This window comes from Neltuma alba, unplaced genomic scaffold, assembly GCF_004799145.2.
Source record: "Neltuma alba isolate B1F8T4 unplaced genomic scaffold, ASM479914v2 tig00011777_pilon, whole genome shotgun sequence".
NCBI lineage: Eukaryota > Viridiplantae > Streptophyta > Magnoliopsida > Fabales > Fabaceae > Neltuma > Neltuma alba.
The window spans coordinates 352,035-419,447 of record NW_021636400.1 but is presented as its reverse complement, the minus strand read 5'-3'; the positions used below and the strand labels follow the sequence as shown (position 1 = coordinate 419,447).

The 67,413-nt window shown below is 33.4% G+C and overlaps 7 protein-coding genes and 1 pseudogene across 10 annotated transcripts in view; 4 read left to right on the top strand and 4 right to left on the bottom strand.

The window, feature by feature from the left end:
• Positions 1-4,914, top strand: part of LOC114717836 (hexokinase-3-like) — a 7,096-nt gene extending 2,182 nt beyond the window's left edge. Inside the window, exons 4-9 of the mRNA XM_028903045.1 lie at positions 286-360; positions 2,955-3,110; positions 3,232-3,330; positions 3,411-3,538; positions 4,068-4,149; positions 4,234-4,914. Coding sequence (XP_028758878.1) covers positions 286-360; positions 2,955-3,110; positions 3,232-3,330; positions 3,411-3,538; positions 4,068-4,149; positions 4,234-4,599 — 906 coding nt within the window. The 3' untranslated portion in view covers positions 4,600-4,914. The remainder of the gene's footprint in view (positions 1-285; positions 361-2,954; positions 3,111-3,231; positions 3,331-3,410; positions 3,539-4,067; positions 4,150-4,233) is intronic.
• Positions 4,915-6,722: 1,808 nt separating this feature from the next.
• LOC114717820 (biotin synthase, mitochondrial) lies at positions 6,723-13,490 on the bottom strand. The gene is made up of 6 exons (XM_028903021.1): positions 13,023-13,490; positions 12,564-12,743; positions 11,741-11,847; positions 8,851-9,056; positions 8,254-8,393; positions 6,723-7,244 (listed from the first exon to the last, which is right to left on the bottom strand). Exons 1-6 carry the CDS (start codon positions 13,215-13,217, stop codon positions 6,948-6,950), a joined length of 1,125 nt encoding a protein of 374 aa, XP_028758854.1. The 5' UTR covers positions 13,218-13,490; the 3' UTR covers positions 6,723-6,947.
• Positions 13,491-17,651: 4,161 nt separating this feature from the next.
• On the top strand, positions 17,652-25,424 carry LOC114717821 (OTU domain-containing protein DDB_G0284757). Of its 4 annotated transcripts, none has more exons than XM_028903026.1 (12): positions 17,652-17,759; positions 17,982-18,083; positions 18,195-18,391; positions 20,448-20,521; positions 21,063-21,117; positions 21,235-21,309; positions 22,025-22,098; positions 22,206-22,254; positions 23,242-23,326; positions 23,755-23,811; positions 23,931-24,025; positions 24,861-25,424. In XM_028903026.1, exons 3-11 carry the CDS (start codon positions 18,224-18,226, stop codon positions 23,975-23,977), a joined length of 684 nt encoding a protein of 227 aa, XP_028758859.1. In that variant the 5' UTR covers positions 17,652-17,759; positions 17,982-18,083; positions 18,195-18,223; the 3' UTR covers positions 23,978-24,025; positions 24,861-25,424. The 4 variants fall into 4 exon arrangements, with proteins under 4 accessions (XP_028758859.1, XP_028758858.1, XP_028758856.1 ...); XM_028903025.1 differs by having other exon boundaries at positions 17,652-17,861; XM_028903023.1 differs by lacking the exon at positions 17,982-18,083.
• A 10,994-nt stretch (positions 25,425-36,418) lies between these two features.
• LOC114717826 (acidic endochitinase-like) lies at positions 36,419-37,509 on the bottom strand. The gene has a single exon (XM_028903031.1). The coding sequence runs from the start codon at positions 37,467-37,469 to the stop codon at positions 36,579-36,581; it is 891 nt and encodes a 296-aa protein (XP_028758864.1). The 5' UTR covers positions 37,470-37,509; the 3' UTR covers positions 36,419-36,578.
• A 7,901-nt stretch (positions 37,510-45,410) lies between these two features.
• Positions 45,411-47,840, top strand: LOC114717843 (uncharacterized). Its single transcript, XM_028903051.1, has 7 exons — positions 45,411-46,271; positions 46,367-46,549; positions 46,628-46,895; positions 47,181-47,208; positions 47,297-47,378; positions 47,461-47,794; positions 47,821-47,840. The coding sequence occupies exons 1-7, from the start codon at positions 45,411-45,413 to the stop codon at positions 47,838-47,840; spliced, it is 1,776 nt and encodes a 591-aa protein (XP_028758884.1).
• A 13-nt stretch (positions 47,841-47,853) lies between these two features.
• On the top strand, positions 47,854-49,149 carry LOC114717808 (uncharacterized). Its single transcript, XM_028903005.1, has 3 exons — positions 47,854-47,880; positions 48,706-48,815; positions 48,905-49,149. Exons 1-3 carry the CDS (start codon positions 47,866-47,868, stop codon positions 49,119-49,121), a joined length of 342 nt encoding a protein of 113 aa, XP_028758838.1. The 5' UTR covers positions 47,854-47,865; the 3' UTR covers positions 49,122-49,149.
• A 1,507-nt stretch (positions 49,150-50,656) lies between these two features.
• LOC114717842 (uncharacterized) lies at positions 50,657-52,276 on the bottom strand. Its single transcript, XM_028903050.1, has 2 exons — positions 51,349-52,276; positions 50,657-51,273 (listed from the first exon to the last, which is right to left on the bottom strand). Exons 1-2 carry the CDS (start codon positions 52,274-52,276, stop codon positions 50,657-50,659), a joined length of 1,545 nt encoding a protein of 514 aa, XP_028758883.1.
• A 14,617-nt stretch (positions 52,277-66,893) lies between these two features.
• The window catches only part of LOC114717841 (benzyl alcohol O-benzoyltransferase-like), a 2,738-nt pseudogene continuing 2,218 nt past the window's right edge, over positions 66,894-67,413 (bottom strand).

Genomic DNA, 67,413 nt, shown 5'->3' with positions numbered 1-67,413 from the left:
TTATAGGATTTTGTTTAAATTTTTATTCTCATTGGCTTTTAGCCTACGGTAAACATATTTGTTGAGTGGTGGCAGTTAATTTTTTTCCCTCTCCTTCCGTAAAGATGTATTTGATATAGATTGCACAGTATGCTTCTAACTGTCTATATCTGGACCATGTTAAATAGCGCTATGGCTAATTTCTCATCTTAATTTTGTAGTCTCCCAGTGGGTTTGAAATAGATATCGAAGTTGTATCGTGATGATTGATGTGAACTACTAAGCGAAATATCTGGTTGTTGTCAGGTAGGACGAGATGTGGCTGAATGTTTACAAGAAGCATTAACACGAAAAGGCTTAGATGTGAAGGTAGCTGCCCTGGTAAGGAAATATTTTCATGTACCAAAGTTATGATTCAATTTGCATCTCTTCACCTTCCATTTTACTGCCCAGGGTTATTATTCTGTTTTCTCTTATACTTTCAAAAGTGAAATCCTGGTGCCTTGTGATCTCTCTATTAATATCGTCTTGAAATCAATTGAATATTTAAAAAATTAAGAAATGTCATTCTAGAACAGCCAAATATGCTTTATCTTATATGTAATTGTGAGCTATTACCTCTCTTACCATTGGTGCTGCTGTTCTTTAAGTTTTGCTGGTTTATTCTCCAATGTTTTTTGAACAGAGAGATTTCAATGACGCACATGAAACCATATTTCATATAAATGTGGTTATTAGTTTTATTTGTATGAGATTCAGATGATCGATCATGAGCTTCTTGGTATAGCTGCTAGTCTTGTATTTCTGAGGCTTCTCTCTAACACACAAGACCATCAATGTCAATTTCACTAATAAATAGAGAACTTGTTTATCCATGTTTGTGGTAATTAGTATTAGCTCTGCACCTGATTTCCTTCTTTATGTGGCTTGGAAGCTTTGATTTCTATGGGATATTAGGTGCGTATTCAGACATGTTTCATGTTATTCAAAGAGGTTATTACCATGTAATTTTAGCACATTATGGTTTTCCTTGTTACCCTCAAAAGCAGAAGCCAACACTCTTCCAGGGAAAAAGGAAAGAAATATTTAATGTAGTTATAAAAAAAGGCTTAGAGCCATTTCTTTTAAAAGGTTCATCCTCAAAAGTAAAGGAAATAAGTACAGCCAATTATTACGTCTGATCTTTCTATTGCATTTGTATTGAGATGTCTCCTGCATCTTTCTTTCAAAGGACTTAAAAGACCTTTTGCATATCAGCTTTGGCCCAGGTCTTTTAAACTGTGTAAATTCTAGAAGGAGAAAGAAATACTTTAGGCAAAGTGCACTTTTTGGTCCTCTAACTTCATACAAGGTTATAGTTTGGTTCTTTAATTTTAAAAAGTATTTTTTCAACCCTCTAACTCTAACGCTATTATGATAATTTTTTTTTTTTGGTTGGTTAACCTAGAACAATAAATTAGACGATGTGTTGAATAATTTTATCTCTTGATGAAGCCTTTTTATGCTTTTCTTTTTTCTTGAACTAGAGGATGGGTGGTGACAATTGTACAAATGGTACCTGTGTAAATGCTTGTCAAAATATGGAGTAATGTATTTCACTGTGTCTCTGTTTTGTCTTTCGAGGAAAATGCCAATACCTTTATTTTTTTCAATAATAATTTTAGGGAAAAATTAGTCATTTGATCCTTCAACTTTTAATTCGGTTATGACTTAGTTTCTCAAGTTTAGCTTGTTGCGACTTAGTCCTTGAGCTTTAATCTATTTAATAATTTCATCCTCACTGTTAGTTAAACTGGTGTCATCAACGGTGTTAGCAAACTATGTTTTTGCTTTTAAACACTGCTCTAAAAGCATTCAAGTGTTTCTCTTCTATGCAAGCTCCCTCTCCGGTAACAATGACGATACCCTGGCTCCTCAGATTCTTCATTTGCTTGTTCCTTATTCTTCATTTACTCCAAGCCTGAAATAAAAAGAGACACACACACGGACACAAGCCTCTCTTTGACCCCTTGATCATTAGATTTCGCCTCCTTTGCTTTCTTCGTGAAAAGGAAAAGGTACAGACTTGAATGTCCAAATTTAAAGAGTGTCAATCAAATAATCAAACTAAACCATTTTTGGGAGCTTTCACAGTAAAGGAAATGAAACTCAAGAAACCCACTCCAATCCCACCTGCCTTAATAAATTACAATAGAAGATGATGAAAGTTTTGTGGTGATTCTAACAAGTGTTCCTAAAGGAGAGTATGAAGAAGAGGAGAGAGGACCACTCCAGTGATTAGTTCTTGACAGAGCCAAGGTGAACTAAGCAAATTCTTTGCAGCATGAACAAACTATCACGCCACATTAAACAACCTAGCAAATATTGTGAAGGTGGGTACTCTTAATTCGATCAGCTCCTTGGGTTCCATAAGAACAAAGATGAAATATCCATGGGGACCATGAAGTGTGTTCCATTAGAGAGAGAGGCTTCTGTATTTTTTTTTTCCCAAGACTTGGAGTGAATGAAGGAGGAGGAAAATGTGAATAAAGAATTTGGGTAGCCAGGGGCCATCGTCCTTGACGTCAGAGATGAAGGGAACGTGCATAGAAGAAAGAGAAAGACCTGAATGCTTTTGAAGCAGTGTTTAACCGCAAGAACACAGTTTGTAAAAACCGTTGACGACACTAGTTTAACTAATGGTGTGGATGAAATTATTAAACAAACCAAACTTAAGGGAATGAGTTGCAATGAGTTAAACTTAAGGGATTGGGTCATAACCGAGTTAAAGTTGAAGGATTAAATGATTAATTTTCTCATAATTTTATCTTGGGCAAAGCGTGTGCTCAAAATTATGTAAAACTGATTCTTTTCAGACTACCCTCAGGTGTGACGTGTCCAATCTTGCTATAAGCGGGTGGGAATATCCAGACTTTCCAGCTGTCGTCATTTATGTTCATATTGTATGTTCATGATATTTTGTTTATTTTAAACAGGTTAATGATACTGTTGGGACATTAGCACTTGGACATTATCATGATGTAGACACTGTTGCTGCAATTATAATTGGCACTGGTACAAATGCCTGTTACGTAGAACGAGCAGATGCTCTTATCAAGTGTCAGGGTCTTCTTACAACATCTGGTTGCATGGTAACACTTTTCCTCCCCTTTTCTTCGTAACATATCAATGTATAATCCATCATTACTTAATCGAGTTTTTTTTTTCCTTTCTTTTTCTTTTTTGGGGAAAATCCTTCTCTTTGTTTGTTAGGTTGTCAATATGGAATGGGGTAATTTTTGGTCTTCCCACTTGCCAAGAACTTCTTATGACATTGATTTAGATGCGGAGAGCCCCAACCCGAATGACCAGGTTAGATTTTTGCTTCTCAATTACCTTTTTTTTTTTTTTTGGGATATAACATAACTAAAATCTTGGAGATATTGGTGCAGGGTTTTGAGAAAATGATATCGGGAATGTATCTTGGTGACATTGTAAGGAGGATTATCCTCAGGATATTACTAGAGTCAAATATGTTTGGACCAGTTTCTTCCAAGCTTTTAATGCCTTTCATTTTGAGGTTTGTACTATATCTCAATGACACCTCTGAGTCAATAAATTTTTGTTTGTAATTAAATGATTCCATTATCTGATTAGCACAGAACATTCTTTTAGTTGCCCTTGGCCAGTGAAGTTTGTATGAAAATAGGTGGATTTGGAGAGGATGTGTATACCACTGTTCATTGGCCGCACGCTGTTAGATCCGCATCCTGCATCAGTTTGCCTCTAGTCTTCCCCCCCCCCCCCCAAAAAAAAAAACCCAAAAATGCACCATCAAGTTGTTATTGCGATACTAGTTCCTACATGACTTGTCTGAAACACAGTATTTTTATTTTTGTGGGTATGGTCTTATTGTAATGTGCAACAAACTGGTGAACTAAGGATGTAAATCGTTTAAGGGTATGTATTTTAACCTTTGGCTTTGGCTGAGGTGATATATGAAAGCGACATATTATGCCACTTCATTTCTGTATGTTCTGAGATCAATTATTTTCTCTTAATATCCTGACCTAGATTCAAGTCTCAACTGTATCTTGGTGCTATATCAGGACTCCTATGATGGCTGCCATGCATGAGGATGATTCCCCTGAATTGAGAGAAGTGGCAAGAATTCTTAAAGACATCCTTGAGGTAAAAACATCTCCTTTATGGTAAAAAAATGAGTGACTTGCTTCAAAGTCTAATTATCATTTTTTTGGGGTGGATTGGACTCAGATTCCCAATGCTCCTCTTAAGTTGCGGAAAGTCGTGGTGAAGGTTTGTGATGTGGTAACCCGTAGAGCCGCTCGTTTGGCAGCTGCGGGTATCATTGGCATCTTGAAGAAGATCGGTAGGGATGGAAGTGGTGGCGTCACTGGTTTCAGGAGCAGAAGTGATTCAAGAATCAAAAGATCAGTCGTGGCAATTGAAGGAGGTTTGTATACTAGCTATACACTATTTAGAGAGTATTTGCATGAAGGTTTGAATGATATATTGGGGGAAGATGTTGCAAAGCACGTAATTCTTAAAGTCACTGAAGATGGTTCAGGCATTGGAGCAGCATTGCTTGCTGCTTCATATTCATCCTACAATGTGGGATAGGAGGGTACAGATGCTATAAGTATATATATAATATATCATGCATATATATATTCATATAGCCCTGTAAATCAGAATTCGTTTCATATTAATATCTCTGTATAAAGGGAGGTTCTGTCTATTCTTTGTCCTAATGTTGTCTTCATTTATATGATTCTTGCTTTGTTTTCAACATTGGTGTTCTTTTTACTGGACATTATTTAAAGGGAATCGATCTCCTGTATTAGTTGAGATCGTTTGTATGTAAGCGCAAGCAATTAGGAGTGTTCAATGACATTTTAAGCTTGGAAATTCATTAATATATATTCCTTTCTGAAAGTTCTCTTTCGGCCTAAACGTATTATAGTGTTCTTCTTCAGAATATGTTTTGGTTTTATGTTGAAAACTATTAAAATCATGTTCTTGATGGAAACAGCTATTTGCCAAGATGCCACTTGTTTAAAAGAACCAACAATATGTTAGGCAAGTTGGCCTGTACCAATTAAATGAAAGGCTTAGGGTCTGTTCACTGAAAAATTAGTTGTAATTTAGCTTCGATATGTGCAAATTGTGTCAGGAGTTCTAAACTTCTACAATGATATGCTCTTTCTATTCAATTTTTCAATTTAATTCAATATTTTATCTTCATTTTTTAGCGTTGATTTTATCTTTATGAAAAAATGTAAAACACAAGATGTGATTAAAAATTAAGCAAAGTAAAATTAAAGAAACTTGGGAACATAGGTCAAAGAGGAAAATGTCACTAAAAAAAAAGCCAACCCTTTACTTGCATTGGGAAAGAAAAAAATCACAAAGTGAGAATTAGGAGAAAAATAGGCAAGCAAACGTCTAATAGAAATTTGGATTTGTGGAATTGAGTTTGAGCATCAAAATTGATGTTAGAACATAAACTTAATATATTTCAAAAGAGAGAGAGAAAAACGGAAAAGCCAAAAAAAATTAAAAAAAAAAAACAGAAGTAAAGAAAGAGGGTATGATGAAAATTAAATGGATGACTCGGAAAGAGAGAAAGGAGACAGAGATTATGATATGATGATGACAGAGAAAGGTGAAGGAGGGCGGCGATGACAGTGAGAGGATGATGCTGATGGCTACCCTTAACAACAACAAAAGCAGCTCACTGAGTGGCAAATAGTTACTTACTTACTTTTTAATTTTTTTAATTTTAGTTTTGAATCATTTGCTTTGACCTGTCTTCTGTGCCCCACCAATTACTTCCAAATCTCTCTCTGATTTGATTTGATGTGTTTTGTTTTGTGTTCTTTTACCTCCCTAATTTATTTTATTACCAAAGTACCCACTACCCATTCCTGACATCCCCCTTCTGACGCAGACAATGACATCAAGAAAAGCCCCACAAAATATTAGAAATACTTAAATAGACTTTTGTCTATTTACTACAAAAAGGTAATAATAATTACTCAAAAAAATAATTACTCAAAAAATTGACAATAAAATAATGGGAAAATTGCAAAAAAAGACCTTGGAATTGCAAAAACGCAGATAGGGACCCTTGACAACTTCACTATGGGTTTTGACAACTTCAGGGCATATTATTCTTGTCAAAACCCATAGTGAAGTTGTCAAGGGTCCCTATCTGCGTTTTTGCAATTCCAAGGTCTTTTTTTACAATTTCCCCTAAAATAATTTCGTATAATTTTTACAAAATATTTTTTAGACTCTTAGATTTATTATAATATTTAAAAAATTATAAATACCATTGACATTTTGTCCCTTGTGTTGTATATGGAAAAATAATTGAATAAAAAATTGCAAGAGTCACATAAAATGAAAAAAAAAAATTAGACAAAGAAAAATGAAAACATGGAGCTTAACGCTAACCAAATTACTCAAAATCATAATTATGTCAATTACACAAAGAAAGTAGCTTCTTACCTGCAGAATTTTTGGACATTGAAAGTTTAAAAAAAATTCAGAGCAGACGAATCTTGAAATAATTTTTTGTTACCCCAACCAAAAAAAATCTCTAATCGCCACCCCTCTCCCCAACATTATTAATAGAACTAGCCTCGGCATGTGCTTTAATCATGCTGATACCCAACTGCAGTCACATCTACAAGATATATTCACCCAAAAAAGCCTTCGAAAAGAAATAAGACGAGAGAAAAAGAGAATCCAATGCATTTTAAGGTGTACGGTTAATCATCAGCTAATTTGACTAGGTGAACCAGAGACTGTTTTTCTAGTGATTTAAGTTTAAATGCCTGAGATAAAAAACTCAAACTAATCCAATCCAAACACCAAAGAAGAATTAAAAAGCACCACAATTGGAGGTGTTAGGAATATTTTATATCTGTATCCGTGCTTCTTAGATTTTCCATAAACTATAATTAGGAGGAGACAGCTTCCTTACAATCATCTGTTTCACTGGTTTCATCTTCATGAAAGCTTGGAGCTTTGGGAGTGAGTCCAAGTACTTTGAACATGAGTTGATCAGCATCAAAATCATTGTTAGGTGTCGTGAGAAGCTTTTCTCCCGTGAATATAGAATTGGCCCCAGCAAGAAAACACAGTGCTTGCTCAGGCATGGAGAACCGAACTCTTCCTGCTGACAACCTCACCATTGCTTTTGGCATAACGATACGCGCTGTGGCAATCATGCGAATCATCTCCCATATCTCAACAGGCTGAAACCAAATAGAAATGTACATTTGTTAGCAGATTCCCAAGGGAAAGTTTGAGTTTAGAGCATCTTCGGATGATAGCACCAACCCAAGCACGGTTTAAAAGGATATGGATATTCCCGTGCCCAAAAGGCTGTACTTGGACCAAAACACAAAAACACACAATTTTAAGGTGGACCCATTGCCTATGCATGGATTAGAGGATAATGGAAGAGAAGGAAAGGTTCCGTCAAAACATGTTCCTTGTTAGGGTTATAATTTAGAAGTGGGGAATAGGATCTTTCTAACTATTCATTCCTTTATCAAGCTCCTCAACGAGGGAGATTTTAAAGGAGAAAATTCCCCTAAACAAGGGAAAGTGAAATTATCATTTAAGCATCACTTACCTCTTCCGTTTTTCCTTGAATTTCTTCTCTTCCCAACTTCTAAACTTACCCTTACGTTTTAGCACTTACGAGGAGAGGAGAAGAACAAGTGTACATGGAAAATGGAGGGGAAGAGATCCAAGTTTCCCTTCCCCTTGTTTGGAGAAGCTTTCACCTCCAATATCCCCTAAAATTATAAACGAGGGAGAGTGTTGGATGTATTTTGGGGTTCAGTTGAGAATCCTCCAAACTCCCCCTTTCATAAATAGTTCTCAATAATGGAGAGGTTTCAATGAAACTTTCCCTTCTCCATTGTCTCCCATCCAAACATACCCTTAGTGATTGCACACACTCAGATTCTTTACCTTGATTTTTATTGAAACTACAGCACGTGTCAAAATTTCTGAGTTGATTTCTAATGCTTAGGAGCCCAGAAAATCTTACGAGGTATCTCCATATCTAAATAAAGATTTTCATAATAGAAATTCCCAAATTTGCATCTCTGTGCTGCTATGGAAAACTATGGAATATCACTATGGATTAAGCTCCACTGATAACACGTCTCAGTAATTGTTAAAATAGTGATTTTTTTTTTTAAGGTACAGTTTTGTAGTTTGACAAGTCAATCAACGAATTATAAAATTCACCTTCTGCTCCTGAAGTGGGGTGCCCTTTACTGCAACAAGCGCATTGATAGGAACACTTTCTGGATGAGTGGGGAGTGTGGCCAATGTGTGCAACAAACCTACACGGTCCTCCTCTGCTTCTCCAAGCCCTATTATTCCTCCTGTAACGAAACCTCAATGGCTCATCATTTTCTTTCCTCAAAGTTTAAACATCTTCTTACTACATAATATATAGAGTCCCTCTCATAGAAAATAAAATTTTTATTATTTTAATGATAAGTAACAAGATTAACAGTTAAAATAGAAAATGTAAATAAAGGATGGAGTCTTTTGCAGCCATTGGAAAGAACTGAAGTGTTAAGAGAAATTTAATTCTAAGCTATGAAGAACAGACACAAACACTATGGCCAAAAAAAATAACTGACACAAAGGATGCATATTGGCAAAAGCATCTTACTCAAACTGTAATATAAACTTTCCACTGAATGAGGTACAAAGGGAAGCCATATGCACAATTCTATCACATGAAACATTTAAAGACAAAGATGTGCCCTTGAAGATAAGACCACTCCTCTGCAACTAAACCACATTATTGTATTCGAAGTTATTAGGTGTTACCTGAACAAACATTAATCCCCGCATCACGAACAAACTCAAGTGTTTTCAGGCGTTCATCATAAGTCCTTGTTGTGATGATGTTTGGATAATATTCCCTTGAAGTATCAAGATTATGATTATAGGCAGTAAGCCCTGCCTTCTTGAGTTCAACAGCTTGCTCTTTCTCCAGCATACCAAGCGTGCAGCAGACCTCCATTCCCATATCCCTAGAATAAGTGTTACCATTTTGAATTTCCATTAAATAACTAAGATATACTTCACTACACGTGAGAAATTATAAGTTACACAGCACAAAAGTATAGTGAGGAAGAATCATCAGAGCTGTAAATTTTTCACAGCTCACACAATGCAAAACTTCACAGTCCTTGCCCTCCATTCTTTATACTGCTTCTTTCTTTTCTTTTTCTTTTTCTTTTTTTTTTAAAAAGACTTAACAATGGAAACTAACTCCACAAAGTAAAATATGAAAACAAGACAGGATAGTATGCCTAAGTCCCAATTAAATAGTATGAAATGTTTTATGGGATACTTAAGCAGCTTGATTCTTCCACCTTGAACAGCCAGTTTTCAGGGGAAGGTTTTTCCCCAATTATCAATCAGTGTCAGAGCTGGTTGTTGGTGCTCCTAGAGAGGGCTGCTTGTGCAGGGTTCCAAATGACAGGGAAGTTTAGTGAAGTGTCACATAGTGTAGCTCTCAACAAGACTTTGACTCTCCAGGGATCCAATTAATGGAAAAAAGAAGAAGAAGAAGAAGAAAAGGAAAAAGTATAAGTGCTGTATGGCATGCTTTAGCAGATTAGTTCTCCCACATCAATAGTTAGCTTTTGTAACTTGCGAGGGAAGGTTTCCACTCCGTTTGGTTTCACATCATAAATAACCTAATTTCTAGAGATGAACTAAATAAGTAAAAGAAGATGTAAATTAAATATTTCCTTGACTAATCACTCCCTAAGCGCCACCAAACAAGAACTTTAGGGGTGTTTGGTTGTGTCATTGAAAAACTAATAACATGTACGTAATATTTATTATATTCTTGTAATCATTACTTAATTGTAGATTATTTTTTTATTTTATTTAGGGGCATAAAAGATATTTCTCATTTATTAAATTATTTTCTGGTTCTGTTTTCCTCCCGATTCCATCTTGTGCTCCGTCCCAAACTGTTCCTAAAAGTATGCTCAGATTACCATTCACAGCATCCATGCAATTTAGATAGCCTGCTTATAATACAAATGAGCAGAATTACATAGCTTAACTCTATTGGCAGACAACTAGACATCATTTGAAGGAATTTCTTTGACCGCTGTCAAACTCTAGGGTTAAGTCACTATTTGGATTCCTTGAAACTCAAGGTTCAAACTATTTAAACTTGCATGTAAAGGCTGGTCTGCTTGGAAGTTTGACAAGTATAAATTTTGCATATAATTGGGGCCAAAGTTTGTGTGCTGACAATTGTTTTGTGCAATGCAACAAAGCATGCTACCTGGACAATATCAAACGGCCCTATTTTAAGGGCATTTTTAACCTCTAAGGCTATGTTTGGCTGGAGGAAAAAGTGGGAGGAAAATAAGGGGGAAGGGAATACCAGGCAGAAAAACTTCCAAAAATAGTAAAACATTTACTATTGTAGGGAGTTTTCCCTACTAGTATGCTTTCCTCCCTAATTTTCTTCCCATCAAAACATAGGGTAAATGCATGTCTCAGTCACTCAATTCATTTTTCCTCTCATACCAATTACACATCAATTTGGTTCCTCTAAACCTATTCTTCACTCCTGTTCTGTCTCTCTCCTTCTCTGATTCCATTGCTCCATTTCCTTCTCTCTGCCTCTGACTTCTATTATCTTGCATGTTCTTTCTCCCCGCCTCCATGCAAGTTAGAATTGGGGTCATAAGGTAAACTGGCTAGGGAACATCCCGAGTGTTCAAAGAATTTTAGAAAATAGCATGCCATGCATGAGCTCACACATCATTAGTCACTAGTTATTAGCAAGGGTTTAAAAGAATTCCAGGCCATGATAGCGATTCAGCCACAAGAATGTGATTACAATATACACTTGCACAATAGCTTCCGCTATGTCCTAACAATCTCAAATACTAATTCAATTACATAAGCGAGGATTAGTAGATGTAATTAAGCTGATAGTTTACCCACCATAATGCTTATGTTTTTAGAAACAAAAGGATTCATAAAGAAAGCTTTGGAGGCTTTGCAATGAAGAAATCCCACTCCATCTTAGTTTTATATGCATGTGCGCATATTTGCACTCACAATCCTATTATTTTACTTAGTCTTTAATATTAATTTTGAATAGCACAGTTATGTGAACCACATAGTGTTCCAAGTGATGGCTTCGAGACAAGCTATAGCAATATTGCATGATGTGGCATCAACAATTATGAATCTAAACGTGATCCATACACTAAGGGGATGGCATTAATCCATTTTTGCGGACAGAAAATGATCTTGTACATATTTAACATGATGATACCCCCCTGCAATGCACGTAGCAAACATTAACTGAATAGCATTGCCCTTCTGGCATCAGTAAATTTCTGTTCGTTGATGCAAGTCATTTTTCCAAACAATGAAGCACTAGCATATTTCCCACATAATCCTAATTCCTAACCAATCTACCTGGCAAACAACTATATCAGTCTTGTAGGTGACTATATCTCCAGAAGCACACGGCCTTGTGATCCTTTTTCTATCATATTTTTTCACCATCAAAACTCCACTTTGTACTTAACATACAAAGCAGAAAGAAGACTTAGCAATCAGCTCAGACACAACTAACATACAAAGCAGAAAGAAGACTTAACAATCAGCTTAGACACAACAGATCTATTGCTTATTGTTTTAGACGCCTGATAATGTAACATTCCATTACCTTATTTCTTTCACATATTCAAGGATATTATTGAAGTTGGTCTTTCTTCCTATTGTGTCTCTCCATGCAGCACCCATACAAAAGCGTGTGCTACCAGCCTCTTTTGCCTGCCAAGAAAGGAAAAATCATCTACATGTAACTCAAGAAAAAGCACCAAAATACGTAAGTAATCTGAAATAAGCAGTTGAGTTCAAGAACAAGGAAATGATAGTAATATCTGTGTATTATTCTCTAGTTTTGTTATGAAGATACAAAGTTATTTATCTTTAGATGGCTTTGTAAATCATCTTTGCTTCTAGCAGTGTATATTGTAGATAAACTCGATTTTCAGAATATATTAAACATAAGAAGTTTAGAGGGCTAAGAAGTATAGTTAGTCTCAAACAGTTCAACCATCAAAATTCATGATAAATCTAAATTTCAAAAAATAGAATAAACAGATTATAAATATACCTAGAGATTTCCAAACCTCTCTAACTTAACCTCAATAGCATAAATATTTTCTAACCCAACATGACCTTTCGTGTGTCCTCAAACCCATACAAAGTATTTCACAGTTTTCTAGCAGTCTCATATCTAGATTGATGAGTTAAATTCAGCAACTAGCGGTGACAGGAAAAAAAAGATGAAGGAACACCAATATTGACATAAATCAAAGTTAAAAAAACAATTGTGATTGCAAAAGTTCTGAAAGAGTGAGTGGTTTCAAGCAAGAACGTAAGTTCTCCACAGGCATAAAGAAAGATATAAACAAGTGAAATCGCAGAACCAGATGCCGGAAATGTACTGCAATTAGCAAGATGCAAAAGAAATAAAATTTTACCTTCTTTGCAGCTTCTAGAACAGCCTCCTTGTTCATTAGCCGTTGGGCTTTTAGTCCTGTGTCATACCTTGATGATTGAGGACAATATGAACAGTCCTCACTACACCCGCCTGTTTTAATAGACAGGAGAGTACACTGTTGTACTTCCCTGAAGTTATGAGTATGTCTGTGAACTTGAGCCTGATAAAGTATAGGAGTAGTAGCTTCAGTAAAATGCTAGCAATTGGGGTTCAAAACCGGTTAGCAGTCAAGAAGGACAAGCATGTAGATAGAAGTTCAATACATAAAATTGTTAAAGGATAACAATTTTAATTTTGCCTCAGTCTTAAGAATAATTGCTATAAAGCAACCTCAGCTCAGACTCACCAAAAGAGTAATAATCTATTAGTGTTTTCACGAACCCAATAAAGCTTTATTAATGGGGAAAAACCAGGACGTAAAATAAAAGGTGAAGCTTACTCCATGAAAGAGAAGATCGAGTATGGGAGAGTCGTAGACGAATTTTACTTCCTCTCGTGTCCAATCGTTTCTGGAGCCTTCTCTGATAGTCCTCTCAGCTTGAATTGCAGCGGCAGAGGAAGTATAGGAAGAATGAAGCAACAGAGAAAAGATGGGCCTTTGGTGTGCCCGGAAAATGGGTCTAACGGAGAACATGATTTCCTTACTTCCCCGTTCAATTTAATATCTCAGAACGTGAAGAAAAACAAATGGAGGGATCACAAGTCAAAATGAAAGCCAGTTGAAACTTGAGTTTCGAGCTTCACCTACTGGTTTGTGGCTAAGTGGTAGATTCAGGAAGCGAGGGAAGGCGTTGAGGTGGGATCAGATTGCAAGGGCGTAGTAACGTAGAAGATCTGAGAATTTAAGCGCAGATTGAGTGGCCACACACGGCACCACTTGCAGAAGAGAAGGTAGATGAAGCTCTTCCTTTCTAGCTTCGCAGTGTGGTGGCGATAGAGAAAGAAAGGAAAAGTGAAGGCAGGGAGCAGATTTATGGAGGGTGAACTACCCGCCCGCCACTTGCCACCTACTCTCAGAAAGTGACTCTATCATCGGCTCCTCATCAGTCTTTCAAGTCATCAACATTCAGGGCCCTGATATTTTAGTGCCTGATTTTAGTGCCTGTTTACATATGACAATGGTTTTCGAAATCTCCGCCCTGGACCCTGACCATTTTTGTCATTTTTATCCCTCCGCGTTACATGCCATTGCCTCCCGTCCACATTACATGCCATTGCCTTCCTGTTAGTATTCTTTTAATTTTTAATATAAAATCTATTTAACTAGTTTAAGTAGATAAAAAAAATTAAATAAATTAGTTAACTAATTTAGTTGACTTGTAGTTTTTTAACTAAATCAGGCAAGTTGATTAATGTTTTGTTATCAACAAAAATGCAAGCTCAGTTAACTCGGCGAGTTAACCCCTGATTAACCATCATGCGATTAAGCTTATTTATTTTCTTTTAATTCAATTTAATCAAATTAAAAACTATTAAAGGTAGCCCAGAACAATGCTTCCATGCCCTGTCTCCACCCCTTTTTTTATTGAAAGCTTCTTGCCTTCTTCTCGTTGTAATTGACGACTCTTATTTATTTTTGTTTGATCTTATTGCCGAATGTGGATAATGAAGGAGTTAAAGCAAGGTGGTAACTTTTGTTCTTTTTAATTGTCTTCCTTTCATTCAAAGTTGTTTTCTAATTCTTTGTAAATTGTGGTTCGCTCCATTTTCTTTTAAAGCTTAACAAACAAGGTTTCAAACCTCCGAGTATGATTAAAAATGCTACAAATATTCATACTATCCATTGTTATTAAAAAAAAAATTATAAAAAAGGTCTATGATTAAAAATTGAAGTTAAATTGCTTTTTTTCTTTTTCTTTTTAATTGGCATTTGAATACTATCAATTATAGAATTCCGATTTTTTTTATTTTAAAGATCAATATAATTTTTGTCCTCAAAATTTTGACTTATTTTGATTTTAGTATATCAAATTTTAAATATATAGTTTTAATGCTTGGACTTTAACCCGTATTAAAACTTTAGTCTCCAGAAGTGTAATGATATTAAAATCTACTAAAATGTTATAAACGGCATACAAGTGATGATGTGAACTCATTAAATAACACCTAATTAAATCTTGTATAATTAACCTTATTTAAATATTATTTGAACAAATCCCATGACATTATTAAAACCAAAAATTTAAAAATCCCAGAATTAAATTGATTGTAGAATCCAAAATAAAGTAAAAATAAGGAACGAAATATACAAATTAAAAATAAATATGTGAAAAAATGGATGAGACAAAGAAGAAAAATATGATAAATGAGGAATTAAATTCAAATGATAAGGTTTTCATGGATTGAGGCAAAAACATCAAAGAAAGATGCATAGGGTATAAATATTTAATGAAATTTTTTATATTCTTTTTTGGGTCCACAATGTTAATTACTATTTCTGATCTTAATTATAAAACTTTATTTATAATTTATAAACAAAATCTTATAATTAGAATTGGAGATAGTAGTTGAGTATATAAACAAGTGCCCTTTTAAGGTTTTTCCTTCTCTAATTTATTGCCTCCGCAAAAGTGAACAACGTGATTATTTTTGGTACTTATTTCTTATTTTTAAATATTGATGTCCACTTCTACAGTTGATGCTTCTCATCACCATTGTTCTAACTTTAAAACTTATTTTATAGGTACACTATAAAACCATAAAGTAAGTCTTGGATTTAGAACATGAAAAGTACTTGTTACGCTTTGTCACTCCAAATGTATAATGAGACAATGCTTGGGGATGTTTGGTTCACCCAAGACATTTTTAAAGAATATTTTTTATAAATTGAAACAAATTTTTTTTATATATTTATTTTATATATCGTAAAATTATTTTTAAAATTATAATTTTTTTAACCAAACAACCCTCAGTCTAAGATTTATTGAGTATGTACGATGATCAGGTGTTATTTTATTCTTTCTTGGCCAACAATGAGGCTTTAAAATCATTATAGTAACAACACAATTATCTATACGCCCCGCGTGAAAAAAATAAATTTAAGTAGGTCTTCTAAATTCCTTTCCCCCCCCCCCCCCGCATAACAGGTCTTCTGAATTCTATATAACAATAATATATTTAATAGATTTAATATTTATAAATTTAATTAAAGGATGTCATTTGGCAACTAAATATAAAAATTTAGTTTGTATATATTAATTTTTAAATTCAACTTGCAAATAATACAAATTAACTTCTAAATATAAAAATTTGATTGTTAAACATTAATCCCTTATAATCCATTAGAAGTAAATAACATTCAAAATCTAGTTGTATCTAATTTTTTTTACTTTAAATATGTGATTAATTTTTTTTCATATTTTAATTTTTACCATATAGTTTTCGACTTTTGAACCCTTTGTATGCCAAAAATATTATTATTTTTATGAGTAAAAATTTAAAAAATTGATGAAAACTAAGAATTAATATTAATAATTATTAAAATGAACTTTCTGAACTTATTTTTATTCAATGACCATTGTTTTTTTTTAATGGCTATCAAAAAGAACATTCTTTTCCATCTTCAAATATATGGGATAATCATTGGATTAATTTTTCTAACAAAAGAAAAATAAATTGGATGAAGAAGATAAGAAAGGCAAAAATGAATAGCCGCATTAAGAAATCAAACTTCAATAATAAATTAATATTAATGATGATCACACTATTTTAATTTCATCGAGCAAAATAGAATATGGACAATGATTAAGAAAATTAATATTTTGAGCAGACAAAATTTCGTATTTTGGAATCATTTGTCCTTTTTGGTAAAAAAAAAAAAGAAGGAAATAATTTGTCCTTTGGAATAGAATATCAAGTCAAAAGGGTAAAATTAAAAACACGGATATTTGACGTGACAGTGAGACGCGAACAATTGAACATAAATACGGTGTCTAGTTATTAACGATTGTACCCCAAAAAAAAGCGGCGTTTTCTTATTAAATAAATAATTTAAAAAAAAAAATCATATTTCATTTGGTCCTGAATACGTGTGTTGATGATTAATTTATTAATATTAAAAAAATTAATTAAATTAGTTATGTAGTAAACATGTAATTGTTTATCTAAATACCTTTTGATATTATCTCATGATAAAAGCCCATTTCATATAAGAAAAAAATTAAATTTTTTTTTAAAGATGATATCTTCTATTTAAATTTTTAAATAATAATTATAAAATTGAAATAATATTTAAATATTCATGTCGTTTATTAAATTATGCTCTAGATTATTATTATAAGAGTACATAACTAACTTATAAATATTAAAAATGTTAGTTAAATTAGTTATTTATCATAAATAAGGATTGTTTTATCTAAAATACTGGGTATGAGAATGAAAATCTTTTAACTTGTATAATCACCATAAAATTACTTTAAAAAAATAAATAAAAATAAATAAATAAATATAGAAGACAAAATATATTAAGGTTTTAAAACAAAAATTAAATATCAAATAAACTCTTATATTTAAGATTGGATGTAGTATTTAATAATAATAGTTATTAAATATAATTATGGACATTGTTTAAAATGGGGAAAAACCACTTTGAAAATACTAATACTTTCTCTTGATTTCTAATTTGGTACCCATGTGTATTCTCTTAATCGAATCATTTAATTTTTTTTTTCCATTTGCACAGTGTTAATACTTTATAGATAGAGCAAAGTGAATGATTTAATTAAGAGAAAAAATACATAAATACTAAATTAAAAATTAAGAAAAATAATTTGTTCTTTAAAATTCATATTTTTTTAAAGTATTTATACATTCATAGTTGGTTATAATAAATGAAAACTAAAATTATCAAAATCGTCAAAATCACCTTTAAGAAATGTATCCAATAATGATCATGAAGATGACATTTATAAAAATGATGATCACATAATTACCGCTAATCCAAGCCAAGGACTGGACTGCGCAATAATTGTTCTTGGTAAAATGATAAAATAATGAGGATAACGGCAAGGATAAGCACAAGAATAATCCAAAGAAACGGTGTCGATTGTTGACAGTTGAATTAACACGGTGTCGTGCAAGTCCTTACCCGCTGGTGCTCTTGCTTGACGGTTTCCTGTCTGTGATAGATATCTTCAGCAAAGCAACTTTCAATCCTCTCCTTTTACTTGGCTTCTCGGTAACTTCATTCCTCCTTCTTATACATATTCAAACCTTTCGTTCTTTACTCTTCTTTTGCATCCTTCTAAGACTCGTTCTCTGTTCATCGTTTCCGGATTAGGTAAGCCATGGTTTGATCACACTTTTGATCAAGTCTATGCTGTTTTCGCTAAATGGGCTTATTTTGAATTTGATCTCCTATTCAGCCTTCAATTTTATTGTAAAATTTGATCTTTTTCAGCTTTCGTGGTGGGTGTGGGGGTTGCTTCTGTTTGCGTTTTCCTTTTCTTCTCAGCTGGGGCTTTATTGGGCATTTCATTTCGATTTTCTGTTCTCTTGTCAGTTATATTATATACACAATGCTATTTTTGTTTTGTTATTATTTTTGAAGTTTTTAAATTTATTTGACTATGGTGATGTTCATCACTGAAACTATTGATGTACTGATATGCAGGTTGTTTTTTAAGTTCATTAGCAAATACTATGGCTGAAACCCACAGGACTGCAAGTGCTAGCTCGAGCTCAAGCTTGAATAGCAGCTTGCAGGATACGGAGGAAGATCACACCCTTGCAAGCATATTAGCACAGAAGGAAAATTCACAAGCCGACAATAAGCTTGGGAAACGACTGTCCCATTTGGATTCTATTCCGGTATGATATTTGCGCATCCTTGCTTTCTTGCGGAAGGAAGTATCGGGTTCTTAATTTTGTACTTACTTGGGTTCCATCTCTGCGAATGCTGTTACACTCAATTTCAATTTGACTAGAAATTAAAAGTTGATTATATGTGAAACGCGTAGTGGACAATTTTCTTTGAGAGAATATTGCAGTAAGAGGGTTTTCTTTGTGCTAATGCGTCCATCAGGACTGCGGATTCAATGAAAGCCTTCCTGGTTAACATGGGTTAGAGATTTATGTAATAAATGCACTTCTTATGCAGTCAGATGCATCAGGCAAGCACTTTCATCTGTTTCTATCTTCCTAGGATAAAATCCATAAAAATGGATAATCTGGGACATGGTCTGGAGGATTTTCCTTTTATCACCGGTATAATATATTTATTTGCTGGGAAAAGGGACCCATAAATAATATTAATTTATATATTGCTTTGACTATATAGGAATTATTTTCAAATTATGTATTATATATTCATATAAAAAATCAATAAACAAAAAAAAAAATCCTTTAGAATAGTTTGGACTAATGTGACTCAATTAATGGCATTAACTTTTTTGAGGTGGGGGACAGCATCAGAATGTGGAAACATTTGGAGTGAATTGCCTTGAAACCTTTTCTTTAACTCTGGTCATGCTTCTTCTGTCTTGACGTGCACCTAATGAATGCATTTGGTATCCAAGTACTTAAAAGTTTCAATGGGAATAAAAAGTGATATGCAGGTATGTTTGCATTTCTAGAGATTTAGTCAAGAGAGCCAATGATACTGTCTCTACCATGGATATAGAAGTTTTGGGGACTTTTGGATTGAAGAAGAGGCAACATTAACTCGCCTATAGATAAAAGTGAAATATCACCTAAATATTATAAACAGTCAGATCAATAAAAAATGTTGATATGTATCATAGAACTCGGATCCTTTTGCATAAAGAAAAGTTATAAAATTCTAAAATTCTTCTTGAACAAAATGCATTCAATAACCGCAAATTTAGCAGTCTTCAGGTAAGCTTCTATTTTTCATTTTCGAATTTGCCTTGAAATGAAATGATTAGAGTTGCTCCATAGGCTCCTTCACATTAAAAAACACAAGTCTTCATGGTTAAACCAACCTTCGTCTGTGTGGAAATTGCTAATAATCTGGTCATCATCTCCAACTTTACAGTCACTTCTTCATTGCCTTGCGACTTCCAAATTCTAGGAACCTACAATTACCACAATATCTTCATAAAAAACGGAGAAAATTCTCAAAGAAGGTTTTGACTTGCTAAAATTCTGCTATATAATTTGTTTTGTTCTTTTCTTCATTTTTAGCTGGAGGCGTGTTTTCTTTGCAATAACTGATTTTACTTGAAAAAATTACTACAAACTTGTGTCAAAGTTACACAAAAAACCCTGCTGCCTCATAGTGTTAAAGGTTTCAACTGCTAGACTTTTCCTGTTCCATTGTGTAACCAAAACCTGGAAGAATCTGAAAATAAATAATTTTATTTTGCTCGTAGTTTTTGTAAACTGTATATGGGGTTGTATATTGACTGTTAGTGGTGCCAGATGTAGTCGTTGTTCAAACATCATAAGGCTCCTTTGATTGATACCTTCCTAAATATTATGGCTGGATTTGGACTTAATATGTTAGAGTTGCATTTTTTTACGTGCTTATCCATGTATTATTCATGTCAAACCCATCTATTACCATCCCTCATGGTTGTGGACTGTTGACAAGTTTTGGAGTTGGTACAAGTCGGCTATTAAAGGATTTGCAATCAATGCTTTTGAATACCATTCGGATATTCTCCCTAACCTAATTGTTTTGTAGAGGACAATTCAGGAACGTGTTTTATGCAAATTTAGAACCTGACTGGAATTTTAAAACGTGGGATCTATAAGTATTGAGCTAATGTTCTAAAATCCTTTTAATGTTATACTGTATCGCTGCATATAAGGCTGTCCACTACCCTTGTAAAGAAATGTATTTTCTGCAATTGTTCACCGTTGCCTTTTTTGGGCCAGAACACTAATTCAAATATGTTGACAGCACACTCCTCGGATTAATGGAGAGATTCCTGATGTGAATGACGCTACGCTAGATCACGAGAGGCTGTCTGCAAGGTTGTATATGCTTCTTTGATGCACAATTATCATTAATATTGCTTAAATAATGCAGCAAATAACTCCCATTTCATTTCTTCTTCTTTTTCCTTTTCCCATCCTTTGCATGAAATTAGAATTGTCCTTTCTCGCTTCTTAATTTTTTTCTTTCAAATTAAGAACATGAAGAATATTTTCAATTTAAAATCATTTTCTTATTGTATCGAGAATATTTTCTATTTAAAATCATTTTCTTATTGTATCACTTTCCTTTTTGAGCACCAAACTACCTCTCATCTCCTGAGCCTTGCTAATTACTATATAACGATGAAGAAGGATGAAGATAGGAAATTTTTCTTTTGGGTTGTTAATCTCATGCAATTACTTCTACAGATGTGTGTTAGCAACACCAAGTAATGTTAGCTCAAATTTAATTAGGAAGTTGGGTTGATAGGTTATGGGACATTCTAATTATGCGAGTGTAATGGCAGTAAAACTGCGATGTTTAATTGATTTTTGTGTACAAGGTATTTTATTGACTATTCTCCATCAATTTCTCCAGGTTAGCCACGTATGATTTAGCAGAACTACAAATGGAGGGTGATGGGAATTGCCAGGTTTTGAACTTCTTCGAACTTTTAATACATTGGTTTTCATTTGTCCCTCTGTTGTGTGCTTTGATCAATTATTTTGCTGATCATATTAAATACATTCTGTGAAATATTACTGAGCAGTTTCGAGCATTAGCAGATCAATTATTTCGCAATCCTGAGTATCACAAGCATGTAAGGAGGCAGGTTATTAAGCAGGTATGGCATAGCTGTATTGTTTTATTGGGGCATACTCTTCTAGTGCATTCGCTTTGGTGGTTATTTGAATCTTTGTCGAGTCAAACATGATAATATATGAATTAGATAATAGGCTTTAGTAGATAGTTTCCTTCTAAAAGGTTCTGTTCTGATAGCTGCATATGTTCATTTCTTCTTGTAAATATTTTGCTGATCGTATCATGGTGGTCAGTCCAATGGACCGTGAGGGTAAAGAGAGAAAGAAAAGCAAATATAACGAGAGACGGCTAGTGCTTTGGAAATATGTTGCTCTGTTCGGTCTTTTATTATAAGGCCTTCCTCATGCTTCTTAATATAATGTCCTTTATCTGAAACATTAATTTTTTTCTCTAAATGTCCTTTGCTTTGATGTCCCTTAACAAACTCCTAACTAACCAAACAAGCTTCTTTAATTAGTAAATTTTGATCGAAATTATTTAACCAACTTTAACTGAATTTCATAATCTACGTAAAGTAGCTAATAGGTCCTCATAAAAAGAACTGGAGGGAGTACATCTTAAAGTTTGATGCTGCTTTCCTTTTCCTTCTATGGTGCTCTTCCCTTGGTTATCTTTGTTTGTGTCAGCAGTATGGATGGTCTTAACTGAAATTTGTTTCTGTGTGGATAGATGTTTCCTTCTGTCTAATTCCACATTGATATTCTCCTTGTTAATTTTTCTATCTCTTGTTTCTTCAGCTAAAGCATTACAGAAAGTTATATGAAGGTTATGTACCAATGAAGTACAAAAGCTACCTGAAGATGATGAAAAAGTTAGAAATCAGTTGTGATCAATTTTTGTTTTCTTCCTGCTACATTAGAGACCATGTAATACTGAGGGTGAGTGCTAATTTGATATTTGAACGTTGTTTGCCTATAGATCAGGGGAGTGGGGAGACCATGTAACTCTACAAGCGGCTGCAGATAGAGTAAGTTGTCTAATGTTAATCTTCTCTTGAGCAAACTTGTCATTCTGGTTAATAAATGTTATCACATAGCTGCTCATTGTAATACTGAAATCAAGAAGAAAAAATCATGTATATGTGAATCTGTGTGCATATTGATTGCATTCAGAAATAATACTTCTATGAGGAAGTAGGAGGGGCTAAATCACTTCTTTATTTGTGTGGCTGTTGATACCTGAGTTGGACATTACACATTAGTATCAGGCTTGTTTCTGACTTGTTCTCCCCCCTGCTTCTCACATCAGCCATGCTATGCACGACCCTTGATGGGTTTGCAGGTGTGACAAACCTATTCTGTAACAAAAATTCCCTCTGTGCATATTAAATTATTCTTCACTTCTTAGCAGCGAGGTAAATCGTGTTGACTGATGCTGACTTGGTAGTTAAGTGATCCTTTTGCCTTTCTGTGTTGAAGTAATAATTCTGATTCTGAAAGGAGCTCAGCAGTTGCATAAATCTCTGGGACCCTAAGATTGCTTTATCTTACACAAAGTAACCAGCTGAATGAGAGATAGATGGTAGTTATGACCCATACTATTAAGATTACGTGAAAATGGAAAGAAATTTTCAAGCCCTCTTCACCGCTTGTAATTCTTACACTTTACTACGAACTTCAGTCAACATCGGCTGATTCCTACGATGTTCCCTTCTATATGAACTGATAGGATTGGGAGTTTGCATTTGTTGCAAAAGTGGAGACCTTTTTGCTTCCTTTTTTATCAATTAAATACAATTCAACAAAAGATAATACTCACTCGTAGACTAAATTCTGCAGTAGGTGTGCTTATGGGTCTGTTTCTTGCTAACCTTATAAACTCAATTTCATCAATCGCGCTGACATCAGAGTTAGAATGGTTGTCTTAAGTCTTAACATGTTGTCCTGTCCCTTTTATTTTTTATTTTTTCATATTCTTGCAAGTGACTTCTAATTACTTGTGTCTCTTTGTACAGTTTGGCGCCAAAATTTGTTTAGTCACCTCTTTTAAAGACACTTGCTATATTGAGATACGTCCCACTGACAAAAACCCCACTAAAGGCAAGTATTGCAAGTTTTTTTTTTTTTCCCTTTCTTTTTTTCCTTTTTTTTTTGGGTTTAACAACTTAGGTATCTCTATCGTAAACTCTGCCACACACATTTTTATCAAGTAATTTGGTTTGGGAATGTTATCTTCACTTTCAACAAGTTTGTTTACGGTAGTGATGTTAAAATGTTTGAATGATTGTTATCATTACAGTCGTGATTTAATTGATTGGATATGGATAGAGGGAAAGGCTGTGTTGAATAGTTACATCTTTGAAGAGCCTGAGATTTGCATTTCCTTTCTTTCTCAATGTTTAGTGCAATGTTTAAGAGTTTCCTTATTAGCAAGTAATGCCAGCCCCTAATTCAGTGTTATATATGTGTTTGGATTCCTTTATTGAGGTTATTCGTGATTTTCATTTTTTTTCCTCTGGAAACTGTAGAGCTTTGGCTAAGCTTTTGGAGTGAAGTGCATTATAATTCGTTGTACGCAACTGCAGGTAGTAACCCTAACATTAGTGATTTTTTCCTCCTTTTTTGGGAATTGGTTTTACGAATTTGGCTTGATATATTCCATGGAAAGAAGCTCTTTTCTCCTAATCATACATTGATTTTGCAGATGTTCCTTCTGTTGTCCCCAAAAAGAAGCATTGGCTGTTTTTTTAGTAAAAATGGCAGAACATGAAGTCTTGCAAAACTCATATTTAATGAGGGGTAATTACTGTTCTAACTTATTTTAATTTTTCTTTGGTTACATTATCCTTTCAGTTTATTTGCCTACTGAAAATACAATACGTGCATCCTATATTAAAGTCAGTTAGTTGGCTATGCTGAAAGTAAAACTACTTGAGTTTAGGTGAGTAATTCAGAAAATACTTGTAGAGAAAAGTTTGATTCAATTTGATATTAGATGCTTAAGGTGCTAAGTACGTTAATTCTGGTAAGATGTGGCAGTTTTAGCTGGTGAGATTGGGATCCTCAAAGTTTCATAAGAAACAAAATGTAAATACGCTTCCATCTAAACCCTCCACTGCCAAAGTTGAACCAAAGCCATGCCATATCAGTGAAGGGTTGAGATGGTGAGAAAATTATGCTCTAACTTGTATGAAACTTCAGAGGATTTGGATCTGACTTTGCAAGGTACTGCATTGCTACTTTTATCACCGAAAAAATATGGATATTGTATTATAAGAGTCAAAACCATAGTTTTCCTGAAAAATAGCTAAACATTCTTATAGATGCCAAAATCAATTATGAGCAGGCACCTCCATACATGCCAAAATCAATCATTTCATAAGTTACCAAACGCCTTTATACTTGCCAAAATCAATTATGAATCCAAAACCATGGTTATCTTACAAGTTACTGTTATCAACTTTTTAATTTCATAATTGATTTTGATGTGCACAGGAGTGTTTGGCGACTTATGAGATAACTATAGTTCTGAGTTAGTAATCGATTTTGGCAAATGGGATGAAGCATCATGAATTGTCTTGGGATTATGTTACAAGATTTTTGGATCTAATTAAACTATTTTTTCCCCTTACAGCCTTTTGAAACAATCTCCTTCAAGCTGCAAAACAGACAGTGGCTCTTCTAAGGACAGGGGCCTTTCCTCACCCCATATAGAAAGCATCAGTAATCCGAGTCTCAGCACAAAATCTATATTAACAGGTCAAAGCTTGTTCATTGGTGGGACAAGTTGTGATGGTTCTGAGAGTATATAACAAAAATTTATGGTAAACATCAGTAGATTGCAGTGATCAACATAATGATTTATGTATTTCAAGAGGCATAGTGGTTACTAATTATTTTAGTTGAGCAGATAACATAGACGCACTGTAATTGATGATTACAATTAACCCACCCATATATTTGCTTATGTTTTAACAATTTTAATAATTCTTTTCTATAGATTACAGTAAATCTGAATCATGTAGTGCTGGTTTAAAAAAAAAAAAATCTGAATCATGTAGAGTTTGTCCATGATCTCCTTGAATTTTGAAGCTTGATCATGGACCCTGTTGTATAGATAAATTGTTGTTTGTTTGTTTACTGTTTCACTGACATTTCATTGATAATAAAATTTCTTACACTTCTTTTTATGAGTAAAGAGATGGGCTTCTCTGATTTGAAAACAATTGTTGAGACATCCATTTTATTTTCAGCCTCCTTTGAATACTCTCTGCATTACACATCCTTCATCTCTATTTTTATAATTACGTTTCTGGTCTGGTTTCTGTTCTCAATCCAGCCATTATCGATCTGTTCATTGGGATCATAGCTGCTGGATGCCAATTCGTTACCAATTTGCTGAATTTAGTATCTATATGTGAAAAGCCACCACCTTTATCCCATTCAACTAATATACATGCAGACATACATATCTATATGTGTATGTGTACATCAAAGGAATGATAATCGACAATATATCTATAAAAATAGAAAGAAATCACACTATTTACAAGTTATGAATATTTTAATTTATTATTGAGTTCTCATATAATTATTGGTTGTCAATTCTGATGCCACTTCAGGATTACATCATTATATTTGGGTGTATTTGGATTAGCGGTGGAAAAAATAATTTTTATTTTATTTGATTTTTGCAAATGTATATTAGTGTGGTGTACTTTTATGTTTGGATTTATTTTTATAAAAGTTAATTTGACAAATTAAAACTTGTTTAGATGACTAATTGAAAAGTAAGTTTATATATAAAATGATTGATAGAGTTTATTAAATAATACTATCTTTGGTCTTTAATATAAGAGCAAGTTGATTAATTTAAACAGATTAAAAAAACTAGTTAAATTAGTTATTTGTAATAAATAGGTATTATCTTTCTTAAAATATTCTTGCTAATCAAGTGTATTAGTTAGAACTATTATAATTACAAGAACTATCTTGGAAAAAATATACATAAATGCAAAAAGACAAAATGAATTGGGTCTTTATATTTAACATTAAAATTTTTACAGACATATCAATAGATCGATTTCAAAATATGGAAAGACAGCGTTACCGTGCCCTCTTCTTCCTTCTCCCCGAATTTTCTGCCCACGAGCTGGCTGCTAACCTTTCCTGGCCCTCTCTGGTTTGGTCAGAGAAGAATCGGCCTTGACCACTCCAATCGCGGCCAACAGTCACCTGCGGCTAGGGTGGAACAGTCCGAGCATTCCCGTTGAACTGTTGGCGACACTGACGATGAACAACGATTAGTAAAGTGACAATTAATGAGCTCTTGAAGGATAAACAATATACTAGAAAGAGGACGATGAGACAAAGGCAATTTAGAATAGACAAATTGAAGATCATAGTGGTTCTTCTGGTGTTTAATATAAGAGTTAGTTGACTAATTTGAATAAATTAAAAATTTTATAAGTTATTTGTAATAACTAGGTGTTATCTTTTCTAGAATACTCTTGTTAATTATGTGTATTAATTAGAATTACTATTTGATAGAATATTTAATATATGCAACTATTATAAGAAATATTTTGGAAAAAAAATAATAAATATAAAAAATGACGCAAATTAGGGTGTTATATTTAGGACCAAATTGAATGTCAAAATAACTCTTATGCTATCTCCGGTCTTTAACATAAGATCTAGTTGAATAATTTGAGTAGATTAAAAAAATTAGTTAAGTTAGTCATTTATAATAAATAGGTGTTTTTTTTCCTAAAGTATCCTTATTAATCAAGTGTATTAGTTATAATTATCATTATTACAAGAACGACCTTCGAAATAAATGAATAAATACAAGAAATAAAACGAATTGGGATCTTATATTTAGAACTAAAATAAAAATCAAATGAGCTCTTATTAAAGACCGGATGTAATATTTTATATATTAGGACTCAACATTGGAAAAGTAGGTTGGGATTGAGATATATGCCAAACAATAATATTGCAAATCTGGCTTAAGCAACTATTTCGTCAAGGCTGTGAGAGCATTTGGCTAGCCAGCCTGCAAAGTGTTTTCACATTCAGTAAAATGTTTTAGGGTATGTTTGATACATTGGAAGAGTTTTCTGTGGAAATGAAAATGAGAGTACAAGTAGAAGTGGCAATGGGCTCCTAAAATTTGTTTGGTACCACCATGAAAGCCTAACACAATTTTTGAATTATAATATGTATTAACACTGCCAAAAAAAAACTTTTTCACTATCACAAAAAAACTTATTTTCGTCACATATTTTCGTCTGAAATTATAAATAGAGAAAAACAAATAAACATACAACATATTATGTTGCATTTCTTTTAAGAAAATAAGCATACTCGTATGTTATATAACAAATGAATATATAACTTGTAGCCAAAACCATCACCCACTGCCATTGAAAACCACTATGAACTCATCAAGCAAGGAGCAACCTTCATGAAAGAGGATCTAAAAATCGCTAGCTTCAAATTTACAAAATGGTAGAAATAATAGGGAATCAAATATTTTGAATTGAAAGAAATATGAATCATACCAAACCATTGATAACAAAAAAGCAAGAAAATTTAATACCTTTTTGGTATTTTTTGTTGATTTGATTTCTTTCTAATAGCAAAGCTTTGTGTTAGTAGTGTTGTCATCTTGTTCTTCTTCATCCGCAACAAATTTCATGGTTGATTTCTTCACAAAAACTGGAACGGATAAAATAAGACGAAGATACATTTACATAAGTTGATGTCTTAATGTATATAAGCTAGGGGCATTTTGTAGGTAAAAAAATCAAATATCAAGTCGAGAAAACAAGATGCCATCAAAACAATATATTATCAAAACCATCTTCTAGTAAGACGGTGGGCGCCGAGAGCTTCCTTAAACCATTCAAATTGCCTTAAAACGGACAAATCACCTCGAGATATGATATAGAAATATTTGTTATAATTATTGAACGGGTAGGATGGAATAGTGTTTTAGGAGTTTCATTCAACCACCCAATTTCCTCTACAACGGATGGCTCGCCTCCAAATATGATAAGCAAATGTCAATTATATTTTATGGATGGCTGTGATTGAATAACTGAAATAACTATTTCTAAAATAAACCTTATGAGAAAATTAGGTTTTAGGTTAAGAAAACAATAATATACCATCAAAACAATAAATTATCAAAATTATAAATACAATAAACAATTATATTCATAAAACAATGCACTTTAGGGGTTCCATTAGACTACTAAAATTTCCTTACAACATATCTCAATTATATTTTGTGAACGGTTAAGATTGAGTAATTGAAATAACTTTTTTAAAGTATTACCTGAATGTTTTTTAGGCTACATATACAAGGAAAATCAAAGATATTTATACTTTATTAAGGGTGTAATTAATTTATTATTTTCTTGTATTTACTCTAACACTAAATGTAGGAGTTAAATAACTAATATATATAAATTAAGAAAACTAATTAAGTTAACTATTTATAAAAAATGTACATCGACGTTCACAAAAAAAATACACATTGATTTTTTCAAATACCTTTTTTAATCATTTACACAATCAACTGTTTTCTTGATGAAAAAGTAATAATTATTTCTTATAAGAGGTTAGATAAATTTGAGATTTTGAAATTGTAGACATTCTAAATTCAAATTAATAAAACGAATTTCAATAATTATTTTTTTAAATAAAATAATATTAAAATAAAAATAAAAATATTAATATTAATGTTTTAAATTTAAATTAATAATTATATAAAAATTAATACAATTTTATTAGAAGAATTAATTATTTTTATTATATTTTTTTAGAAATTTTTGTTACTATAATTCAAAATCTTTTAATTTTAAAATCATAATCATAAAAAGTTAAAAAATCAGAATTATAAAATAAATGAAAAAATTATAAACTTCTAAAAAGTACGTGAAAAGAGTGGCTAGTCAGTAGCATGTGCTTCGCATCAGAACTTTCTTAAACTTGTTGGTGGTAACAGTAGGTCATTGCTAATCTATTATCCGCCTTTTTATTAGTTACTAAAGGGCATTTTAGTCCATTTAAGCTAACGTTTTGGCTATAAATAGATACTCCCTCCCCCTTCATTTCGGCCAAGATAGAGAAGAAGAGGGAAAATTCTTGCAAAATTGATTCTTAAAGCATAATCAAGAGGAAACCATCTACCTAAGCTTGGATATAAGATTAGTTTCATATTCTACCTTGTATATTGCTTTGTATTTTTGAGTTTGATAGTTGAAAAATGTGGAATCCCCTTAGGGGAGTTGCTGGCTGAAATTAATAAGAGCTAGAGGAGGATGATTTTGATGTTATATCTAATAAAACACAATGGCTCAAGGTTGTTTCAAGTAGTCTTGTGTTGATATGTGAAAGAATTTATGATTGTTTAAGGAAGGGTAGTGTTCGGCTAGTTCAAGTTTGGTATCCTAGGATGTGATTTTGATAATTCTAATGCTTCCAATGGGTTTAAAATGAAAAATAGTGTAGGGTAAACTAAAGAGCAAACATTGGAAGCATTGGAATTAAAGTTAGGATTTTTAGAGTTATAAACCCCCCTTTTCGACCAAACTGATTTTTGGAGGAATTCGATTTTCATTAATCTAAGCTCATTTTTGGATTTTTTTTGGGCAAAATTATGTAGGATTGGCATAAGAGAATAATTTTTACAAATCTAGAATACTAAAGTCTCTAATTTTATTTACATTTTAGTCCCTAAAACTTTTTGAATTTACAGTTTAGTCCCTAAAAGCCTTTTAACCTTCCTTTTACGTTTTCAGAACTTTGGCTAATAAGGACTTAGTAGCTTATCCATTTTAAGCTATTCCTTGCATTACTAGGCCAAAAATCTGAGATGTTACAGAACCTTTGCAGGTTCTAGAATTACCCACTGTTTATTCTATGAACTCATTTTCTTCAGGTTCTTCGACAACTCTTTTACCTCTTAGATCTTTCTCTAACTTCCTTACTCTCTCTTTTACTATCATTGCCACAAAATCCCTTAACTATTGTAGCAAAGTATCTTGATTAAAAAGAGGTTGATTTGGTGGTTGGTTCGATGGGTTTATAGGTTGTCCATTATCCTGATTAGTCTGTTAGGATTTTGTTCGTACCATCCTCCCTACCTAAGGATGCAAGCCACCAAAAAGGAAAAAAAAAAAAAGTCAAACACACACAATAGTTAACAGGGAAGGTTATGAGATTAATGTATATCGCCACTAAATGTAACATAATGCAACACAGTTCATAGAATTTTTGGCTCTAATACCAAATTGTAGTGACCGTTCTTTTTAAAACCAAATTAGATTAAATCAAATAATTTAGCTAAAAGATTAACCATAATAGAAAAGAAGAAACTGTAAAATAATAAAACTAATATCATAGTTAAAGGGAATAAACTTATATCACGAGTAATATCAATCATTACTTGGGCCTTAGACTTTTGAAGTCTAGAAATAACAGTCAACCATCAGCCCAATGAAATCTCATACTTTTGAACATAAAAACTTATAAATCCTTTCAAAATAAACTAGGAAGCTCCATTAATCAACAGACAATATTTATAAAAAAATGTCACATGCAGGTCTTAGATACCCCTGGCCTTCTAATAGCACTCCTAGTAATTAGCAAAGATCGAAAGTATTAGGTCACAAAATCAAAGTGAATGAGCCCTACTTGGCAATATATAATAAATTAGCACATAAAACAACAAGAGGGAGGTTATACAAGCTATCATAGCATGCTAAGCCTCTAGAGCCTTTCCTGATGGTTCAACACTTGAATTATCATATGAAAATATTAGAAACCACAGGACGAGACAAAAGTCTTAGTAACCATCTTTTCAATTCATCACACCTACTAATATGTGCTTGTGAGGTATTAGATAGGACAGTTATCAAATCTCTAAAAATATAGATATCAATAGATTTATAAAAATGTATGTAAGGATAACCTCAATTATACAAACCCTCACTATGGGGCTAACACATAAACCACATCAGTCTATCCTTCACTGTAGGGGATTAATCAAATAAATAAGCCTATCCCTCACTTCAGGGGATGAATAAGGAGCCGCACAGGCCTGTCACTTGTAAAAACCTTAACCTCAAAACATTATAAACTCATCATAAAAATCACTACTATGGTAGAACAGGAAAGCTGTTAAAAGGAACTACCATAGTAGAAAGAACTTTGCATATTTTTAGAAATTAACATTCAAACAAGAGTCAAACCCACACTCTGTTGCATGCAACTAGAAATCATTCATTAACATTCACTGGGCCTTCGGGCCTCCGAGCCTCCGGCCCGGGTAACAACAGACATCACATCAGCCCATCCAAATAGTTTCCAGCAAAATAAAATCAGAGTTTCCTAAGACACTAGAAATGGTCTCCGGCCAACCAAAATAAGGAGATAACATTCTCTCCAGTTTACAACAAGGCCAGGTAATCAAAATATTTTAAAAGGGATCCTAAATGTGGCAATATATACTAGCCATACATATACAAAGGCTAGAGGCCTAAAGCTAACCAAGCTCAAGCCTCTGCGTCTCTTCCCGATGGCACACGCCTGGAACCTTCACCTGAAAACATTGTAAACCACGGGGTGAGACAACTCCAGTAACCAATCTTTCCAATTCAAGGTACTACTAAATAGGTGCTCGTGAGGTGTCAAGTGGGGCAGTTCACAGTAATATGATAAATGATAGCCACAACAAGTATGCAAGTGCAATGATGCAATCCCATCAACTATATCCCTCACTTTGGGGATTTTCAAGAGCCGAACCTGGCCTATCTCTCACTATGGGGGACGTAAGGAGCCAAAAGGCCTATCCCTCACTATGGGGGATGTAAAGAGCCAACCATCATGCATTAATGGAGGCCTTACCACGTGGTAGTAACAATCAAAACTCTCACCAATTCCCAATTCATGCATCATGCTCAAACCATAATCAAAAGTAAATAATCATTTCACAATTTACTTCTTTCAGTGGCCTATCTTTCACAAGTTACAAATTCAATCAATATCAATTTAAACCCCACAAGACGGTTTTCCTTTTCAATATACAACATACACTTTGAACACATTTGTTATCCGGAGCACAAAACATAAATCCACTCACAATACCACAAAAGCATGTACAAAGGATTGGAAAGTGGTTACCTTTCGCCTGAGCAAGGAAAAACAAACCAACAACAGGCCCCGTGCACCAACAAGGCTCACAACCGGTCTACACAAGCACACAAATACACAACCACCATGTATTAGCTTTCAACTAATAATGTGGTCAAAACAACAATTGGGGGACACAAAAATTCCTAACTCCAACCAAACTCTACCCAACTCAAAGGGTATAACTATCAAGGCAACACTCCAAGGTCATAAAATCCCATTAAAACCTTAATTCCTTTCTAAACATCAATTAAAACTCATAACCTCAAGGACCCACTATAAGAAATTCAACACCCAAACATCCCATTAGAACAATTGAAGTCCTAATAACATTTAAACCGATTAAACATCCAATTTAACTCTCTTAACATAACCCAAATCACTAAACTCAAAATCAACCTCTACATTGACATCCTCAATCACAAACCTCCTATTTCCATAAACCCTAGCTTCAAAACTCAAGGTTCTTTAAATCCAAGAAAACTACACCGATTAAATACTTAGACTAACCCAAAGCAATCAATTAAACTCAAAACAATCGGTCAAAAACCTCAATTCCATAACAACCTAGAAAACTCTAGGGTTTCACCATAAATCCTCAGAAATTCCAAGAAAGAAGGTAGATTAGAGGTTAAAATCACTTACTTGAGGTAATGGATCCTTAGAAATGCCTTTCCCAAGCCACAACATCGAAACCCTAGCAGAGCTTCTCTCTCCTCCTTCAGATTTTCTAATTTTCGCACCCACAAACTCTCCCGCGATTATATAGATTCGGCACCCTTCGCTGCGGCGAACTAATCCCGAGAGGGATTACTCGCTTGAAAACCTGACTTCGCTGCGGCGAAAACTTCCCGAGAGAAACTCTCGCTCGCCTAGAAACCTTCGTCACGGCATACCCCTACCTTCGCCGCGGCAAAACCTTCCCGAGAGGGAAATCCTGCTCACCTGAACAACTTCGCCGCGGCATCCCTATGACTTCGCCGCGGCCAAACCTGCCCGAAAGACAAAGCCCCCCTGGAACTCCCAGTTCGTCGCGGCGAGAACATATCCTAAGAGGGGTCTGTTCACTTATTCCTCCAACATACCTCAAATCCAACCCTAACACCAAGATCAACATTAAATCGCTAATCTATCCTCAAAATCAACCAAAAGAGGTTATTAAAACCCGATAAAACTCAGGATGTTACATCACTCATGATAGGGGACGAAGAAAACTAACCAATGTGCACCAATAGTGGGCTTATCATGTGGTAGAATAGGACCTAACTCAAAATTCAAATAACAACCAATTAATTACAATATAACTAGAAATGTGTTAATTTTTCCTCAACATAATACAAATCATATGTTAAATATTTCTTTCAAACTTCTCAATTACAATTGCAAAATATCCCATGAGACAATTTTCATAGCTCAAAAGGTATAACATATCATTATTACAAAATAGCAACAAAAAAACTCACTAAGAATATATTAGCAAATATAACAAGTAGAAAGTGGTTACCTTTCGTCAGAGCAAAGAAAATGATTACCATAAGGTCAACCCTATGTTCAAACCAATAATTAATCTACACCATTAATATAATCACATATTAGTATAAGCTATTTAATTAATTAACTATGCTTATATATATATGTTAAGGTTTCTAAATTCCTAAAACTCTCAAAGCCCAAAATTAAATATTTTAGCACTAAGTTACAATTTTGTAACATCCTCCAAATTATGTGCTTGAATAAAAGAATTTTTAACCCAAAATTATTAAATCTGAAATTATTACATTTTAAGTTCTAAAACCTCACTTCGCATTTAAACTTTCAAACTAAACCATCAAAATTTTCATAGTATCTCAAGTATATATAAATAAATAATTTAGTCAGATTTTTCATAGTATAAATATCAGATTTCTATCAAATAAGGAACTTTTAAGATAAGATAATTATTTTAAAAATATCTAGTCACCCAATAAATAAAACTAAATAGTAAAAATGCTCTAACTAAATAACTCTATAATACTATGGTCATCAATAAACAAAAATCCATACTTGCCCCAAATCCTAGATCAAAAAATTTTCTCTAAGCAGCACAAAATTATTATCATTAGATAGATCTAAATGAGTAGAATAATTTTTATAAGGAGAGTTAAATGAAAAGAAATTATTTTACTTGTTAGAAATATCTGCAAAATTAGACTATAGACTGAAAAGGGAAGGAGGAGGGCGGCCGAACCAACAGGGGGAAGAAAGAAATTACGAATCGTCGGACCCCAGGGCTTATATATATTGAAAGATTAGGGCAAATTACCCTAATGGGCCCAAAGCCCAAATTTGCAGATTTACCCTCTCTCTTTTTTTTAATAAATTATTCCAATTCTAATTATCTCTATCTTTTTTTTTACCTAATGTTAATTCATCTTATAATATTTTTTATTTTTATAAATCGTATTTTAGGTAAAACTCTCTTTACTCAATTAATTATAAGGTAAAATTATATTTACCATAAAATAATTATTCTTCCTAAATATTTGAATAGTATGAATAAAAATTAGGATATTAGATATGTGTCTTCTCAAGGTTATCCATGTTTAGATATAGATCACTGGTAAGGAAATTATGTTCTGGATGTTGACCCAGCCTCATTCTCAAATTGGAATTTATGAAAAGACGTGTGAAATTAGAAGATGACTTGTGACTCTAACAACTTTGTGATGGAAGGAGTAAAAGAAATCCCACAATCAAGTTTAGAATAAAATGGTGGATAAAGAATTTTAAAATAGGCATTTTCTTGTTCGATTATTTCATTAGTTTATCTTGTTTGTATTATAGTTGACAATCAAACTATTTGGCACCATATCAAAAAGATTTGTGCTTTCAGAAATCAAATTTTCTTGGTAAATTGTTTGAGTATGCATGTCTCCAGAAATCCCCTACATGATTTCCCAGTTGTCGTTTTGCAGTTTAGACCATAATCGATGATCATAGATATCAACAGTTCATAAGAATTTGGTATGTGGCATAGGAATTTTAATATTGTTACTTGCCCATGATGACAGGTTTGAAGGCAATTCCCTGGTTTTCAAACTCTAGGACAATGACGATTAGGAAAAATTTTCACAGCTTTCATGATGAGTGAGTTTTTGATGCAACAAATTTCAGGACAATAATGTCTTTTTGTTTCAAAAAGTAATTTCATCTTATGTCTATGAGACTGTAGTGAAGTTTCAGATTTTTATGGGGGCATTTAGATATAAATTAGCTATAGTAGAGGTTAAATGAAATTTTCCCAAAAGAAAAAAAGCTTTTCTTTTTTGCTTATACTGATTCTGATTCACAAGGTGATATGGCGCTTTACTGGGATGCGAAATGTGGTATGGCACTTACATGTGATGAGTGAAGGATAAATTTATATTCACAATAAAAAAATAAGGGATTGAGATATAAGCAAATTAAAGATTCACAGATTGAGTAATAGTGACCACCGAATTATAGTTGAGGGATTATGAGTTGTAAATGAGGTAAAAATTGAAGAACTAATTTTTTTTTAATCTCAACCTGAAATCATACAAACTAATCCAAATTTTATAATTTCTTTTACTCCTAACTCTTGAGTTTTTATGATTTTCCAAGTTTCTTCAAAATTCAAAGGGTTAATGTTAACTGATAAATACGTTCCATATTATATAGATGATTAAAATATTTTAAAGTGGAAAATGATTTATCTATTTTACTCAACTTTGTTATTTGTTATGCTTTTAAAAAATTATGACTTGATGTTATATTTAATTCCCTAATATTTAACTTGAATAGTATATATGGTAAGTTCCATAATATATAAATAACCTTTATATTTAATTTTTGGTACGCGTTCTTTACTTGAATAATTATATGGTAAATTTCACTTACTATGAAATAAGTTTTTCCTAATATTATTTAAATCTTAATGATAAAAAAAGGGGATGTTACAAGTATAATGTCAGAACGATATGAAAATTTGAAGTGGAAACACTATATATTTTATTGTTTATTTCAAATTCACATTACATGGAGATATTGCATATAGAAGTTTTTATATCACTTGTGTAGCTTACAACACGTAGGAGAAAACCCACCAATCTGCTACTTATTCAAATGCTTACACCTGATGAGTTCCTTAGATAGACCCGATAATGGCCTTGCTATACCCACTTTTGCGATCGTTGAACCTATCCCAGATCATGACTCCGCCGTATTTCGGAGACCCCTTGATTGCCGGAAGAACCCGAGACTTCATAACATTAACTGGAATAAACCCACTACCTGCTGCCGCGGTTGACGCCGGAACCCCCAAAAACACCCGGCTAGCCTTCACTTTGGCCCATCGTTTCCATGAATTCACAAGATTGTTAGTGTTCCCACTTCTATACTGGCATGGAGGGTTGTTGTAGAACTGAACCCAAACGTAATTGAACAGGCCAGTGTTGATTGCGGAGCTCAAGTGAGAGTCCGGAAATGGACATTGAGGGGCGGCGGAGAGGATCAGCTTCTTGTTGAACTTCTTCAAAGCTCTAGCAAGTTCATCCCAGTGCTTCCCCCCACCAGCCTCGATGTCAAAGTCGACGCCGTCCAAAACGGCGTTGCCTAAGGGCCGTGACTTGGAACTTCCGCCGAGGAAGTTGTTCCAAATGTATTTCGCAAGTTTCTTGGCCTCCTTGGCAGAGTTAAGAGAGTAGCTGCCAGAGCCGCCCCCGATGGAGAGAAGCACCTTGATGCGTTTTCTCTGGCAAGTTTTGATGTCGGCGCTTATGCCTTTGCAGGTGCCTACGGCGGGGTTGCAGTGGCCGGCGAGGTTGAGTTGTGGGGTTTTGCCATTGCCAAAGGTGGATAAGAAAGCTATGTTAATGAACTTGTAGTTTCCCGAGTTACAAGCAGCGGCAAGGGAGCCTTCGCCGCCGTTTTGGCCCCAGTAGACGGCGATTCCTGCAGCGTGGGACTTCTCGAAGATGGAAAAAACGAGCAAGAGAGGTAGTAAGAAGACAGAAGCGCCTTGTTTAAGTGAAACCATGGTTTGTCTGTGTAATGATCTGTGGGGTATTGAAATATATTGCTTTGCTTGGTGGTTTAAGAGATTGGCGATATTTATAGTGTTCGAAGAGAGGAAAAGTAAGAGAAACGACGTGCATTGTAGGGAATGAATTGCTAAGAGATAATATATAAGAAATGCCCAGCCTTGGGTCTGCCCGGCTAAATGAATAAAACGATGCTCAAGTCAAGATCCAAAAGATACGGAAGTGGATAATAATTTCTAGTTAGTAACTATATAAGCTCGATAATAATTTCATCATGTGTCTCTCCTCTCTCTCTCTCTCTATATATATATATTCTTTACGTTACAATGATGATGTTATCGATTTGGATCTATTATGAATTTTTATTGCCAGATATTAGTTAGGATAAACAAATGAAAAGATATTTTATCCTTTTAATGAAGTTATTTTTATGATTGTACAAGTAACAGAGTTTATTCATATTTTATTATATTAAAAAATATTTTTTAATCAATTGATCATTTTAGATATAAAATAAAATTATTTTGCTACATCATTATTAGATCGAAAAAGTTAATTATAAATAATTCTTACTTTGAAAAGCATTGATGATAATTTTAGTTTATGATTTTTAAAAGCCTAAACTATGTAAATTTTTTTTAACTTTCTTCTTTATCATTAAACATCTGATTCGTTATAAAGTTTATTAAGATACATTTTTTATTATTTTGATTATTAGACACTCATACTAGTTTTAAGTAATGCATTAGTAGTTACATGAACACCTCATTCATCGCGTGGGCATTTGGTTCTGTGCGCGCGCGTTGACAATACGAATTAAATGAGCAAGGCGTTACTTTAAGATTGTGAAGAGGACGCGGCAGAGTTTTAATTTTCCATAATCATGACACTTGTCCTTGGGGAAAATTCAAAAAGATATAATATATCTCCCAAATCAGGCAAATGCCTTTTATTATTGTTATAATATTAATGATAATATTTTTTTTATGTGATACAGCGCTGAATTGTAGCCGCTAATTGAAATACGTGTCATAAATTTAGGCGTAAAATGTGGGGAGAGATGACCTGCATTCTTCTAACAGAGTGGCTAATTAAGTTTTTAATATATTTCATAATATAATAACTTTTTTAAAGTATTAATTTTTTTACTAAATATTCCTAATTAAATATAAAATTTTCTAATAAACTAAACAAGCTCTACCAACTAATAATTTGTAGGGTTAAGGTACATCCAGCACCTTCAAAATATTTTCTCAAATATGTTTAGCATTTTAAAGTATTTTATGATGCGTCTAGCACTCTGAAATATTTTTTTTAGTGCATTGAGCACAGTAAAGTATTTTTGGTACATCCAGCATCTTAAAGTATTTTTTTAGGTGCGTCCAGCACCCAAAAAATATTTTTGTTGCATCCGGCCAGTACTAAGACAAAAAAAAATACTTCAAGGTGCTGGGTGCCTTTAAAAAATACTTGGAGGGTGTTAGATGTACCTAAAAATACTTTAAGATGCTGGATGTACCCGAAAAAAATATTTCATAGTGCTGGATGCACCCGAAAAAAATATTTCATAGTGCTGGATACACTTTAACCCTATTTTTTATGATAAATATAAAACAATTAATAAAAAAAAAAAGGACAATGAACATATTGTTTTTACTCGTTGAATCAACTCAAATAGGAAATTTAAAAGATAAACTAAATGATAAAAATAATTAGCCCACTTCTTAAAAGTTAGGCATGACTCATAACATGGGAGAATCCAAAACTACTCTTATATGGGATTACCAAAATCATTCGACAATACTCAATGAGATAATGGGATAATGGATAATTTGATGGGATAATAAAAAAATTTAAAAGGAAAAATTAATATGGAGAACATTATAATTTTGCTTCATTTTGAATTAGGTCCCTCAGCTCTTTTTCTTTTTCCGTGACCCTATGAAAACCATGATGGATGATGTACGCAGCTAGGAAAAAGAGTTCCAAAATGGATCCCAGTGTGGATTGTTATTTTAGGAGGTAAAATACACTTAAAGCATGACAAAACGAAGAGGCATATCAAACAGCGTTCCCAAAGCAGGTTTATACACAGAAAATATAAGAAAATGAGGAATAACACCTAGACGAGGGGCATCCTCCATCACATAGCTATTATGTATATATCTATGCATAATATGTATATTATGAAGGTCTCCCCTATTTTAGTAATACCAAAAATGAGCTATATTGCAAACATGAGAGAAACACAAAAGGACAAGTTCATTAGAAATTTTTGTGTTTAAGAAACTACCTATTATTTTATTTATCGATCTTCCATGATCTGTTGCTTCAACCTATAGAGTTGTTTCATTTTATGTCAGAAATATAGATATAAACAAGAAGCGCATATCAAGTCAGATTCATGTTCGGATCTAGGTCATTCCCCTTGATCTGCTGAGGCTCACACAAGGTTTAGACTACTAAAGACTAAACTTGAGTGGCACAGCAGAGCACCACACAAGAGAGAACATTATAGAGAGAGATGAGAGATAGTCGGATAACTCAACGATTGGGGTGAGTTGGACTAATGGGTGGAGGCATCTATTTGTAGCTTTGGCCAAAGGTATCTCAGGAAGGCAAAATATCTACTAAATTCATTAGTTTGAATTTGAATATTCAAATAACTCTTAACTTGTCAGAATTATGAATTTGAATTTTGAATCCAGATTTAATTCTAGATATATCAATATTTATTTAACATATATTTAATATGGATAACATAAATTAATATAACTTATATTATAGCTGGCAGGATTTGCAATTCAAATTGTTTGACCTAGTTAAACTAATCATAATCTTCCTTAGGGTACTTGATTTAAGTATTCTCTAACATCCAATTAAATAATCTAACCCATCAATGGCATACCCCATCTCTTTCTCTTTCCTTCTTCCCTTCTTCTTCCTCTCTCTCTCTCTCTCTCTCCGTCCTCCTCTTCCTCTCCCTCTCCCTCTTTTTGTCCTTCTATTCCTCTCCCTTCCAACGCCAATCATCTAGCTACCTACGCATTTATCAATGGGATTGAGCTTGTGGCCATGTCATCGATCTTTATTACAAAAAAAACTGGTGACCCATCATAATGCTAGTTGGCAAAAGTAATCAGATTCAAGTTAATAGCAATGGTGCTCTAGAGATTGTATACATAATCAATGTTGAACAGGATGGAATTCTATCAACCCAAACTACTAGTATGCTTCACGATTGACATGGCTTCATGTTGGTGGCTTGCGGTGTGGGTCACTAAGTTATGCGGTGAAAGAGAATGAGATGTGAAGTTAGTGATGGAAGATGTTAGTTGGAGGAGGTTGTAGTTAGTTGGAAATGTACTTGTTACTGAATTTTGCAAAAATTGGTTGCTGTCAAAGCACATTTAGTTTTTGTTTTGGTTATTTGGCTTACTATTTTTGTAATTTCATTTGGTAGTGTTGTAACTGTAGACTTGTTACTATAATGACAGCAACATGACGTGATGATATGAAAATGTTGGTTTTTGTTTATAGACAAAACAATGCTAATATTTTTTATTTATCAGTTCTAAATGGTAACAATATAAATCTATTTAATGTTTTGAAGTTAAGAGAAACCCAATCACAAACTTATAATTTTACTTACCAAACTTGTTATTTGGTTTTTTACTTTTGTTATTTGACTTACTACTCTTACTATTTGGCAGTGAAATGTGAAAATAATGGCAATTTTTTATAAAACTCAATTTCATGAGAAACATAATCATAGAATTGTTATTTTGCTTACCATTCTTATCATTTGGTTTACCATTTTTGTCATGTGATAGTGAAATGTGAAAATAATGACAACTTTTCATGGAAGTTAATTTCATCAGAAACCCAGTTACATGCTTGTAATTTCGCTTACCAAACTTGTTATTTAGCTTATCTCTTTTGTCAATTGGTAGTCAAATGTGAAAATAATAACAACTTTTCATGAAACTTAATCGCATGAGAAACTCAATCACAAAATTATTATTTTATTTACCACTCTTGTCATTTGGCTTACCATTCTTGTTATTTGACAGTGAAATAAAATACCAACTCAGATAGCTCAGTAACGGCCTAGATTTACTAAACAGTAATTGCATGTACTTAATGTGTTTGGTGACAAGAGAACATTAAGTAGATAGACTATCTTAATGTGCACTTGTCACTAAATATTGCAAAAAATGGTTGCTATCAAACATATACTGGTTTTTTGTTATTTCACATACCATTGTTGTAATTTTTCATGGTGGTGTTGTAACTACAGACTTATTACTATGATGGCAATAACATTACATGATACTTTGACAATTTTAGTATTTTGTTGATGGGCACAACAATGTCCTTATTTTATATTTATCAGTTGTTAACGGTAAAAACCTAGATGGGTTATTTTGTGAACTGCATGAAAAATAAATCATACATTATCTCAAATAAATTAGTATTACTGAAATGATAGTTGAATTTGTTATTATTAAATATTTCAGTTTGAATTGAGATTATTTCCACATTTGATTAGCCAAGTGTAGTATGAAAAATAATAAGTTATGATAAGCATTTCGTAATAAGTTAAGTTTGTGTTAACATGACATTTTTACCACATTTGAATGGAAAATTACAAGTGTAGTAAGAAAAATAACAAGTTATGACAAGCATTTCATAATAAGTTAAGTTGTGTTAAAATGATGTTTTTTCCATATTCGAATGGAAAATTACAAGTATAGCAAGAAAAATAACAAGTTTTAAAAAGCATTTCATATTAAGTTAAGTTTTTCTTGCAAATAACATGATTTCCACTCTTCGTTGACTATTGATAAGTGTAGTATGCCAAATAACAATTCACGAATGAAAAATTACAACTTTGGACTACAAAAATACAACAAATTTGACTTACACTTCAGAAAATGTAGCACATCTGCATGGTTACCATTAAGAACTAATAAATATAGAAATACATTCATTGTTCTACACATCAACAAAGTAGCATCATTTCCAGATCATCATGTAATGTTACTGCCATCATAGTAATAAGTCTACAGTTAAAACACTATCATAGGGAATTATAACAAAGGTATGTGAAATAACAAAAAACCAGTATGTGTTTGACAGCAACCATTTTTGGCTTCTATTCTGGTTTTCACCTAATTCGAAGTTCAAAGGACTAAGCCATTGTCAACAAGCTTTTCAGTTCCTTTCACTACCTGTTGATTTAACTTTTCTATTTTCTTTTGCTCTTTATTCAAACCATTAGTTCCCGTGAACAATGCCTCAACACTTTCACTTTCACAAATAATCATATCTTGCCTTCTAGTAGAGCCAACATCTTCCTCTATTCTCATGATAAACTCCCCATAATCAGACCTCTCATAAACTTGTTTTTCCTTAGGGATATAGGATGCTTGAGATTTATAAGATCAGCATCAAAAAATTGCAAGTTCTCAGGCTCCTTTTCTTGGCATTCTTGCTGCAACCTATCAATGCTATTATCTTGAAACAGGGGGGGAGAGAGAGAGAGAGAATAGCATGAGAAATGCACAGTTAAATTGAAATGAACAGCAAACCCATAAGTAAAGCTTAAAACTTAGCTTCTAAAGTAAAGTAATTTTACTTTTTGGGCTATTTTTCAAATGTGTGGATAAATCCTTCAGTGGTATGGAGTCAAATGTTGGAAAAGTCATTTATAATGGAAAATCTTATGAAAAAGCTTGATACAATAATTCCGATTATTCCTCTAATTAGATCATTGGCTAAAGCAAAATTTTGTAATATATTAGGACATCCCATTAGTAAGCTTGAATTCTAATAAGAAAACCTGTTAACAAATTCAGAGGGCTTTAAAATCTCAAATTAAGCTTCCTCCATCGCAAGCAGAGAAGAGAGGGAGAGAAAGAGAAAGAGAAGAAGGAAAGAGAAGGAGATGGGGTGATTAAAAAAAAACAGAGAGAGAGAGAGAGAGAAGAGGGTCATTTTAATCTTTTTTGCTTAATTTCATAATTGCAATTTAAGACCCAGTCCTTCCAAACAATTAAGCTTATTCAAATGTGCATTTGGCTATTTTGCTAATTCAAGGGTTTTTTTTTCGGTCATTTTTCTATTTTATTTTGTCTTTGGTTAAAAAAAAAAAAGTCATGTCAGACACTTTGAAGGTTGAGGCATAAGCGTAAAGACAATGCTGTATGTAGCTGTAGACTCAGACCCAAGCTAAGGCATGGGACTTGTACTTCAGGGTTAGATCTATTTGACTAAAATGTAGCAGATTTCCATATCTACTTAAAGAACGGTCCGGTACCCGCTGGTATACAGGTCATATAAAGCCCAAACGGATGTAGTTAAAAAGTTTTTTTTTCGTATCCAAAAAATTTGTTTTCTTTTAGGGAAAATGACATTGAGGTCCCATGGAGAACAAAATACATCAAATTGGTCCCCTGAAATCTGATAATTTTTTTGAAGTCCCAAAGGGACTTGGATGCAATTTTTAGAATCTTCAAATGACTTATTTGCCCTTACTCATGATTTCCCATTCGAAATTCTTTTGGACGGACCATTTGAAATTGCTGAGACTGAATTTGAAACCCCGACCGAAGAAATCGTCTGGCGCCTTCGTCCTGTCCGAAATCCTTCGTGCTGAGAATTCGGCCACAACCCACCGTGCTGCTTCAAATCTACTCACAACCCACCAGAAATCGTGACCGAAGTCCTTGAAAGCCTGTCGTGGTGGCTCTGTTTTGGCAGAACGAAGCGAAGCAAAGCAGAGCGAAGCGGAGTGAAGCAGAGCGAAGTCCCGGTTTTGGAAGTGAAGCGGAGCAAAGTGCTGGCGTCTCCGTTCATCAGTGTTTGAAGCAAAGTGGAGGTTGTCCTGGTGTTTGAAGTGAAGTGCTGGTGTCTCCCTGTAGTGAAGACCGAAACCGAGGTTGGAATCATCCTCGTCGTCGGAGGTCGGAATCATTGTAGTGAAGACCGAAACCGAAGTCTGAAAGCATCATCGGAGGTTGGAATCATTGTTGTCACGGTAAGCAGTAAAGCAATGGACTTTTGTGTTTGAGTTTGGTATTTGGTCATTGTTCGTTGTTGTAGCTCTGTTCGGCAATGTTCAAACTTTCAGGAGCCATAATGATTGAAAAAGAGAATTACTTCAAATTGGATAACTGATTATTTGAACCTTTGTGATGGCTTCATATGTGGAACTTTGTTTGGTTTTTGATGGCTTCATATGTGGAACTTTGTTGTTCGGTAACCTTACGATACAAATTACAGGGCACATGCATTAGCTTGTATGATGAAATACCAGGGAAAATCCAGCCGTGATTCACCCACCCGCCTTTATGTCTGTGTTTTTAGATCCTTGTATTAAACAAATATTACCCTTCACTTTGAACAACAACAATCAATATGCAGGGCACGAACACAATAAATTTGTATACCATTTAATTAGTGAATTGATAGTATTGAAAAAAGGAAGACATTACCTTTCAGCAAGCATAGCTGATCCTTCTTCGAACAGTTCCTCCACTATATTTATAGCCGAAAACTTTGTGCTTTTATGTAGTTTGTATATGATTTGAAACAAGAAGCAAAATAGGAAACTAGAAAAATAATTGCTTGATTTTTATATGATGATATCTTTGAACATAGCCTCTTAAAAGAAATAATTTTGGCATGATTGATGGTTTTATTTACAGAAATGGATTTAGTGCTGTTTGATCCATCACCTTTAATTTGATTCATCATTTGTTATCATGCCACATCATCAAATAAGTGTCAGAATTTTTTTTCTTTGTTTCGTAGTGCTTTTAAATCAATTTTCTTTTCTATATCTAGGAAGCTCTGCATCACTGCAAAAGTTTACTAGGAATTCAAAAAGAATTGAAGTTCAATGCATTGGTCTTGTTTTGCAGGTTAAGAAGATGAGGAAGGATGGAACCAACAAAAGTGCACAACAAAGAAGCTGTAATTTTTCTGGGTATGCCTTATTCACAGAGGAATTCTATAGGAAAGGCTCAAGGAAATACAAATCACTTGAATCTAGGAATGAACATGTGAGAAATGCTTGGAACAAATTATCTAAACAGCAAAAAGAGGAGTATTGTAAAAGAGCTAAGGAACAAAGAGCTCCCACAAAGTCCAAGAAGTATATAGTTCCTTTCTACACTAGATGTGCACCAAAACAATTTATGCAAGTTTGCAAGATAATCAAAGAAAGGAAGGATCTAATGGACAGGCTGAAGAAGATAGGTTTTGACAAGCTGGTGGAAGTATGTTGCCACACAATTCAAAGAGAATTGTGTAGAGAGTTTATGTCTGCATTGGATCTTGCATCAAAAAACATTTCAATAAGAGAAAAGAGAAGGGAAATGAGGACAAAAGATGTGCATGAATTTTTGGGGCTACCATTTGATGGAGAAGAGATTAAAGTAGTTGTGAATAATGAAGATGAAGTGTTCAAGCAGTGGAGGAGTGTGTATGGCAATATTCCATACAAGAAGATAGCATCATTGTTGAGTGAGGAGAACCAAGATGAAAATTTTGAGGTGCTGTTTGTCATGTATGCATTGGGAACATTGTTATGTCCTAATGCAAGTATTTGTGTCGGTGATTATTTGTTGAAGGTAATACTATCAACAAAGGATAGATTGGATAAGTTTGATTGGTCCTCTTATGTGTTGCATGAACTATATAAGGGGATTGGAGTGTACAAGAAACAATTGGAAAAAGGCAAGTTGACTGAGAAGAAGAAGAATGTGCCGGGTTGTCTATACTTCCTAATGGTAAGTGCTACAATAATTTGTATATTTCTGTTGTCATTTGATGGTCTGAATGTTGTCAATGGTTGCTGTTAACTTATCATTAATGTCACATGCAGTTATATTGTCTACAAAATTTTCCATTGGGAGAAACAAAAGCTGCACATGTAAAGGATGCTGTTGCATATTGGGATGAAAAGAAAGTGCAGCAAAGAGTTAAGGAGGAGAAGGAAAGCAATCGAGGACTCTTGCATCCGGCAAAGCAATCCACCAAATTTGATCCTGAAAATTTAACTCACTCGGTATGTGGACTTGTGGGCTTAATGATTAATTTTTTGTTTTTCTACTATTGCTTACTGTTCTGAATTTTATTTGTATAGGAGATCAAAAAGACATATACTCGATTAGTGTCTATGCTGGGGGAGGAAATGATGGCCCTTCAGTCAAGACTAATGGAGGGTAGTGGCAATGTAAGTGAAGAGGACAAAGATGAGGAAGAAGAATCTGAAGCAGAAGAGGAAAAAGTTGAGAAAGGAAGTGATTCAGAGGATGAGGAAGAAGATGACAGAAATGAAGAAGAAGGATCTGAATCACAAGATGATAGAAATGAAGAAGAAGAGCAAGAAGCTCAATCAGAAAAGGAGATGGGTGGACAAGAATCACATGACAAGGAAAAAGAAGAGGATGAAGAGGAAAAAGAGAAGGGAAATGAGGACAAAGAAGATGAAGAAGAAAATAAAAGAGAAGAAGAAGATGAAGAGGACAAAGAAGTGGATGAGGCCACCCAAGGGGAAGGGAGCGAACATGTGAGGAAATCTACAAGGGTGATAAGTAAGGGGAAAGCTCTTAGGTCTCCATTTCTGGAATTTAAAAGCAAGGCTGGGAAAAAGAGAACAATTGATGACAGACAAGCTTTATTTGACATGTGTACAGCAAGGTGTAACCAAGAGGAGCAAGAGCAGTAAGTATTATGTTTTGGTGACCAATTTTGTATTATGTTACAGAATTTACTGAATTTATTAACTTCATAATTGTTTCATTTGTGTTAGATACTTTGTATCGATGTATGGATACTTCCTAACCCGTGGTGAGTTGCAATGTCTCCAACGTAGAAGATGGATAAACGACAGGGTGAGTCACACGTACATAGTTAATATTAGAATGAGTTATTGCATGCTAAGTAGTTGTAATTTGTTTGTATTTGCAATTTCAGTTTATGACTATGGTGGCGAAGACATTCGTTGGAGATCAAAAGGAAAAAGATGGGCGAGTCAACCGTCATATATTTTCTGCAGATTTCATGCAGAAAATGGTGGCGAATCCTTTAAGGTGGAAATGGGAGGACCATGAAAGAGAAATATTACCTGAATATATTGGATACAATATCGGGGATTGCGATTTCATTTTTGGTCCTACTCTATTTGAAGATCATTGGTTTTGTTATGTTTTTGAGACAAAGACCATGACCTTCCACGCCCTTGACTCGTTGGTTGATAGCATCACATTCATGAGATTACAAGCCGAAGAAGAAGCAAAGAAGAAGGGGGGTGAGCAACAACATGACGCAAAGAAGAAGAAAAAAAGGACAAGTAAAAGGCAGTTCGACCCCAAACAGTTCATGGCAACACAAACTGTGAGTAGTTATTTACAGCTTTTACACTTGTCAATGACTATTATAATTGTTAGTAGCAGTCTGCATAGTTCTCATTACATGCTCTGGTAGTTGTCACTGGATGCTGTACTAGTTGTCACCGGATGATCTGTTACTTATCACTGGATGCCATGCTAGTTGTCACTGTATGCTCTGTCCCTTGTCACTATATGCTGTCGTAGTTGTCACTGGATGCTGTGCTAGTTGTCATTCATGCTCTGGTAGTTGTCATGGATGTTTGTCACTGGATGATTTGTACACTGGATGCCATGCTAGTTGTCACGTATGCTCTGTCCCTTGTCACTGGATGTGTCTAGTTGTCAGATGCTGTGCATGGTTGCATGCTCTGGTAGTTGTCACTGGATGTTGTGCTGTGTCACTGGATGATTTGTACTTGTCTGATGATATAGTTGTTAGTTGTCACTAATGATCTGTTCTTGTCACTGGATGATATATAGTTGCCACGGATGCCCTGTTATTGTCATGCTGTTATGTCACTGGATGTTGTCACTATGGTAGTTGTCACGGATGCTGTAGTTGTCACTAGATGCTATGGTAGTTGTCATGCATGCTGTGGTAGTTGTCACGATGATGTCTTGTCACTATGCTATGTTGTCACGGGATGCTCTGTTAGTTGTCACTAGATGCTGTGGTAGTTGTCATTGCATGCTGTGTAGTTGTCACTGGATGCTTTGTTAGTTGTCACTGGATGCTCTGTCCCTTGTCACTACATGCTCTGTGAGTTGTCACTGGATGTTCTGTCCCTTGTCACTGGATGTTCATTATGTGCGTGTGTTTTTTTTCCAGATGAACTGTTTCCATTCGATGCTACGTGCTGTTAAGCCAGAATTGTTTGTCAATGAGGACAAAATTGACAACGAAGTGAAATGGGCTAAAGTCTATGTGCAGAATGATACGTAAGTGTAGAGTTCTGTTCGATTGTGTTATGTTGTTTTTGTTCACAATAACAATTGCAAGGTGCTAACATATTCAATTTGCTTGGTAGTGATTCATGTGGAGTTCATGTTATCTCTTGGCTACAAGAGTGGGATGGCACTGTTCGGGATGATGCAGGATATACAATGCCACGATACTCTAATGATGAGCTACAAGATTTGAAGGTTGGCTGTTTGTGGTGGTTGGTAACCCATCCAAGTAATGAACATGGGAGTGAAGTGATGTCGATGCTATCGGACTACAACAAGACCAAGAAGAGGAGATAGAGTAGTCTATGAATTTTTTGTTCTCTTAGCCCATGATATGTGTTGTTAAGATGATTAGCAAATAGGTCATTTTGTAACAAACTGATCAGGTTATATTTATAATATTATTACCTTTGTCATCACATTGTAATACTAATTTGTTAGGGTTTTATTACATTTTTAATTATATTTCTATTTTATATGTGCAGAGATATTATGGTTGGTTATTAAATTAACAACGTCAGTTATCCAAAATAACAACTAATATAACATGACAAGATATGAGAATAAGTCAGTCCATTGACAAGTCACAAGTTGACAGTTCACAAACAAGTCACAGTGCTCCATTGACAAGTCACAGTGCCCCATTGACAGGTCATGGTGCCCTATTGACAAGTCATAGTGCAACCATTGACAAGTCACGGTACTCCATTGACAAGTCACAATGCTCTCTTGACAGCGACCATTGACAAGGGACAGTGTTCACACAAACAAGTCACAGTGCTCCATTGACAAGTCACAGTGCCCCATTGACAGGTCATGGTGCCCTATTGACAAGTCATAGTGCAACCATTGACAAGTCACGGTACTCCATTGACAAGTCACAATGCTCTCTTGACAGCGACCATTGACAAGGGACAGTGTTCACACAAACAAGTCACAGTGCTCCATTGACAAGTCACAGTGCCCCATTGACAGGTCATGATGCCCTATTGACAAGTCATAGTGCAACCGATTGACAAGTCACGGTACTCCATTGACAAGTCACAATGCTCTCTTGACAGCGGCCATTGACAAGGGACAGTGTTCACACAAACAAGTCACAGTGCTCCATTGACAAGTCACAGTGCAACCATTGACAAGGGATAGTGAAGCCATTAACAAGTCACAGTGCTTTATTGACAAGTCACAGAGCTCCATTGACAAGTCATAGTACAACCATTGACAAGGGACAGTGAAGCCATTAACAAGTCACAGAGCTCCATTGACAAGTTACCAGATAAACCATTGACAAGGGACAGTGTTGTCATTGACAAGCAACAGTGCTCCATTGACATGTCACAGTGTTGTCACAGAGCCACCACTGACAGGGGACAAGGGAGAGGTAAGTTTTTGACACTTCATTAATAATGATTATATATGACCATACAACCAAAATATAATATGACAAAGTGATTGTAATAATTTCATGGTAAAAAAGGTTATGTTACTTGAATTCATGTTGTTGACAACTTACATCAGCAAATTCATTGACAAGTCGTAGTGCAATGATTGACAAGTCATTACAGGTCTAGTGACAACTCAGGGTGCAGGTAATGACAACTAAAATGACAGTACAATGTAACATGTCAATTCATAGCCAACTTTCATTTACACCTTCATATACATGAAACTACACCTATTTCACAACCCATCCCAAAAAAAACATAGGGGTTGCATGTCATAATGAAACTAACCAGTGGTGTGTATCCATTTACAAAAAATTTCCTTCACACCCATTTACAAAATATTCTCTTCACATCCATATACAAAAAATAGCTGACTTCAATATGTTCTCAGTTGGGATTTGGGTTCTTGCATGTCTTGGCAGTGTGTCCAGCCTCTTTGCATCTTCCACAATGATAAACCTTCTTATTTTGGAACTGAGATTCTATCCTATTAATCCTTGGCCTTCCTGGAGGCCTTTTGGTTATCGGTGGATGCAAGAATGTTTGGGTCAGCATATGACTCACAGTAGGTGCATCAGGCTGTGGGCAATCATGTGTTGCAATTGGCCTCATGCTATTTGCATATATTTTCTCCTGTGTGGACAATTTGTAACAATCATCTACATAATCATACACACTACGGTGAACTAGCTTGATTACTGCACAAGCATGTGGACAAGGTATTCCACTCATTTGCCATGCCAAACATGTGCATCTGTGAGAAATCAGATCAACAGCAACATAGATGATGCGTCCCTCACGTATTGTCTGCACCGAAATATGGTCATCACCATAATATGTTGCCTCCATATACGCACCTCTTGCTATTTGTTCCGACAACTTTGATTCAATATTGGGTCCTACACCATTTTTCCAGCTTTTCATCCCCATTTTGCTAGCAACCATCTTCTTGGCCAACTTCTCTTGATGCTCTTGTATCAAAACCGGTAAGGCGTGCTTCCTTTCTTTCAACATCCATGCATTAAAAGATTCAGCAAGATTATTGGTGATGTTATCCTATCTCTTAAAAGGAAATTTACTTTGCGCCCATCTATCCACATCCCCATGAGATTCAACCCATTGTGCCAATTGAGGACAAAACAATCTTAAATTTCCCATTGCAACATTAAACTCATTATCATGCCTTGCATATGCAATTCCATCAAGTAAATTAAGTGCATTCTCCTTGTTATTTTCTGAGGTCCGTCTCACACCTCTATTGATTTTCACATACTGCGCACTATAATTTTCTTTCACATGTTGATAGCAAAAAGCATGTCTATCACCATCAAATACTGTCTTGACAGCACCGATAATAGCATTACTCCGATCTGAGACAATTGTCACTTGTGCTGATCTAGTTATCTCTTTCAGATTTTGTAGATACCAAGTCCATTCATCATTTGTTTCCCAGCTAACAATACCATATGCTAAAGGAAACAACTCATTGTTTGCATTAAATGCACAAGCTGATAATAAAGTTCCTTTGTAAGGACCACTCAAATGACATCCATCTATATAAATAATTGGTCTGCAACCTTCCACAAAGCCTTTAATTGAGCATCCATATGCAATGAATAGCCTCTCAAATCGGTTGCTATCTGAGCCTTCCCATCTTGCAACTGTGTCAGGATCAGTTTCCATGAGTCTCTCACACATCCAAGGGATTACCTTATAAGAATCTTTTACTCGACCATGTAATTCCATTAGTGCTCTCTTCCTAACCCTATATGCTTGAGTATAGTTCAATTGCACTCCATATTCTTTATACAAGTCCTTTCTGATTTCATTAGGACTCTTGTCAACATTGCACCTCAAGTCATCAATCACAATTGAAGCAGCTAAATTTGACCTTCCTGAGTGAGGTACAATTAAGTTGTCCTGTGCATGATGAATGTGTTCACTTTTGTACGTTCTGATAGTTAAAAACTCAGTATCTTGATGTGCTCCCATTGAATATGCACCCATATACCATGGACAACCATCAACCTTGCACTTCACAATGATCTTTTGCTGATTATTCTTAATGAAAACGTACGAAAACTTCTAGCATAAGCTGTACTTGTATAATGTTTTTCGGAGAGTAGTGGCATTTGGAAATATTTGTCCTTCTCCAATAATCAAATCCTTCCATTTTGTGGAATTCATTTGTGGTGTAGGTGTTGGGATCATTTTAACAGCACAAGGAATTGATTGTGGCTCTCCAATCACATCAAATAAGGTAGGTGAAGACATAGACAATTCATTGACACCTCCAAATGATTGATCAATCCTGCAAAAAATGACAAGTCAGGGTGCATGTATTGACAAGTTGGTAGCAATACAGTAACAACTGACATACTAAGAAATCACAATAACAGTTTTCTTAAACTATACATACACATCTTGCTCCTCCATTGTATTATCTCTTGTTGCTTCTATGTGGTCCTCATTTTTATTTTCTTCGACATACACATGACCACTTTCTTCATTGAACTTTATCAAATGTTCCACCCCATCATCATCTACCAACTCCGTAAAAGTTTTTTTTATCAAACACAACAGAGAATTTCAGAAGAAATGAGTTGCTTTTTTTTCCAGCAATTGATGATATAATTTCTTTCAATTCTTCATAACTTGTGCCCTCCTTTACATTGGTTGTTCTTACACTACCTCCCACATATCTCATATTATCTTCTCCATCATTTATAAACTTTCCCCCTATGTGAACAAAGCAAAATAGATGTTTTCCAGACGTAGTCGCCATCAGTAACTTAAACCTGCATCAAACCAGCACGCAACTGTCATTGACAACTTAAGGAGCTACATTAACAAGTGTAGCGGCGCACATTGATAACAATCGCGGCCTGATTGACAACACAATCCCATTTCGTGCTAAGGGTTTCTACCCTCACTAACCTTCATCTTTTTCTTCCTTTGCCACTAAACTAACGTCAGAACAGAGGAAAACCACCCAAAAACAACCCAAAAATAGAGCACCCATTATCATTCTACACACCCAACTTAAATCACAACACACACCAACCAAAAACACAGCTTTTCCATTCATTAACTTCTGAATCCTAAACCAAAAACAAAAGCTTTGAAATACCATCAGTAACTTAAACCTGCATCAACCAGCATGCAACTGTCATTGACAACTTAAGGAGCTACATTGACAAGTGTAGCGGCACACATTGACAACAATCGCGGCCTGATTGACAACACAATCCCATTTTGTGCTAAGGGTTTTTACCCTCACTAACCTTCATCTTTTTCTTCCTTTGCCACTAAACTAACGTCAGAACAGAGGAAAACCACCCAAAAACAACCCAAAAACAGAGCACCCATTATCATTCTACACACCCAACTTAAATCACAACACACACCAACCAAAAACATAGCTTTTCCATTCATTAACTTCTGAATCCTAAACCAAAAACAAAAGCTTTGAAATACCATCAATAACTTAAACCTGCATAAACCAGCACGCAACTGTCATTGACAACTTAAGGAGCTATATTGACAAGTGTAACGGCACACATTGACAACAATCGCGGCCTGATTGACAACACAATCCCATTTCGTGCTAAGGGTTTCTACCCTCACTAACCTTCATCTTTTTCTTCCTTTGCCACTAAACTAACATCAGAACAGAGGAAAACCACTCAAAAACAACCCAAAAACAGAGCACCCATTATCATTTTACACACCCAACTTAAATCACAACACACACCAACCAAAAACACAGCTTTTCTATTGATTAACTTCTGAATCCCATCTCCAAAACCACCCACAAGCAACCCAAAAACACAAAAACGATTTTTTGATTTCCCATTTCCAAACAAAAGCACAATTTGTCAAGAAAGGTAGGAGAGAAGAGGAAAGAAAGTTTCACACCTGAAAGTTTGTGGAGATTCACATGGAAGTTCTTTGGAGTTCACTAATGGTAATAGAGAGGATATTTCATCATCAATGGCTCCTTCCCTCTTTCCCAATGTCTTTTTTCTCAAGCATATTGCGCGGGAACTCTCACCCAAATGAAATTCTGCTTCTTCGTTTCTGATGGCTTAGGGCAGGGCAAGAGAGTAATTTACAGATTCTGAAAATTGCATCTAAGTCCCTTTGGGACTTCAGAAAAATTATGACATTTCAGGGGACCTTTTTGCTGTATTTTGGCTTCTGTGGGACCTCAATGTCATTCTCCCTTTTTTTTATCTGCTCCCAAAAAATCCAGTATCTTGAATATCTAGCTGCATTGCTTTAACCCACTTCTTGTCCTTTGCTACTTCTTTAATTTATATTTATAATTTTACATGTATCATTTTAGTCATTTTGGAGCACTAATTAAATTTTTTGTTGTTGTTATCGCAATGTATGTGCTTTTAGTAACATCTCATTGGGCTTTTGGGAGCAGCTTCACTTCGTTGCTCTTTTTAGGTCCGTTGTCCTCCTTTACTCGACAGTCGACATAGTGCCATTTTTACAATCAAAATGACATTAAAAAATTCAGTATTTTGAAATATTTTTTAAAATTTTTTAATCATATTGAATGTTCGTTTTTCAAAAAATAATATCTAATATCTTGAACTATTTTTTAGTGGGATGAGGTATCCTAAAATAACTTTTAGTATACCTATCACCTAAAAATATTTTTTTGAAGAGTACTCAATACGCTAAAATAATTTTTGGCACACTTCACATCTTAAAATATTTTTTCAACAGTGTCCAATATCCTAACATAATTGTTACCTTAAAGTATTTTTGGAGCAACACATAATGTCTTAAGTTTTGGGTGCTAGTAGCTACTGAGAAAAATACCCCAGAATGTTGGATGTTGTTGGAAAAATATTTTAAGATGTTAAGTGTATTAAAAATTATTTTATAATTCTGGATGCTCTTAAAAAAATATTTTAAGATATGAAGTATATCAAAAATTAGTATAAAAATTATTTTAAAATATTGGATGTTCCTGCTAAAAAAATATTTTATGGTGCTGGGTATATTAAAAATTATTTTAGCATTAAAAAATTACTTTATGTTACTTGATGCTATTGACTTCAAGATTCTAGATGTTATTTAAGAAAAAAAATTCAATACCCACCATTTTACTCTAAAAACGACATCGTAAAGAATGGTAGTGAACCTAAACACAATGGTGGCTCCCAAATTGATTTCTCTACTGGAAAAAGGTAAAAAAAAAAACTTCATACTTAAAATATATGTTTGGATTAATTGTGAAAGTAAATGGAAATGCTTAAAAGTAACTTTTTTCTAAAAGCTCCAACTTATTGCTTTTGGCTTCTACACAGCATAAGTACAGCCCACATGATGTGAGCAAGGGAGGAGAGAGAATGCTTTATGCATGATCTGAGTTCCTTTTCTTTTTTAACCCAGCCACTTGAGTTGGCTTTTAACATTAAAAAAATCATTTTTTATAATGAAACCATTTTTTAAAAAATAAATTTATTATTCTTTATTATTTACTATCATATTTATAAAATTTGTAGATAACAAAGAAAAATGTTCTTTTAAAAATTTAATTGGTAAGAAGTAATTGAAAATTTTTATATACTAAGCATAAATGTTATACATATAGAATGCGTGTATTATGATTTAGATCATTCTCACTAATTATATTTTTGATAGAAAGACTTTTTCTCAATTTTTCCTAAAATTTAAATATATCAGTTTTAATTATTCTCAAAGATAGCTATTTTTATATTTATAATTATTATTTTAATTATTTTATGGCAATTATCACATTATAAACATATAATATAAATATATATTACTTAATAAAGTTCATGTCCTTTTTAGTCATTTTACATCTAAACTTACTTATTTTATTAATCATCAAAGCAAGTTTTAGCTTCTCAAACTAACTTTTTTACAAAAGTCAATTCAAACATAAATCATATTACACTACTTGATTTTTACCTAATCTGACTTTTGCAAAAGTGAGATTAGAAAAAAAAGTAACTTCTTTCACTACTAATATAAAGGAATTAAAGTAGTGGCTCCCAAACTGACTTCTTCACTAAAAAAGTAACTTCATACGTGAAATATATGTTTGGATTGGCTGTGAAAGTAAATGGGCTTATATTTCAAAGATACTTTTTTCTAAAAGCTCCAACTTAGTGCTTTCGGCTTATATATTGCAAGAATTTGGATAAGTGTGACTCAGGGGTATTTGGATAAAACCAAACCAAAGTTTGGAGAATAACTTCTGGAAAAAAAGCTATTTTTGAGAATAGATTTTGTGAAAAAGTGATTTTGACAAAATGAGAGTGTTTGGATAGCTGTTATCAGAAACACTTTTTATATGTGCAAATTACTAAAAATGACATAAGTTAATATGATAATTACATAAAAATAGATTTTATAATATATTTTAATTTGAAGTAATAAATTTGTTGATAATATATTTTTTGCCAACATAATAAATAATATATAAGAAAAAGTGATTAAGAAATAATTAATATGTGTATATATATTTATAAAATATAAGATTAAATATGTTTATAGAAAAATGATTTTTTTCCGCCAACAGAAAAATATTATTTTGCCTTAAAGATTTTAAATATAAAATCCCATAACATTTTTTCACAACTAATTTTTTTAACAACATACTACCTCTGATATTTAATACAATTAATTAATTAATTAATTGTTACTATGTGTGTGTATATATTTATAAAATGTAAGATTAAAAATATTTTTGGAGAAGATGAATGCTTTTGAAGGAGCAAAGATGGAATAAAAAGAAGGAAGTTTGTAATTGAATATGGGGTGTTTTTTGTCATATACGGTTGGGGGTCCTTTGACAAGGCATAATCATGATACCAACAACCCCAGATTTGTGCCAAGAAGCATAATGAATTTGCTTATTTTGAAATCATGGTTTTGGACTCCAAAATCTTGGTTTTGGCTTAAATTATGGTTTGCTTATATTTACAGGTGTTTGGCAAATATCTAGCCCAAACCATGGTTTGGGTCCAAAAAGCACTTTTTCAGATTTTGCCAAACACCTCGTCACATGATGTGAGTAAGGGAGGAGAGAGAATACATTATACGTGATCATGAGTTCTTTTGTTTTTTTAATCCACATACTTAAGTTGGTTTTTAACATTAAAAAAATCATTTTTTTAACAATGAGACCATTTTTTAAAAATAAATTTATTATTCTTTATTATTTACTATCATATTTATAAAATCTATGGATAACTGAGAAAAATGTTCTATTAAAAATTTAATTGGTAAGAAGTAATTGATAAATTTTTATATACCAAGTATAAATATTATACATATAGAATGCTTGTATTATGATTTAGATTCTTCTCTCTGATTATATTTTTAATAGGAGGACTTTTTCTCAATTTTTCCTAAAATTTAAACATATTTAGTTTTAATTGTTCTAAAAAATAACTATTTTTATTTTTATAATTATGATTTTAATTATTCTCTGGCAATTATCACATTATAAACATATTATATAAATATGTACTATTCAATATAGTTCATTTTACAAAAACCAATCCAAACATAATTTATATTACACTATTTGACTTTTACTTAATCTGACTTTTGCAAAAATTAGATTAGGAAAAAATAACTCCTTCCACCTAATCCATACACACCCTAGACAGAAAGGGGGGGGGGGAAGCCTCGCTCTCTGCTTTTACCTTTCCTAAAGCCTTGATTAATAAAAAACATTATACGTCCTTCTTATTCGGGGAAGTATTGTGTTTTTTTAATAACTTTTTTAGTTGGATATTTATCAGCCCTTATTCTTTCACCCTAATTTTTGATTAGGTCATTATGCTTTTTATTCATATTTTTTTTGGGAAAATGATATTAAGGTCCCACAAAAGAAAAAATACAGCAAAAAGGTCCCGGGAAATCTAATAATTGTTTTGGAGTCCCAAAGGGACTTCAGTGCAATTTAGAAAGGTTTGAATAGATGTATTTGCCCCCGATAAAACACACTAAACTGAAGCACTATTTTCATTTAGAATATGTCGGCCGCTTTTCGCACAAGAGAACAAGAGAGAGGAACTCAAGCTTTACCGTTTTTCTTTCCCATTCCCACTCAAAAATCTCTGCCACTCCACTCACATCAAGTGTTGGCAAAAACAGAGCAGAAGTTTCGGTATTTTCTTTCCCAATCACTCGCATCAAACGAAAATCTACCAGGTTTCGCCATTGTTTAAGGTGGTGGCCGTCGGTGTCGTCACCTGTTGTTGAAGGGGTTAGTGCTCGTCGTCCCTTGAACCTAGCGTTTATATTAGGAAACCCATTTGGTTGGGTCACTTTTTTTGTTATAAGACTTTGATTTTTCAGTTTGTAATTATTTTAGTTCTTTGTTATCAAGCTTGCTAGTAAGCATGCATATAATTTGAATAATATGGTACTATTGTGTATATTTTGTTGAATAATACGATAACAAATAATTAAGAAACTGATTATTTGTAAGTTATTGAAGTATGTCGTCATGTGTTATGCGTTCTCCTCCCCCTTCTTATAAAGTTCCTTCATTATCACATCAGATCAGTTTTGCTGGTGCATATTTCATCTCGAGAAATAGCTCTATTGGGGATGGATTATTTGGTAAAGTGTACTTTGTAGAAAGTAATAGTTTTGTTTATCTTGTTGCTAGTCAGTATCTAATTTGTTCTTGATTTGTTTCATGTATTTCATAGTTGCATTTGGGTTTGTTCTGATTGAAATGTGGCCAAGTATTTGTTTTTTCTAGGCATGCAATTTCTGGTTAGTAATTAGGTCTCTCTTTTTTTTGGGAGTATTTCAATTGTTATAGTACTATGATATTTTTGCATAGAATGACTTATTCAAACAATTATCTGGTTCGAGGTATCTACTATCATTTAATGTTGTGGTCGCAGCAGGGGATGAGTATGTATTCATAAACTTATTATTTGACCAATGATTTCTTTATTTATATATAGCAGCATGTCATTCTGCACTGCTATTACTTATTGAAATTTGTAGAGCTTAAGTTAAAATAAGACAAGTAAAAGAATTGTCTGGTTACTAGCTAGTGAGATCCTCCTCAACATACCTTTTGTTATCTACTATCTTGGCTTTGTGATCTCTTTATATTTCATTAGATGTGGCTATGAGCTTGAGTGAAGTCATATCTGATAAGGTAGAAGTATCAAGATTGGCTTCGTGATCTCTTTATATTTCATTGGATGTGGCTATGAGCTCAAGTGATGTCATATCTGATAAGGTGGAAGTATCAAGAAATAAAAAGAAATAGATAGGTCATGAGAGTTTGCATTGTGAATTCTAATATCTGTATTTTTGGACAACATGCAAGCAACTTCAAGTTGCATTTTGGTTTTTATAATAACTAGTCTTTGAAAATGAGTCGGAGAATGAATATAAATAAAACAATGAATCAAAACAAGAGTGTATGTAGTAATTATCATTTCCTGATGTCATACTTCTCGTGTAATACTTGCCATTTGATTGTTTATGGTTTCCATGTTTTACAGGGAGATTATTTCCATCACTTAAGGACATACAATGCCACAATATTTGAAGAATGAACTCCATGAGTTAAAAGTTGGATGCCTATAATTTATAATGAACGCGGGAATAAAGTGCTGTCTATGCTATTATGCTTTAACCAAATTAAGAAGAGAGCATAGATATAGATGAACATGTTTTTATGGAATTGTTTTTTTTTTTAAAGATATGGGCCTAACATTAATTGCAAGGTTATTGACAAATCATTGTAAATGACAGCTTTGTTTAGTAAATAACAACTCATTTTGCATGAACCCTTATGATTACATTATTAGTTATATAAGCAGGAAGCTAATTAATGACAAGTCAGGGTGGGTGTATTTATAATTGAGGATGTCAAAAATGACAAGTGACAGTTCCCTCATTCACAACTCATTTTGTATCAGAAATTGAAATCAGATTATATCCAAAAAAAAAATTATGTTGACTACTATATAATATTATTACTTACTTTGACATGTGGTATATTACCTATTGCTAGATTATTTAGGTTTTAAATAAAAAACCAAGAATAATTTTGAAAATCAAACAAAATAAAATATTTATAGAATAACATACATCAGTAGTTAAATTGACAAGTTAGAGTGCTACTATTGACAAGTGAGGGTGCCAATATTAACAACTAAAGATGTTATTACGGAATTCACAATTAGGTTTAACCCAAAACAAAAAAAAAAATTGTTGTAGAAGATACTATAAGGCAAGCCACACTACCAAGACTTGCAAGCATTTATTTAAGTTGTAGATTATGATATATAGTGGCTCTTCATTTAAAGCACATTAACTTATCATTGAAAAGCCCTTACTTGTCAATCCCTGCACCTTAACTCGTTATTTCCATAATGCTAAAAGTCAAATATAAAGTTATGTTTTTTTGTATTAAATGTTTTGTCAATGTAAGTACGGTATACTTGTCATTGCAAGCATCTTTCAAATATAAAGTTATATTTTTTGATATAAATGACTTGTCACCACAGGCGCATTCCCTTGTCATTGGATGCACATTTAATTGTCAACGATTGCACTTTAAGTTGTCATTTTTGTGCTGTTAAAAGTTTGATATGAAATTTTGAAACAATGTGATAAAAACTAAAATGTATTGCATAGGCATATTTAAAATAAAATCATGTGTGATCAAAATATGTGAACCAAAATGAGATTATATCGCAAGTTTTTACCAATGATTTGTCACCACAGGCACATTCCCTTGTCATTGTATGCACATTTAGTTGTCACTGATTGCACTTTAAGTTGTCATTTTTGTGCTGCTAAAAGTCTGATATGAAATTTTGAAACAATGTGATATAAACTAAAATGTATCGCATAGGCATATTTAAAATAAAATCATGTGTGATCAAAATATGTGAACCAAAATGATATTATATCGTAAGTTTTTATTAATTTTTTCATTGACAACTGAGGGGGTATGCGTTCACAGGTTAGTGTGCCAGAATTGACAAATCAAGATGCTACAAATGACAACTCTGATAATGAATTAATGTAATGTAATGATAGTGTAATGTAATATTCTAATATAAAAAGAGTTAGGATATAATATCATTTCAACTTACATATATTCTGATATTACATTATATCAAGCTGGAAAATAATAGGTTATTTAATTATTGATATTGTTAAATTTTGATGTAAAGATACTTGTCATTTCTCGCACCCTTAGTTCTCAATAGTAGTACCATAACTTGTCAATAAATGCACTCTCATTTGTCATACTATCATATGATATATTGTTTCATTATAATCATCCTAAATGACAATACTATTAAACAACCTCGCTTAAAAATTTAATTTCATTCATGAACAATAACAATAAAAGCAATGTGCTTGGAATATTAGTACCAAACCAACAAAAATAAAAATGGCTATAAAGTCATCAACTTCGAAATTAAAAAATTAGATGATATTAAAATCCCAAAGCTCTCAAAATCTGAGTTACCAAGTATATGAAATAATATTTTAATAGAACTAGCTAGGAAGATCATTTAAAAATTTAAGCTTCAAATTATAACTAAATAGGTTAGGTATCTTACAGATGCGATTATCTTAGAGTACTGGTCAATAAACAACTAACACAAAGCATGGATTGTGGGGAGTAATAGATGCCTCCTGGAAGATGCAACTATTCAAGATTAATTTCAAAATAGTTGTAATGTCCTTTGATGAGTTTTTCAAGTGATAATAAAGTGCAGGTTAGGACATCAAGATAATTTTGGTAATCCACATAAATTATTGGCTATAAGATTCAATGTCACAATTGATTGCATGTATAATTACAATACAAAGATATTGTGCAAATTGCACAAGAAGTATATCAAATGGGAAATAAAATAAAAAGGGGGAAAACTCACATGCCTATAAGTTTCTCCTACTATTAGATATCAGTCTTGCCCAATGCTTCGAAATGAATTTTCAAGCCTCTATCATAGTATAAGATTGACTTGTCGACTTGCCCAAGCATGGAGAAGGTATCCCCCAATTGCATATAACTAAAGAAAACTGCAAGAGTCTGATTAGAGTCCTTGAAGACATTGGGAACTTGGATTGCTCACTCGAGCACAGACACAACCTCCCTAAACTTGAACCTATGTAAGCTACAGTATATGCATCTTGAGGATGATGGTGATGGACGGTGAAGAAGAGAGCAAGAACAAGTAAAGAAGAAAACAGCCGACAGTGGTTTAAAAAACAGTGACGTCGATGATGTTGGTGGGAGGAGAGTGATGCCGGTGACATGGTGGTGAGGATAGGAAAAGTCTCAAATTCGTAGCAGAAGGGTGAGGGAGAGGGTAAGGTGCTTTCTCCTTCATTTTTTGTCTTTTTTACCTGAGGACAGCATTGTAATTTCATTCTAGAATTTTTGACACTCAAGTCCCTTTGGGACTCCAAAATAATTATTAGATTTTCAGGGACTTTTTTGTTGTATTTTCTCTTCAATGGGACCTCAGTGTCATTTTTCCTATTTTTTTTTAGTCCTTATTCTTTCAACGGTCAGAGACTTTGATCCCTCTGTCAAGAAATTACCAGAACGAGCAGGAACGACGTTGAGGGATAGTGATGTGATTGCGAGTTGGAAAAGTGCTTGTATTTCACTGGTATTTTTCTGCCCCATTATAGTTAGAGCGAGAAAATAGGCCGAACGTGTCGAGCTGAGTTCGTTTAGGTCCAAAAATTATGAGGGTTGAGCTTGAAATTTTTTCTCTCAAATGAGAAACAGATCCTACAGGACTGATCTTGTAGGGCCGAGGGCGTAAATGGGCTGGCCCGTTTAGGCCCTTTTATAACTTTTTTTATTTTTTTAAATTCTTTTATGTAATTCTAATAGTATTAATTTTTTACATTGCTAATGATATTTTAAATATTTAGTTATTGTTATCATTTTAAAATTAAGTTTCACGAAATGGTTTGATTTATTTAGTTTTAGTCAATAATTTGTCCAATTAAATTTTTAAAAAATGAGTTAATTTAGACTTTAATAATGATTTGATTTATATTATATGTGTTGATATTTTTAAACTATATATATTTGATAAGAGAGCATTTTTATACTTATATAACTTGTAATTCTATAATTTGAATCAGAAATTTATGAGTTTCAACAACAATGTTTCTCAAACTAAAGTAAAATAATAGCTAGACTACAAAATTTAAAAGTGAAATTCTTATAAAGAAAAAAAACTTGATATTTTTGTTACGAAAGAAAGGCAAACTTATTAAAAAGAGTAATTGATTATAGCGATGATGAAGTTTTAAAAGATTAATGATAATATTGGTTTATTATACATTTGCACTATAGATAAAACTTTTGGATGTTGTTATTTTCTTAATGAATGTTTTAGATGTTTTTGGATATTGATGGATATTTATATTGATGATATTTTGTATTTGTGACTTAATTTTATTCATGTTTATTTTTTTATTAATAATTTCATTAGTTTATTTTCATTTTTTATAAAAAATGTGAGAAATATAAAAAATAGCATTTTTTTAAACGGGCTGAAAACGCATGGGCCGACCCTAAGCCCATTAGTTTAAGGGCCAAGTCTAGCAAATTGAGGTATTTTTAAAATTTTAACCCTGTAGGTCTGGCCTTTTTAAGCCCACTAGCCCAGTAGGGCCAGACTGGCCCATATTCCCACCTCTAAATTTGTATTGTTGCTGATAGTTTATGAATTTTTGAGTTTACGCACTAGTGTTCATGTACAATTTAAACAATAAATAAATAAATAAATAAATATTACACTGTTCACCACTGTTTTAGGTCCCAGAAAACTGAGGTGAGCAAAATAATTACGATGGCAACAACGAATTGTTTTTCATATGGCACACATTTTTTTCTTTATTTTATACAATTAAACACATTTTCAAATTTATCTATCTAGTCATTAGCCACCTCATCAGGTTATCAGCCAACTCACTCAAAATAACTCATATTATGACTTCTGTTAATTTTTAATAACAGAAACTATTGACAGATTTATAGTTACAGCAATAATTTTCTTTTGATTCTCCATTTATTAAAATATAATTGTTAAAAATAAAAGGACAATACTTACGTCAAGTTCCTTATACAAAAAAGTTGGCTTGACATAAATTTATTTAGATAATTTATTGAAAAGTCAGTTTTAAAAGTTTCAAATATGGAAAAAAGCCAAAAGCCAAAAACCCAAAAAGTTGTTTTAATTTTAAAGTAGCTTTTGAACAAAAAGTCAATTATTCTAATCCAAACATGGGCAAAGGACTTGAATGAGCTTTTAGGAGTTGGAAGTTAGCTTTTGGATTAGCTTTCGAAAAGTAATTTTATCATGTTTGAGGTAAGCATCTGAGATTGAATTTTGTCTCGACTTCAATGAAAATATTTTTTTCAGATGCTTCTTGTAGTTCCCAAACTCCGCCTAATACGATTGGGTTCTAGGGTTTTGTCTTTGCATGTTTAGTCACACGGTCCCTGCCCTGACTAACTATGGTTTAAACAGGTTAAATAATAAGGATGTGTAATACTCCTTTAGTCTTTAATATATAATCTAATTATATATTGAGTTGATTTTGATCGTAAATATAAAACCTATTTTTTATATTTATTAATTTTTCTTAAATTATCCTTATAGGTCTTTCTCAACTATAATTAAGTAAAAGAGGGAGATGAGATATTAAGAAAGATGATTATGGTGTTTTAGGAAAAACATATCATATTTTTTATAATTAACTAACTTACCTAACTTCCCTAATCTAATCAAATTAGTTAAATAGATTTTATATTAAAGATCGGATAAGTACTAATTAATACAAGTGGCACAATCTAAGTGGTTATCTAGATATGGACCTAATTAATACCAAGCTGGGCTTGTCGAATCCTGTTAGCTATGTGAGGTTAATAAGAATATTGTTATGTCTGATTGTTTCTAAGGTTTGAATCCTTATTGAAAGATATGTTCACATTTAGTGTCCAACAATATTTTGAATAAGATTGCTTCCAATAAAAGGATACCTATGCATATAAAAAAAGAGTATTAAGTTAATCTATGAAGAAATTTTTTGGTCCTATTTACAGGATAAGAAGAGAAATTTTTTATATATATGAATATACAATTTTATTCTTTATTTAGTATTGTGTTGACCTTATTCTCATAGGATATAATCTACCTATGTTAAATAGGGATAAAATTGAAAATTATTGAATTCTAAATGAGAGTTAGTAAAGTTGAAGACTTTTCTTTGTGTATATGAAATATGTTGGAAATAATTTATAAATAAGATTAGAAGAGCATTTGACTATTTTCCGACTTGGTATTAATTATATGGTGCAATTATTAAGTTAATTTATGAAGGAATCAAGAAAGTCACACATGAGAGCTGCCCCTGAACTTTGTGAAGTATATTTAATTAAAAGGAAGCCTAAATAGAGAAATGATATTTCTACCATCAACAGGAAAAAGTTGAACAAATTTGCATGTTATTGTTACTTTGATTGGGCAATTAGTCCCATTTTCTTGTGAGTGAATTCGCTTCTTCTCTTTATCATTTTGCTAGTCCAAGCTTAATCATAACAGGTACTAGCTCCTGTTTTTAATATAAAAATTAAATAACTAATTTGAAAAGATTAAGAAAATTAGTTGGATTGATTAATTATAACAAATGTATGTTGACTTTTTAAAAGTATCCTCTTTAATCATGTGCATTAAAACTATTTCTTGGTAGAAACCCTTTACAATTAATAGAGATATTTTATAGAAAACATTATAAATTATAATTATAAATTTGAGAGACAAAATAGATTGAGATATTATATATGTGACCAAATTCAATCTCCAACTATGAAGCACCGGAGGTAGTAGTATATACTAATTAAGCCTCTCAATCTTAAACAAGGCGGGACTTTCCCTTGATAAGAACCCCTTACAATTAGTAGGGATATTCTATAGAAAGCACTATAAATTATAAATTTAAAAAACAAACTGAATTGAAATCTTATCTTTATGACCAAATTCAATATCCAACTCTTAAGGACCAGAGGTAGTGTATATATTAATTAAGACTCTCAGTCTTACACAAGGTGGGACTTTCCTTTCAACACTAGTGACAAAATTTTGTAATTCACGCTAAAAATTATTTTTGGATTGCATAACTTTTAGTGTTTGTTTGAAGAGTCGTCCCTTAAAAAACCCTAACTTTGTTGTAATAGGAGTGAAGCGAGAGAAAGAATCATAATTCAACAGTGGGATGGGCCATTAATTTTGTTTCAATATATAGCGGTATATTACAAACTTCCAAAACATATATTGCATGCCCCTTACAAAGTATTTGAACATATTAAGAACCATACCGAAAAGCAAGATTGAACAAATTACAATAATAAATTGAAGAGATACTTATGCCTCACTAGTCACTATATATGGACCTAAATAGTTAAATACTACTTCTGGTTTTAATTATAAAATATTGTTTATAATCTACAAACGAGGTCTTATAAATAAGACTGGGGGTAGTATTTATTGTTTTTACGCGACTCAACTCTTAAATCTAGGTATAGAGAATCCTATTATAAGGAAGAAGTGATCAATCTAGTTTTGAGTATTCTATCCCACTCTTTCACAAATCTCTCCATGGCGTCACTAGGTAAACATGAAATTATTATTAGACCTTCTTGTCCTTGAGCATTCTTATAAGGTAGATACATGATTCCTACTTCGTCTACCTTTGCCGAACCACCATACACCGCCTTTCCCCACCCAAAATCGACGTCACTGAATCCAGCTCGCCTCACGTCTGACACATTGCAAAACCCTTTGATCTTGAAACAACGTCGTCCTTTAGTTGCCATGAAATCTGCCAAAGAGTGCATATACTCCTCACTCACTTCACCTTTCATTTTCTTCACCAACTCTAAAGCATATCCCAACAAATTCCTTCGTAGTTTCCCGGCGGTGGTCACGGCCATCGGAAAGGCGACGGCATTTCCATAGTAACCGTCCGGCAAAGGAGGGTTGAACTTGGCACGAGCATTCACCGCACATACCATTCGAACTTTCTCATCATCATCAAATTGCAGAGCAATTGTA

Excerpts from the sequence above, each read along its gene's own strand:
- LOC114717820 (XM_028903021.1), bottom strand. The coding sequence starts at position 13,217 with ATGTTCTCCGTTAGACCCATTTTCCGGGCACACCAAAGGCCCATCTTT. Across the intron at positions 12,744-13,022 it reads TCGATCTTCTCTTTCATGGA|GCTCAAGTTCACAGACATAC; the intron begins GTAAGCTTCACC and ends ATACTTTATCAG. Across the intron at positions 7,245-8,253 it reads CCCCACTTCAGGAGCAGAAG|CCTGTTGAGATATGGGAGAT; the intron begins GTGAATTTTATA and ends ATTTGGTTTCAG.
- LOC114717843 (XM_028903051.1), top strand. The coding sequence starts at position 45,411 with ATGAGGAAGGATGGAACCAACAAAAGTGCACAACAAAGAAGCTGTAAT. Across the intron at positions 46,896-47,180 it reads TCAATCAGAAAAGGAGATGG|CAAGGTGTAACCAAGAGGAG; the intron begins GTGGACAAGAAT and ends ACATGTGTACAG. Across the intron at positions 47,379-47,460 it reads GAAGATGGATAAACGACAGG|TTTATGACTATGGTGGCGAA; the intron begins GTGAGTCACACG and ends TTGCAATTTCAG.
- LOC114717826 (XM_028903031.1), bottom strand. The coding sequence starts at position 37,469 with ATGGTTTCACTTAAACAAGGCGCTTCTGTCTTCTTACTACCTCTCTTG.
- LOC114717821 (XM_028903023.1), top strand. The coding sequence starts at position 18,224 with ATGGCTGAAACCCACAGGACTGCAAGTGCTAGCTCGAGCTCAAGCTTG. Across the intron at positions 21,118-21,234 it reads AGGGTGATGGGAATTGCCAG|TTTCGAGCATTAGCAGATCA; the intron begins GTTTTGAACTTC and ends ATTACTGAGCAG. Across the intron at positions 23,327-23,754 it reads TGACAAAAACCCCACTAAAG|AGCTTTGGCTAAGCTTTTGG; the intron begins GCAAGTATTGCA and ends TGGAAACTGTAG.
- LOC114717808 (XM_028903005.1), top strand. Across the intron at positions 48,816-48,904 it reads GTCTATGTGCAGAATGATAC|TGATTCATGTGGAGTTCATG; the intron begins GTAAGTGTAGAG and ends TTTGCTTGGTAG.
- LOC114717842 (XM_028903050.1), bottom strand. The coding sequence starts at position 52,276 with ATGGGTGCATATTCAATGGGAGCACATCAAGATACTGAGTTTTTAACT. Across the intron at positions 51,274-51,348 it reads TGTGGATAGATGGGCGCAAA|AAAGGAAGCACGCCTTACCG; the intron begins GTAAATTTCCTT and ends GGATGTTGAAAG.